The sequence below is a fragment of the Triticum urartu genome, chromosome 4A (genome assembly GCF_056163025.1).
Source record: "Triticum urartu cultivar PI428250 chromosome 4A, HENAU_Tu73, whole genome shotgun sequence".
NCBI lineage: Eukaryota > Viridiplantae > Streptophyta > Magnoliopsida > Poales > Poaceae > Triticum > Triticum urartu.
The window spans coordinates 612,639,236-612,711,324 of NC_141876.1; the positions used below are offsets into that span (position 1 = coordinate 612,639,236).

Genomic DNA, 72,089 nt, shown 5'->3' on the forward strand with positions numbered 1-72,089 from the left:
AGGAAATAAATAATAACTTTATTATTGCCTCTAGGGCATATTTCCTTCAGTCTCCCACTTGCACTAGAGTCAATAATCTAAATTATACAGTACTGATTCTAAAACCCATGGAGCCTTGGTGCTGATCATGATTTGCTCGTGGAAGAGGCTTAGTCAACGGGTCTGCTACATTCAGATCTGTATGTATCTTGCAAATCTCTATGTCTCCCACCTGGACTAGATCCCGGATGGAATTGAAGCGTCTCTTGATGTGTTTGGTTCTCTTGTGAAATCTGTATTCCTTTGCCAAGGCAATTGCACCAGTATTGTCACAAAAGATTTTCATTGGACCCGATGCACTAGGTATGAAACCTAGATCGGATGTGAACTCCTTCATCCAGACTCCTTCGTTTGCTGCTTCCGAAGCAGCTATGTACTCCGCTTCACATGTAGATCCCGCCACGATGCTTTGTTTAGAACTGCACCAACTGACAGCTCCACCGTTTAATGTAAACACGTATCCGGTTTGCGATTTAGAATCGTCCGGATTAGTGTCAAAGCTTGCATCAACGTAACCGTTTACGATGAGCTCTTTGTCACCTCCATATACGAGAAACATATCCTTAGTCCTTTTCAGGTACTTCAGGATGTTCTTGACCGCTGTCCAGTGATCCACTCCTGGATTACTTTGGTACCTCCCTGCTAGACTTATAGCAAGGCACACATCAGGTCTGGTACACAGCATTGCATACATGATAGAGCCTATGGCTGAAGCATAGGGAACATCTTTCATTTTCTCTCTATCTTCTGCAGTGGTCGGGCATTGAGTCTGACTCAACTTCACACCTTGTAACACAGGCAAGAACCCTTTCTTTGCTTGATCTATTTTGAACTTCTTCAAAATCTTGTCAAGGTATGTGCTTTGTGAAAGTCCAATTAAGCGTCTTGATCTATCTCTATAGATCTTTATGCCTAATATGTAAGCAGCTTCACCGAGGTCTTTCATTGAAAAACTCTTATTCAAGTATCCCTTTATGCTATCCAGAAATGCTATATCATTTCCAATCAGTAATATGTCATCCGCATATAATATCAGAAATGCTACAGAGCTCCCACTCACGTTCTTGTAAATACAAGCTTCTCCGAAAGTCTGTATAAAACCAAATGCTTTGATCACACTATCAAAGCATTTATTCCAACTCCGAGAGGCTTGCACCAGTCCATAAATGGATCACTGGAGCTTGCACACTTTGTTAGCTCCCTTTGGATCGACAAAACCTTCCGGTTGCATCATATACAACTCTTCTTCTAGAAATTCATTCAGGAATGCAGTTTTGACATCCATCTGCCAAATTTCATAATCATAAAATGCGGGAATTGCTAACATGATTCGGACAGACTTAAGCATCGCTATGGGTTAGAAGGTCTCATTGTAGTCAACCCCTTGAACTTGTCGAAAACCTTTTGCGACAAGTCGAGCTTTGTAGACAGTAATATTACCGTCAGCGTCAGTCTTCTTCTTGAAGATCCATTTATTCTGAATTGCTTGCCGATCAACGGGCAAGTCAACCAAAGTCCATACTTTGTTCTCATACATGGATCTCATCTCAGATTTCATGGCTTCAAGCCATTTTACGGAATCTGGGCTCACCATCGCTTCTTCATAGTTCGTAGGTTCATCATGATCTAGTAGCATGATTTCCAGAATAGGATTACCGTACCACTCTGGCGCGGATCTTACTCTGGTTGATCTACGAGGTTCAGTAGTATCTTGTTCTGAAGTTTCATGATCATTATCATTAGCTTCCTCACTAATTGGTGTAGGTGTCGCAGAAACAGGTTTCTGTGATGTACTACTTTCCAATAAGGGAGCAGGTATAGTTACCTCGTCAAGTTCTACTTTCCTCCCACTCACTTCTTTCGAGAGAAACTCCTTCTCTAGAAAGGATCCATTCTTAGCAACGAATGTCTTGCCTTCGGATCTGTGATAGAAGGTGTACCCAACAGTCTCCTTTGGATATCCTATGAAGACACATTTCTCCGATTTGGGTTCGAGCTTATCAGGTTGAAGCTTTTTCACATAAGCATCGCAGCCCCAAACTTTAAGAAACGACAACTTTGGTTTCTTGCCAAACCATAGTTCATAAGGCGTCGTCTCAACGGATTTTGATGGTGCCCTATTTAACGTGAATGCGGCTATCTCTAAAGCATAACTCCAAAACGATAGCGGTAAATCAGTAAGAGACATCATAGATCGCACCATATCTAGTAAAGTACGATTACGACGTTCGGACACACCATTACGCTGTGGTGTTCCGGGTGGCGTGAGTTGCGAAACTATTCCGCATTGTTTCAAATGTTCACCAAACTCGTAACTCAAATATTCTCCTCCACGATCAGATCGTAGAAACTTTATTTTCTTCTTACGATGATTTTCAACTTCACTCTGAAATTCTTTGAACTTTTCAAATGTTTCAGACTTATGTTTCATTAAGTAGATATATACCCATATCTGCTTAAGTCATCTGTGAAGGTGAGAAAATAACGATATCCGCCACGAGCCTCAATATTCATCGGACCAAATACATCTGTATGTATGATTTCCAACAAATCTGTTGCTCTCTCCATAGTACCGGAGAATGGTGTTTTAGTCATCTTGCCCATGAGGCACGGTTCGCAAGTACCAAGTGATTCATTATCAAGTGGTTCCAAAAGTCCATCAGTATGGAGTTTCTTCATGCGCTTTACACCGATATGACCTAAACGGCAGTGCCACAAATAAGTTGCACTATCATTATTAACTCTGCATCTTTTGGCTTCAACACTATGAATATGTGTGTCACTACTATCGAGATTCATCAAAAATAGACCACTCTTTAAGGGTGCATGACCCAACATGTACCTTTGGAGACACCTGTAGAGCACCTTTATAATCACCCAGTTACGTTGTGACGTTTGGTAGCACACAAAGTGTTCCTCCGGCACACGGGAATTACATAATCTCATAGTCATAGGAACATGTATAAGTCATGAAGAAAGCAATAGCAACATACTAAACGATCGGGTGCTAAGCTAATGGAATGGGTCATGTCAATCAGATCATTCAACTAATGATGTGATCCCGTTAATCAAATGACAACTCTTTGTCCATGGTTAGGAAACATAACCATCTTTGATTAACGAGCTAGTCAAGTAGAGGCATACTAGTGACACTCTGTTTGTCTATGTATTCACACATGTATTATGTTTCCGGTTAATACAATTCTAGCATGAATAATAAACTTTTATCATGATATAAGGAAATAAATAATAACTTTATTATTGCCTCTAGGGCATATTTCCTTCACATTTCTCTAGTTCAATAGCATTTCTTGATCTTTATCTGGTCTCTAAAAATTGATCACTTTGATACAAAATTTATCAGAGATTTAAACTTTGAACATAAGACTCATAGAATTATAGCACTGTTATCATCAACGTTGGTCAGAAAATAACAATACCATATTTTAACTTTAAAACAAATATCTTTCTTTTGTCATAGCGGAAACTATGTGCATCTTATTTCACCCACAGGGGAAAAACATTGCTAAGAACATTTCTTCCAATTAAATTTTCCCGTTGGTTCCAATTTAATTGGAGGATAAAACTTTTACTTTGCAACGGAAACTTTACAATATTCTATTGAAAAACAATTATGTACTCTTTTACTCTCTCTAAGCAATTTTAACCGGTTAGTTCAAAAATGCATTAGAGAATCAACAATTTAATCTTTTACTTTACTTCTACTCACTTTTAAAAGAGTACTTTTATTTTCTATAATAAAACATGATCATGTTATTAACAACGTTGGTCATAAAAATAACATAATCATATTCATTTTAATAGTAACTTTAACATGCTCTTGAAAAACTTAAAACTATCTAAACTTTTGTAAAAGAGAACTATTAATTATTTATTTATGCAGCGGAAAAACATGAATAAAAATTCATGAACTTTTTACTTTTTACGGAAACTTTTCCTGTTTACTTTTCGATTTTCTAAACAAAAATTTTCGTTGGAAAAAATTTGAGTAGAAAAACTATGTGAAATTTGCCCCCAAAAATAGGCAAAAAATAGAAAACGTCGGCTCAGTCGCTCTGCATTTCGGGCCAGCCCGAGGCTGCGGCCTCGGCCCAGCATGCGGCTGTGGCCTCGCCCAGCGCACGGCCACCCTTTTGGCCCAGCGGCCTGCCAGTGGCAGCGGCCCAGCGCGCACGCGAGCCGGACTCTTTATACTTTCGGCCCAGAGGCCCGGCACAGGATCTAGGGTTTCGATCTCGGCCCTCCACTGAAATCCGACGGCCACGCGATCGTTTCGCTGGGTCAAAACCAGCCTCGATCGAACCCTAGACCCATTCCGCCCCCGCACCTCTATCGCCCCGTCTCTATACGCCTCTCTCGCGCACTCCGGCGGCGGACCACCGCGCCAGTCGCCGGCGATGGCGACGAGCTCCACCGCACCGCGCTGCGCCATGCGAGCCTCCTCCTTTTCCATTCCCTTCTTTCCTTTCTCCTATTTCTCCAGTTCGCCGCGGCGCGCGTCTGCCTCTTCTTCTCTGCTCTGTGGCAGCGCAACCGCGGGTCCTGTGCTGGCCGCCGCCGGCGACAGCGTCGAGCGGCCATTGCACCACGTGCGGCCGCCGTCTCTTTCACCTTCCCCCCTTCCCTTTCTCTTCTTTTTTGTTCTTTAGACAGAGAGAGAGAGACGAGGTCGAGCCCTCCTCTGTTCCCCTTGTGTTCGACGGACGACGACAATCTGTGGCGCCGTTGCCTCCCCTTCGCCGGTGACGCGTTTCCCGTAGCGGAAGCGCACCGTCGTCGAACGGCGTGGCTGCGGTGCCCCCTTTGCCCTTTGCAGGGTTGTTCTTCGTCAGAACGGCTCGGCTTGCCAATGCCCGTTTGGATCGAGAGGAACCGGCGCGGCCTTGCGGCGGCGCACTTTGCCGGCGAGCATTAGGCCCTCTCCGGTGAACCACTTTTCTTTTCTGTTCTAGGGTTCGTGGGGAAGGCTCTGTTTGGTTTGATCCGAAGAATCCTACACCCATCTGGCTGATACCATTGATAGATCCATGGGATCGTGTAGGGTAGGATTTCCGGGAAACTTACCCTCTGTTGGTGCAGACGAGGAACTCCCGGTGCCGGCCATGGTGACGGTGGCCGGTGATGGCAGTGGTAGTGGAGCTTCCCGTGAACACCGCGCTAACCCTAGATCGGTAGGGAATATCGGTGGGGTTTGCGGCAGCGTTCAACCTCGTGAAACGTGCCTCGGCCCCCCACCTCTGTTTATATAGCGCGGGTCACAGGGGCCCACCAACCATGGTTTGGTTGGGCGCCCCCGATCAGGGCGCGAGTCAAGGACCCGTCGAGCCGTTGGGCTCGATCGGGAGGAGATCAACCTAACAATAACAACATGCTACGACACACAGGAACTAACTAACCCTACAGGTGATACCTCCTGAGTTTCAACTATTTCTGTACACCTAATATTCACGAAACATTTTGAGTGTGGGTTCTACAAAAAGCGAAAACATTTGATTTGGTGGTCTTCCTTGAGCTTTGTCCTCTCAACTCTTGACTACTACACATGCTGCTATGTCGACTTGTCGAGGACAAAATGTTACAGTATTCTGGAGGTGCTTAAGGGCAGTTCCGCTGCTGACATATGGGTGATAACTGCAACAGTCATCAATAACACACGTCAGCCAACACTGAGCGCTACTGCAAGATTATTTATATGTGGTCCTTTTGAGAGAAAATACGGTTGATCGGGTAATCCATGGTCCAAGTTCATGTATTATGGTCTGTAAACTACACAACATAGGTTTCATTGCGGATGAAAAAGACTTCACATGGTATATGCGTGGTATGAAGCATTAACATGATATGAGTACCTTGTGGGTTAGCCTCACTAACTACTGTAGTAACCAACAGGTTGTCACTAACAATCTGTCTCAGCAGTCAGGCCTTCTCATCTTCCTCCTCTATTTCAGCATTAGGCACACCAAAAGCGAGAGTATATTAACGACCTTGAATTCTTCAAAATATCGCCGGGCCAGGTCCATATCTGGACAGCTAGGACTTAGGAGACTTTGGACTTGGAGCACGCCCAAACTTGGTTGTTTGTTGTGCTATCAGCTGAAGATGCTAAGGTTTGGAAACTATCATCCTGATCACAACAGTATAAAAGCTGGTAAAAAGAAAACAAACTTGTGCTAAAAGATTATGATATAGCAACAGATGTTTTCAGCAACCAGACTGCTGTCGGACGACAGTAAACAGTCATGCTGTTTATTAAGCAAGAAACACTGATTCTTAAGTGTGAAAAGTATCCTACGTCATGAAGAATGTTTGTGATCTGCCTAGTTACTTAAGAATTGTCAACCCTACACCCCTCTGATGTCTCCCTGTACTGTATCCTACTTGCCGATAGCTTGTGTGAATCTATCAGCGCGGTGCACTTTACTACGTACTCCCTCCGTCTCATAATATAAGAGCGTTTTTGAGCCATCCACTAGTCGCCGGGGTAGGAAGATGGCCGACACGCGTGGTCTAATTAATGAAGAGTATCTCAAAAAAATCTAATTAGCCTAAAAAAATCTAATGAAGACAAAATTTAGCATGTCACGTCTAGTCATTAGCCATTAGGAGGAAAACAAAATGTTGTGATGACAGCTCAGGAAACTGAAGGAAAAAAAAACCTAGAGAATGCCATTTCACTTGATGAGGTTGGTGATGGCCGCGCAGATGATGGCCAGCTGCACGGAGTCCGCACTCTGCTTGGTGAGCGGCGAGCGGACGCGAGCTTCCACGAAGGCCTCATCACACTGGTGCACGAGCGCCACAGTCTCCGCCGCCTTCTCTTTGCCCGAGGCGTATCTGCGCTTGTTAAGCTCCTCATGCGCTAAGACGAACGTCATGAACGTGCGATCGTACAAGCCCTTGCACTGCCCTAGCAAACGCTTCATCTGGTCTCCGGTGCCCGGCTTTGCTAGCAAGGCATCGATGTCGGCCTTGGCATGGGCGGCGTTGTTGGCTCCCTGCAAGGCGGCGATCTTGGCGAGGCCCCATGTGTCGGCCATGGTGCTCTCGTGGTGATCTAGCAGCTGCGACACACAGAAATTGTAGTTGACGCGCTTGTCGATGTCCACCGCTGCCTTGCATGTCGTTTGAGGTGTGGCGGCGACGCCAACCACATTGGACATGAAGAGGGCACAGGTGACCGCGAGAGCAAGGAGCTTGTCCATCCAAACCCTTCTCGTCTACTCTTCTCTGGACGGAGAGGTTGCGTTTTTGGTGCTTGATGTTCTATTGACTAAAGTAGTACTAATACTACGTTAACAATTAACTCTCTTTTTTTGCGTTCAACTAACAATTAACTTATTAAAAGTGTGTGATGATGCATAACTGGCGACAACGGGAGGTGTTGTACCTCGCATTTTCAAATGGATCTTTGGTTCCAAGGTTTACTTTTGTAGGGAGCGCCTAGAACTCATCTAGCTGAGACATAAGTATGGTCTCATTCACATGACGTCATCCCCTGTTGTTGCAGCCCGGTTGAGTCCCCCCTTTGACTTGTTTCTTCCACTGGGCCAGTTTTTAGTTTGGGCTGGTTTTTGTTGTTGTTTTCCAGTTTGGCCCATCAGTTTTTGGTTGTTGCTTACCAGTTTTGGATGTCTGTTGTAACGCACGCACAGAGAAGCCCAAAAAATTGCATCGCACGACCCCTTCCTCCAGTTGCTTCTAGCTTGGTTTTCTTTCTCTGTTAGTACGATTTGTGCTTGGCTGGATTGTTTTTTTTTTTGCCAGCAGCGGCGTTGCCACAAGCAACGTCCGGCCTAAGTTTGTCCTTTGTATGATTTTTCTAATGTGCAGTTCTCTACCGGTTTTCTGTTTGGTTTTTATGCTTCTGCTTATAGAAAATGTTGAAGTTTTTTCATTTTTCCTGTTTAAGTTTTTCTATTTTTCATGCTCCTTGTAGAAAAAAAATGAAATATATATATATTTTTTACATTTGTTATGATATTTCACAAAAAGTGTTCACACATATGAAAAAATCATATCATGTAATAAAAATATAAGATGCATTTAAAAATGTATAATATCATCAAACAACATTCATTATTTATTGAAAATGTTTAAAATGTATTTGGAAAATGTCCAGTGTGTATATGCAAAAGATATTCAACTTGTATTTGAAAAATGCATTTCAATGTACAAAAAGTTCAATTACAAAAAGTTCACTATGTATTTAAGAAAAAATCTTCGTGTGCGATCGCGTTGTGGACCTTCTAACTGCGGTGCGGTGTGGAGCAGGAGGCTCGTCGGCGGCCATCTCATTCGCCAGAGGCTTTGAGCTTGTCGTCCCTGTCTCCTCCTCCTTCTCCTCCTCCTCCTCCGCGCTACCGATTCAAACAGTGCAAATGGGAGACAAAATAAATGCAAAAATAAATGTTTCTGTGTGGATATACATTGGAGAACCGTTGTTGTTGTGGAGATCTTCCAGAAAACCCCCCAATTCTTTTTAAAAAATGGCAGTTGACTACGGAACACTGTGTTTAGTCTAAAAACACATAGAGAAAGCAGTTTGGGGGTCTGTCCTTGTAAAAAAGTTGTGAAACAAAAAATTGAGATTAAAAAAAGGGTCACTAAAAAACACTAGTGCGCCTACAACAAAAACAACAAAAAACGAGACGAAAAAAAGGAAAAAAAAACATAGTTGCGTCTTCACTAAGGAGTAACAACTAGGGTCTCTCAAGTTATTAGTTGGCGCTTGGTTGCAAAATTTTAGCTTCAAAAAGATACGAGGGAAAGTGTTTGTGAAATATACACTATCGAATCAATTGTCAAATTGCTATTGTCACAAAAACAAAGGAAACAACATGGTTGATGATGCGCTTGCAATTGGGAGCGAATACAAACTAGACCCTGAGTTGTGAGTACACGATTGACTTCAACTCGGGCGATTAGAAATTACATCCATCGAGTTGCAAATCGGGGGTGGAATTACGAAACAACACACAAAAAACTGACCAGTTGCAAAGTCCATGTCGAGTTGCAAGTGGCATCGAGTAAAACACCCCCAGTTGCAAGTCGATGGTCGAGTTGCAAGTGGCATGTGGGCCCCATAGTTACGAGTCGATGGTGTACTTGCAACTGGGACAATTACAAAAATAACACACACAAAAGACTAGTTGCTAGTCGAGGGTCGAACTGCAAGTGGCATGCAGGGCCCACAGTTGCGAGTCGATGGTGGAGTTGCAGTTGAGGCAATTACAAACTACACACAAAAAAACCCAGTTGCAAGTCGAGGGTCTACTTGCAAGTGACATGCGGGCCCTCGCAGTTGCGATTCGACAATGGACTTGCAACTGGGGCAATTACGAAACAACACACAAAAAACAGCCCAGTTGCAAGTCTAGGGTCGAGTTGCAAGTGACATCAAGTAAAACACCCCATTTGCAAGTCGAGGGTCTACTTGCAAGTGACAAGCGGGCCCTTGCATTTGCGATTCGACCCTAGATTTGCCACTGGGGCAATTACGAAACAACACACAAAAAATATCCTAGTTGCAAGTCTAGGGTTGAGTTGCAAGTGTCATCGAGTAAACACCCCCAATTGCAAGTTGAGGGTCGAGTTGCAAGTGACATGCGGGCCCTTGCAGTTGCGAGTTAACCCTGGACTTGCAACTGGGGCAATTACAAAACATCACATAAAAAATAGACCAGTGCAAGTCTAGAGTTGAGTTGCAAAGTGGCATCGAATAAACACCCCGAGTTGCAAGTCAATGGTCGATTTGCAAGTGGTATGTGGGCCTCACAATTTCATGAAGATGGTAGACTTGCAACTGGAGCAATTACGAAAATAACACATACAAAAATAGACCAGTTGCAAGTCCAGGGTTGACTTGCAAGTGGCATCGAGTAAACACCCCAACAACAACAACAACAACAACAACAACAACACACAAGACCAATAGCAAGTCGATGGTCTACTTGCAAGTGACACGCGGGCCCTCCCAGTTATGAGTCGATGGTGGACTTGCAATTGGGGAAATTACGAAACAACACACAAAAAATAGCCTTGTTGCAAGTCCGGGGTTGAGTTACAAGTGACATCGAGTAAACACCCCGAGTTGCAAGTCGATGGCCCACTTGCAAGTGACATGCGGGCCCCACAGTTACAAGTCATTGGTGGACTTGCAACTAGGGCAACCCTTCCCCCGACCCCTAGTTGCGGTCGCATTATATGTCCTGCAGTTGCGCTGTGGTGTGCTGAGTTGTGATGGCCCTCGGGTTGGAGCTATTGCAACTACAACAAAAAGACCTAACAAAAAAATTGGAACCGATTTCATCGGCGCCGACAACCATCCCCCTGACTTCCGGTGGTGGTCACATTATATGTTTCGTAGTTGCGGTTGGGTGTGCTAAGTTGGAATTGTGTTCGGGTTGGAGCAGTCGCAACTACAACAAAAAATAAAAAAGGAATCGATTTCATCAGCGCCGACGACCCTCCCCCATCCCGCCAGTTGCGGTCACATTATATGACCTGCAGTTGCGCTTGGGTGTGCCGAGATACAATTGCGCATGGGTTGGAATGGTTGCAACTACAACAAAAACTATTTTTTTTAAATGCAACTGAATTCATCAGCGTCGACAACCCTTGCCCCGACCCATGGTTGCGGACACATCATATGTCATGGAGTTGCACTTGGGTGTGCTGAGTCGCAATTGCGTTCGGTTGGGGCGATTGCAACTACAACAATAAAAAAACCTCTGCCGACAGATTAATGTTATCCACACCGACATATAATGTGACCGCAACCGCAACTCGGGTTGAAGCAGTTGCCACTACAACAAAAAAGTATTTTAAAAAAGAAATGGAACCGATTGCATCAGCGTCGTCAACCCTCCCCCCGACCCCGATTGATGTCACATTATATGTCCTGCAGGATTGCGCTTGGGTGTGTGTAGTTCCAATTGCTCTAAGGTTGGAGGGATTGCAACTACAACAATAAGAAAACCTCCTTTGACTCCTGTTGTAGTGACATCATATGTACTGCAATTGTGCCTGGGTGTGCTGAGTTGCGATTGTGCACGGGTTGGAGCGGTTGCAACTACAACAACAAAAACCTCCCCCGACTCCCGGTTGTGGTGACATTATATGTCCTGCAGTTGCGGTTGGGTGTGCTGAGCTGCGACCGCACTCGGGTTGGAGCGGTTACAACTAGAACAAAAAAACGTAAAAAAAATGGAACCGATTTCATCGGCGTCAACAACCCTCCCCCGACCCCGATTGAGGTCACATTATATGTCTTGCGGGGTTGGGCTTGGGTGTGTTTAGTTGCAATCATGCGTGGGTTGGAGTGGTTGCAACTATAACAAAAAAACCTCCTCCGACCCCCGGTTGCATGGTAAAATTACCGTGTATACAACGACCTCAACAACCGCGAGAGGAGGAAACATAGTCCAGTTCTAGCAGGAAAAAAGGATTCAGACTTTTACTATCAAAATCCTCAGCTCGTGAAGGATAAAGGCGGAGGGAATCGTTGCGGCGGCGCAAGACAAAACAAAAAATTTGTGTTGAAAAAAAATACTCTACACATTCATCTTCATCAAGAAAAACACACAAAAAACCTGTTTCGAAAAACATGGCTTCTATCCTCGTCCATTTCCAACACAGATCCTACTCTACTCCACGCCCATTTCTCCTGCTTGAGTGAACCAACAAAAAGAATGCGTGCTATGCACAAAATCCACATCCATATATACAGCCGTCCACATATCTGACTCAAGCTGTCAAAAATCATATAGCGTTCCTACAAATCTGGCCAGAAAAAAAAACATCTCTAAAAAAACCCTAGAACACGAATCTCTACAAACAACAAAAGAAAATTTAGAGGACGAACATAACAGACAGATTTTTACTTCGAAAATGCCGCCAAGAAGAAACGAAGAGACTGAAAAAGAGGGGCAATGAGACACGGGTTTCGTATATGCTATGCGTACTTGGGCTTCTCTGTCGAAAACGTACCAGGCTGGAATGCAAGTGGGCTTCGTCAGCAAAAAAAAAGGAAAACAAGCGTGCGACAAAAAACAAACAAACAGACCACCAGCGGGACAACAGATGGGCCGCACCTCCCGTCGCTAAGCTCTCCACCTGGACGGAGACACGAATCGTAGCGCGGCTTGATCGGACAGTCAGAAAAGTGAATGAGACCATTTTGTTTCTCAGCTGAATGAGTTTTAGCAAAACCGATTTATATATATATATATATATATATATTTTAAATAAAAATTTAGTGTAAGGAGGATAAATTTATTTCTCATCCATTCATCAGTCACAGCCTGGGCGGCATTACTCACTCAAACGGGCCGTCTGTCGGGCCAGCTGAAACTTTGGTTTCGCCCACCGAAACACGATGGCAAACGCGCTGCAATATTTCTGAACTAGAAGAGCCATAGATCATGCATAAACGGAAGGAAACCGGAGAAGAAGCAATGCCCCCCTCCTCCCCAAAAAAGGAGATCTTATCAGCCAACTGAAACTCATGCTCCTTTTCGGTGGTGTCCGGATCTGAGGCGGCGGCCTCGCTGGTGCGGACGGTGCTCCCCCGGCGGCGGGAAGTGTTCGTCGGTGAGGTAGGCCGGTTTCCCTCGGCTGCGCGGGCAGCAAGGTCCCGGTGGGCGCAGGTCTTGGCGCATGGAGGCCCCGGGCTCCCCGCGTCAGATCGGAGGCGATCCTGGTCCGCTCGTGATGCATGACCTCCGGCCGGCCTGGATCTCCGGCGTACTCGCGCCTTCAGATGTTGTGGCTGGCTCGGAGGTGGCGGCAAGGTGCTTGGCCAGGGGAAACCCTTGGCCGCCGGTGGCGGCCACGGCGTCGATGGCGTCCCGGACGCCATTCCCTCCTTGGTGGCGGCGCCGAGGCTAAACATCCCCTGCCTCCCCCCTTCCCCTGCGCCTGGGTGAAAACCCTAGCCCCGGTGGCTAAGTGGCGGCGGCGCCACAGCGCCGTCACCTTCTTGAAGGCACCAACTTGGGCATGGGGATGCTGGGTGTGTATTGCGAGCTTGTCTGGTTCCTGGTGGCGGCCCTTCCGGCCGTGTCTCCGATGGGGACCTCGACCTTCCTCACCCTGTACATGCCGTGGTGGAGCGGTACTTCATCTCACTCATTCATGGCGGCGAGGATCGGCGGCATGGCGCTGTGGAGGCTCGCCGCCCGATACGCGGAGATGGACTCGCGCAGGCGGAGGTCGCTGTCTGGCGTCATGGTGACGTCGATGGCAGAGTGGCCACACAAGGTAGAAGCCTCAATATGATCTGAAGATGGACCTGCGGAAGATGGTGGCGACGACACACGAGTGCGTCTGACCGGATTGTGCCCCAGACCCGGTATGTGGCTCGGCTGGGGCTTCCGAATATGTTTCGGTTTCCGGCTTTTTGATGTTAGGCTTAGGTGAGTGGTTTGGGTACTGGCCCAGCTAGCACCCCTTCATCATTTTGGATAGGAGTAGTGGCATGTGTTGCCAAGATGGTGGATTCAGGCTTATTGTTGTAATACTTTATAAGGTCCTCGAGAATAACCAATAAAGTGACCGTATGCATCTCCCAGATGCAGAGGCCGTGGGTCATCCTCCTTTTCTAAAAAAAATGAGCAAGTATATACAAATTTTATGGCATGATCAGCTAAAAGAGAACAAATGTATCAAGTACAAGAGCATCTCCAACAGGCGCGCTAAACTAGCGCCGCGCCGTAAAATTTCCCGTTTTAGCGCACGCGCAACCGGAATAGTTGCTCCAGCGGCGCGCGAAAACAGCGCGCACGGCATACGTAGTCCAGCGCGCGGGCCGAAACTCAATCGCGCGCCGCATATTTGCTGCTCCCGCTCCCGCGTGCTGGACTTTCGCGCGCTCGCTCGCACCTTCCACCCCCCATCCATACGTGTCGCGCGCGCTGCATTTTTACGTGCTGCTGGAGCGGCGCGCGCGCGCTACATTTTAGCGCGGCTGCTGGAGTCAGCGCTGCGCACCGCGCCAAACCAGGCGATGGGCGCGCGCTATAACTGTCTTTTGCGCGCGGCGCGTTCGGCGCCGGTTGGAGATGCTCGTATGAAGCAGATTTGCATCGAACATGCAGCAGCCACGAGAGTTCTCAGTTCCAGACGCAAGAAACCAGAAAAAACAAGGCAATGAAAATGAACAAAGTGGATTCTTCTTTGGCTTCCTGGGACTTGGTATGCAGGCCCAAAGAGCAAGGTGGCTTAGGGACCATCAACCCTCCGGTTCTAAATGATTGCCTTCTGCTGAAGAATGTTCTCAAATTTTTGAATCAGGAGAATATCCATCTCTTGGGCTAAGGTGCTTAACCCAAATAGTGCATGCAATCCAAAGAAGATTAGGCATGTTAAAAAAAATGTCTCCATTTGAACTCAAACTGAACTTTCATGTTAGTGGGGTCAATTGGTTGGTGCCGACGCCTCCAAGTTACTCTCTAGGGAGCTAGTCTACTGACCAACGGTAACGGCGACCAACAGATTAGCCAGAGGTATAGCTTACACCTGCGATCTCTTTGCTGGCCACCATCACCAAAGCCTTCTCCCGTCAACGGCATTCTAAGCTTCATTCTCAACTTCTGACAGATGTAGCTAGTCCAGAGGGAGGAATTCCGAACAGATATACTTTCCGGATACCAAGAGCTGCATATCTGCAAGCACATACCAAGTGTGAAAAACAACACGGGAATTGAAGTAGAAATTCTTATAAAAGAAATCAGTTGACTCCATTTGAACTGAAATTGAACTTTCAGTCTGCTTCCACAGAATAGCAGCAGATCCAACCTTGCCTAGCCAGAATAGTTCACTTAACAGCAGGAAAAATATGATCTTCTTTGGCAATTGATCCAGCCACATGATCCTGCTTCAAAAGATAGCCAGCGTCCCTTCGAATCAGCAGTTCTGAATATATACCTGGATTGCCGACAACAAGAAAATGACTAATGGTGCCAACCTGCTAACCAGCTAAAAAGGAGTCTTCCACTGTTCACCAGGACCTCGACTCCTTTGCTCCATCTGCACTCTAGCTACAGCCACCAGAAGTCCAGAAGCTCCATTAGGAATAAAATTACACAATCAATCTGCAGCGACACAAAGTTAGGCCCACAAATCAGCAATTCCTGCAACCAGATCATGGCAGTTCTCCATGTGACAAAAAGTCGTACATTTAATGTACAAATGTGACAATCAGTAAATACGCATGTACCCATGCATTACATTACACCAAGATCGATCAGTACAATCAAAATCAAACACAAAATACAGAAAATTCAGTGAAGTTCAGACTTACAAAGATATCGCACGCCACAAACAAACCAATCACAGAGTTCATGTGTCAAACGCAAACGGCGGAATCACATGCCGCTTATTATGACAAGCAGAAAATTAAATACGCTCACAGAAAGAGAAAAGAACGCAAACAAACATGGATCCATGGTACGTCGCTGCTTCAGAATCCAGCATGCAAAGCGATGTGGCGTTGGTTACACGGCTCCAGCTTGATGCTCCTGCTCCCTCTCAAGGATGCCTGCATTAGAGAGCAGAGCCCAGATGTGTGTGATAAACTCGCCGCCCTGCACCAGCTGCTCGATATGCTCCTCAACATTCGCTGAGGGAGCGAGGTAAAGTATCATCTCGGCCCAAAAATCTGCCATCACCTTCCAGCGGACGCCCTCTTCCATGCCCTCCAGTTGCCTACCAAGTTTGACGCCACTCTCAAAGATCGTCTTCGGCTTCGTCTCCTCTGGTACTGCTGAACTCTTCATGGCCTCGTACATGCTCATTGACTTTGGCAGGAATGTAACTGCTTCTACTGCAGCTTCATCAAACTTCTGTATTGTGTCATAGTGGTGCCCAGGAAGAAGCTTTGGTGCAGAGACCACCAAGTAAGCGCAATATTTCGAAAGTTTTGTGGCGATACTGACAGGTACCTTGAGTTCCTCTGGCCCATCTGGAGAAAGTGGTACCATCTCACAGTACCATGTTGCAATGTGCCAGCTCAAAATAATGTGTGTCTGATTCTGGTTTCTCTGGGACCCACTTGGACTCAGGTTCATCACCCACTCACAAGCCCATAAGAGGTGTGCTGCATCATTGTTGGGCGGAAACAAACATTTCCATTTTCCCACTTTACCACCGGTGGATTTAAGAGAGCAGATAACCACCTTCTTTACTTCATCAGGCAACTCAACAGATTTCCCAGCTTTCCTTCTGTTGCAGATCCTGGGTGAGGCTCGGATGAGAGGAAGGTCACGAGAGAGAGAGGAGGAGAAGATTTCTTTGGAGAACTCTGTCTGATTCATTCCCAGATGCAAGATGTATATACAGGTGCTTTTACAGTTTTCACCCTCTACAGTCCCACAATTACAAGTAAGTCCTACCAACACTCCCCCTCAAGATGGGGCAAAGATATCAATAAGCCCCATCTTGCTACAATTCTTAACAAAAGATACAACATTCAACCCCTTTGTCAATACATCTGCTAACTAATTTACAGACTTAACATAAGTAACTTGCAGAATCCCCACATCTAGTTTTTCTTTGATGAAATGTCTATCTATTTCTACATGCTTAGTTCTATCATGGTGAACTGGATTGTGGACAATGTTAACTGCGGCTTGATTGTCACAATATAGTTGGAGGGGTACACCACCAAGCAGATGAAGTTCTGTTAGTAGCATTTTTAACCACATTAACTCGCATAACCCAGATGCCATTGCTCTAAACTCAGCCTCAGCCGTAGACCTTGCAACTACACTCTGCTTCTTGCTCCTCCAACTAACTAGATTGCCACCAACAAACATACAATAACCTGATGTAGACCTTCTGTCATCTAAACACCCAGCCCAATCAGCATCGGTATATCCCTCAATATTCAGATGTCCATGAGCAGAAAACGGTACTCCTTTCCCAGGACAACCCTTAAGATATCTAAGGATTCTGTTTACTGCATCCATATGAATAGACCGTGGGTCATGCATATATCTACTCACCACACTTACGGCATATGCAATATCTGGTCTAGTGTGTGATAAGTATATAAGTCGCCCAACCAATCGATGGTACTGTTGTTTATCCACAGAATCCCCAGAGTCAGCAATTATGCGATGATTAAGTTCAATTGGTGTGACTGCTGGTTTACAATTTAACATTCCAGTTTCATTGAGTAAATCTATCACATATTTCCTTTGTGAGAGATAAATACCTTGTACACCATATGCTACTTCGATCCCAAGGAAATAGTGAAGATAGCCCAGGTCTTTAACTTCAAATGACCTTGCCAGTGCCTTCTTCAACCAAGAGATCTCACCATCATCATTCCCTGTAATGACTATGTCATCAACATATACAATAAGCACAGTAACTCTATCATGATTATGCTTGTAAAATAAGGTATGATCAGCATTGCTTTGTTTAAATCCCATAGAACAAATCTCATTTCTAAATCGTCCAAACCATGCTCTAGGTGACTGTTTCAAACCATATAGAGATTTTTTCAGCCTACACACTTTTCCCTCTGTCTCTTGTGTACCAAACCCTGGGGGAATCTCCATATAAACCTCTTCATGCATATCCCCATGAAGAAAAGCATTTTTAACATCCATTTGAAATAATTTCCACTTATTATTTGCAGCTATAGATATGAGAGCTCTAATGGTGTTCATTTTCGCCACTGGTGCAAATGTCTCATCATAATCGACTCCATAAGTTTGACTATACCCCTTTGCCACTAATCTGGATTTATACCTTTCTACCTGTCCCTCTGAATTTTGTTTCAAGGTAAATACCCACTTACAACCAACAACCCTTTTATTAGGAGGAAGAGTCGTGAGTACCAAGTATTGTTCTTGTCAAGTGCTGTCATCTCCTCTATCATAGTTGCCCTCCATTTTGGGTTCGACTTTGCCTCCTGCCAGTCCCGTGGTAAGGGTCCTGCAGAATCCAGTGCTGCGATAAAGGATTTATAAGAAGGACCAACAGTGTCATAAGAGACATAGCTAGAGACATTATATGGATCCAATTTAGAGGGCAACTTCCCAGCCTTAGACCGTGGCTGCTTTCTATGAGCTATTGGAACATCAAGGTCATCATATTGAGAAGAGATGTTACCACTTCTGAGGAAGGTCTGGAGTCATCAGGTTGACTTTGAGTATCATCTTGTTGGTCAGCTTCCTGCTCTTGCTCATGTTGTTGTCCATAAGCCTCAGCTTCAGGTTCCAACACTTGCATTTGTTCCTGGGTATGTCATTTTCGTGTATACACCTGCATCTCCCTTTCCTCGTTTGGTTTTGGCCATCGGGGTGCTGCATTTGATGTATCATACTGCTCCCCCTTTCTTTGTTCTTCTTCAGTTTCTGCACGGATTACCCCAATTATCATCCCTTTTGATGTTGTGTCATCATCCCCCTCTTCCTTGTCTCCCCATGTCCCACAATCTGCATCTAACATGTTATCAGTAAACAAATCAGGAAACACATCAGTTAAGTCCGTTGGTTCCCCATAAAATGGTTCATGTTCTCTAAATACCACATCCATACTCACGAACATTCTTCTTTCCGAAGGACACCAACACTTGTAACCTTTTTGCTTACTAGAATACCCCACAAATATACACTTTAATGCCCTTGGATCTAGCTTACCAACTGAAGGCCTATAATCCTTCACAAAGCATGTACACCCAAATACTTTTGGTGGAACCACATATGTAGTGTCCCCGGTTAGACATTCGATTGGTGTCTTGTACCCAAGCACCCTGGATGGCATCCTGTTCATCAAGTAGGCCGCAGTCATGACTGCTTCACTCCACAAAAACTTTGGGACATTCATGGCAAACATCATACACCGAGCAATCTCTAGGAGATGCCTATTTTTCCTTTCTGCTAGTCCATTCTGTTCAGATGTACCCGGACAGGTAGTCTGATGGATAATTCCGTAACTTGATAGATATTCATCAAGTTCTTTGTTCACATACTCGGTACCATTATCCGAACGTAGTACCTTCACACATGCACAATATTGGGTCCTAATCATATTATGAAAATCTCTAAAGCATTCAAATACATCACTCTTATGACGCAAAACATAGACCCAAGTAGTTCTAGTGCAACAGTCGATGAATGTAACAAAATAGTGATAACCATTTATCGATGTCACCCCACTGGGACCCCATACATCTGAGTGTATAGTTTGTAGAGGTACATCACTTCTATTATCAGATGACAAATAAGAGCTCCTAGTTTGCTTTCCGAACTGACAAGCATCACACATTAGTTGTTCCTTGCTAATTTTACAATAAAGATTAGGGTAGAGCTGACCCAGAGTAGCAAAAGATAGATGTCCCAAGCGACGATGTTGAAGTAGAAATTCTTCTAGGGGTGAGGAGGACACCGCAGCAGCCACAGTAGGGAATATCTTATTATCCAGGTAATATAACCCATCACGCATGCTCCCCGTCCCAAGCTTTCTTCCAGTCCCAAGTTCCTGAAATATGCACCAGGTAGGAAAGAATATAGCAGCACAATTCAGCTCTTCAGTAATACAGCTGATCGACAAAAGGTTAATTGGAAATGCGGGGACATGCAAGACAGAAGAAAGTGACATATTTGGACTGCACTTGACCATTCCAGACCCCACAATCGCTTGAGTAGAACCATCAGCTAATTTTACACTTTCCCTTCTTAGATTAGAAATATAATTATAAAAATCCTTATTAGATCCAGCCATATGTCTAGATGCACCAGAGTCAATTAACCATTGTGCCCCTGTTGTAAAATTATCACTACACCCCATAATAGAAGAGTTGTTACCAGCGAAGTTGGCTGACGAAGATGATGCATGTGTCTCCGAGGGACGCAGATCACCAAGGCTCAAATTCTTTAGTTGACGCCATTTCTCTAACTCATCGGCGGTCATCTCGATGCTCACAGTCCTAGATGGTTCTTCAGCAACAGCAGAAGTGTGTGCCCTTCCTATTGACTGCATACCTCTTCCACGCCACCACCACGTCCATCAAGCCCGCGACCACGTTCTCTGCCATGCCAGTCCAGGCCTCTACCACGACCTCCTCCTATTAGTTGTGGGCAGGCTGCCTTGAAGTGTCCTGGCTGGCCACATTCAAAGCACTTCTTCTCATGAGTATTTGCTCCTGGTCTTGGATAATTACCACTCTTGACAGCAAGGAGAGCTGAACGCCTTTGTGAGACACCTTGGGCCATGGGTCCTATTGTCTCCAATTTCAATCAAGTTTCCTCGCTTATAATTGCAGCAATTGCTTGCTCTAGACTGGGCAACTTCCCACTACCATAAAGTGTTGCTCTCCTATTCTCGAACTTAGGATGAAGACCATTTAAGAAGTCCCTAACACGCCTTCTTTCAGTCCATTTACTATGTTTCTCAACACATTTCCCACATTCCATCTCAACTGGATCATAGTAATCAAGATCACTCCACAACCTTTTCAGTTCTGACACATATTCCACAACAGTCTTCTCACCCTGGCCTAGCTCCTGTAGTTCCTTTTGAATCCTACATGCCAACATCTCATTCCCTACACCTGAATATGTCCCCTTCAGGAGCCTCCAAATTTCTGAGGCCTCCTTGATCCTTTCAACTTGCTTTGCAATCTGAGATGATATTGAGCTTAAAAGCCAAGCTCTCACCAATGCATTTGTTGCTTTCCACTTCTGGGCCTCTTTCGAATTTTCCTCGATAGGCTTCTCCACTGTTCCCAGTATATACCCCTCAAGGTTCCTCGAGATCAGGATGGTCTCGGCATGCTCTGCCCAACTGGAATAATTTTCCGCACCCTCTAGCTTCACATGTGGCATTTGCAACGGGTGAATCTCTTCCTTGGCTTCAGTCTCTGGTCTTGAGTTTCCAGCCTGCTTGCTGATTGCATCAAAGAGTGCTCTGTATTTCTCATCCATAGACTGAAGCACAGCTGCAAGTTCCCCGGCTGTAACTGCCACAGGAGCATTTACATTTTCTCCCATCTTGCAAGTTCTTCAGGGTCACACTACAGTACTGTACAGCCCTCAATCACCACCTCAAAGCGAGTAATCTCCCCTGTGAATCCCTGCAGCCTACCTTCTAGCTGCACCTCAACCTTGCACCCAAGAACCAACTCAGCGCTCTCACCTTCACCTGAATAAATCCTACTCAACCCCTCAACAACGGCTGTACTACACCTCCTGGGTACCACTCACCTCTGTCTCCAGTCCCTTGGCTATTTGCCTTGCTCGCAGCTGGCTCCCCTGGTCCACTGCAGCCGCCGCCGGCCCCCTGCTCCACTGCAGCAGCAGCTGGTCCCCTTCTCCACCGCAGCCAAGCACACAATCAGGCAGCCCCGATTTGACTCTCTGCCGCACCAAATCGGGCCCCAGAACCTCTGCCTTTACCTCCCAACACTCAGTGCCGTCAATCTGAGCGATTCTGGAGCGAATCCCCGACCTGCTCTGATGCCATGTTGCAGATCCTGGGTGAGGCTCGGGTGAGAGGAAGGTCACGAGAGAGAGAGGAGGAGAAGATTTCTCTGGAGAACTCTGTCTAATTCATTCCCAGATGCAAGATGTATATACAGGTGCTTTTACAGTTTTCACCCTCTACAGTCCCACAATTACAAGTAAGTCCTACCAACACCTTCGGACCTTCAATGCCTGATTATTTATTGGATGGTAAAACGCATTGTCTCGAAGATATATCATTCTCCCCACTATCGGCATCAGGCGATCGTGGCGTAAGATTGCAAGGATTGATAGACTAGGATTGCAGCTGACTGAATCAAGTAATGAGTAATGCCCAATCTTGTGTTGCCAATAGTGTCTGTTTGAAGCATACGACACACCAATATTGGCAAGAAACTCCTTTAATACCATGATGGAAGATGTAAGACACACACCAATCTTGGCAAGAAATCTTTGTGAGGTTGTTCCCTTCAATCTTGCTTGTTCTCTGATATACTTACAAACAAAGGATACTCTTCCCCAAATTCCCATCCAGTAAAATAACATCTGCAGGAATTCAAGAAAAGCACTGGATCCAAGTATCACTAAGGTGATACCAACATCATCAGTAACAGTACTTGTGATCTGCCGATTGCCCTGAGTAATCTTCAACGGAGCCCTGGCAGTAAAGTATGCCATGATAGATATGCCGATGACTGAAATGAAGGACCAAAATGTTGCAGCCGTTGACCCATAATAAATGGCAGCATACTTGGTGAAGAAGAAGTCATACATAAATGCTAACTCAACCTCAATCACCTTGAACACCCTGTTGTAGTCTGTGGAACCCTCTAATTTGTTCTCTGATAGAAGCCATTCAAAGAAAAAATTATGTACCCTGTCTTTGGATTCGTCACAAGCAAATCCAAAGAAGCGCCTTCTCAACAGATGGAAAAGAGAGAAGGAAAGGCATGCATCCTTCAGCTCCGGGCCTAGTGACTTGCACCGCCATACCTTCCCAATGTCAATGATTTCAACTTCTGGATCTTCCACTATTAATTCTCCTGAATATAATGTTTGAGCATCGACAAACTTGGATTTGCTAATGGGCCAGTCAACCAGGTAATTGCAACGTTCCATGGTGGTTGGGTCAAATACATCCTTATTGTGCTTTTCATCATCATACATGTAATCAGCAACCATTTTGTTCAATTTCCATGAGCGGCTTGCTAGAATAATTGTTGTACCTCTCTGCAAATACCTGATCAAAGCAATTATGGAAATAAAAGCAATTGATGGGATGTAGTCCTTCTACACTGTGGCGAAAAGCAACAGCACGCATAAATTGTACATGACAGCTTGGTATTTGAGTCTTGTTACTTGTTTGTTGTCGTCGAGACTGTAAGCTGTGATAGAGTCGGTACAAGCATGAAGCATGAAGAGAGATATACCCCAAATAGGGTATATGCTGCTCTTCAACTCAGAAGATTGCATGGAACCGAGTGTATACGTTGCCAGTGAGAAGGACAAGGCGTACGCGCCTAAGACACCTTTCTGGAAAAACCAGTTTCTGCACCGGCGACGATGGGACCCAGAGACCGCGAGGAAGAGTAGGATGCCAGCAACCAACGATACAAGTACCTCGATCCGGATCATTGTTACCCTTGGGTTCTTCCACAACTCTTTTGCATTGTGTGACCAGCTCGTAACCGTGGAATTCCAAGATTGTTGCCCTGTCTTCCACACATCCTCATGAATGTTAACCTTCAATGATCAATACAAATATTGTAAGATATACACACATAAGGGGCAAGAGTTATACCATCATATACCAAAAAAATTATGGTTTAAGAGAAATTCAGCTTAGTCTCCACACATGATATGTGTGTCACAAAATGTAGGCTGATTTCACATCTTGTATCAACAAGCATGATGTGTGCCTACATGCCACAGCTAGATATGATTTCCTTGTAATTCCTGAACTTATTTGTAAATGTACTTGTAATTAACACAACGAACATGACAAAGTTAATGTACTCATTACTCATTAGAACAAAGCAATAACATGTACAAATGTACTTTTAACCAACACTGTGAGCATGACAATTAACACATTCATTGCTTTTTAAAAACACTTCCTCCGGCAACATCTGCACGGGGGTAAGAGCATCTCCACCCGGTTCGCCAAGAGCCCCCCAGAACACCTTTTTTATCGCCGGTGACAAAAAAATGCCCAGTCGCGCCCTCAGGAGCCCAAAATTCGCCGGTTTGGGCCGAAATTGTCGCCGGCGGACCCAAGCCGAACCCAGCACGCTGGGGGCCGACCGGGGACGCCGGGGGAAAGAAAAATGGCACAAAACATCTCGCGCCCGATTCCCACCCTGTGGGCCCGCCAAGTCAGCGACTAGGCTTCGTCGTCCTCATCGCCTCGCCTCTGGTCCCACGTGAATCACTGCCAAAGTTGTTGTCGTCAGCCTTCCATTGATCATGGGCGGCGCAGTGATGGCGAGCCACCGCGTGTCCCGCCCTTTCCCGCCACGCGTCCACACTACTGCCGTCCCCTCACCGCTATAAAAGCTGACCTTCGTCGCCGCTCGCCGCACTTGCCACAGCCATCTCTCTCTTGCCTGCCTCCAGCGCCGACCACCTTTCTCGCCCTCTCTCCTTCACTGTCCTCAAGCACTCGCCATGGCGGAGAGGTTCCCCGACGACGGTGCAGCGGCCAACGGCTTCGGCCACCATTGGCTGCACGAGTGGGAGGCGCGCCTGTTGCAGGAGGCCAACTACCCGACGTCGCCCAACATGCGCGTGCCCAGCGCATGGTGGCTGAGCGCAGGCAGCGTCCCTGTGCCTCCGCTGCCCTCCGGCACGGAGCGCGGCGCCGAGATCGCGGAGATCCGGGCGAACATGCCGGAGCAAGCGCGCCAGCAGCCGCGGTATGCGGTGGACAACCACGCGCTCTGGCCCGCCTACTTCGAGCGGCATCGTCCGACAACGGCGCCCCGGCGCCGGAGAGCCGCCACAACACGGAGGGTCGCTGTCAATGGTGGGGCGCGCCGGGGCAGACTCTCGCCCCCGTGCTCGTGCACATCGAGGGCAGCAATGAGCCGCCACTGGAGTACCCGGCGCCCTCCTTCTCTCACCACCGCGGAAGCTCATGGACACGCAGTCCTCATCGTCCTCGGGCTCCCACTTTTCCGGGTCGGCGCCGGCGGCACTCCTCCTCGTCAAGCCCGAGCCGCAGGAGACGCCGCTCCATCGACGCACCCGTGGCGGCAACCTCATCATCAACGAGGGCAGCCGTGTCCCTTCCCCTCCCCACTCCCGCCTGGTCAAGCCGAAGGAGCCGGCAACGCTCCTTCCCGTGAAGCAGGAGCACGAGGCCATGGCCGCCGACCTGGAGAGCGGCTTGCTATGGTCGCGCCAGGACTAGGAGATGGAGCGCCAGCGCCGCGCCTGGAAGAAATTGCTGCACAGCGTAGCGGCCGCGACGAGGGTGGCGGCGTCGTGCTCTCCGACAGTAACGACGAGGTCGCGCCGAGCCAGCCGGTCCGCACCGGCTATCCAGGGCAGGGCTGCAGCAAGGACGCCCCGAAGGACGGTCCGCCGAGCGACGACGAGTACACTGTCTTCTACAACCTCCTCGGCATGAACAAGTAGGAGTAGTTTTCTTTTATGTTTTAATCTATGTAACTTTGCCTAAAATATCAATGAAATCGTCTATATTTCGTCCAAATCAACCGAATTTCGTCGACTTTGGGTTTTTAATTACTCACACCGAAATTTTCGCCGGCGACGCCCCAAGAGGCGCTATTTTCATACAAAAAACGGCCTTGGGGCCGAACGGCTGGAGATGCTTAAGACAATCGACCTTAGTTTGGCCAAGCATTTGTTTCCCTTCTAATGCTTAATTAGGTTGGTCGTATTTCAGTGGTACTTAATTTGTTGATAGATATGCCGATTGCCGAAACAAATTTATCTTACAAAAAGAACTCATGACGGTGACTTTCTTGATGGAAACATTTAGAGTTATAGCAGGGAACATTTGGATATGCAGAAACAGATCTTTACAGATGCAGGAAAATCTTGAAGGATGTAGACTAATCAGATGGATGGTATTCCGTCTGAAAATAATTGTCATCAAAATGGATAAAAAGAGATGTATCTAAAACTAAAATACGTCTAGGTACATCTTTATTTATTTATTTTGATGACAAATATTTCCGAACGGAGGGAGTAGAACCGTAGCAGCGAGCGAGAGAGATCCCCAGAGAGTAAGATGACGGCTAACCTATGTCCGAACACAAAATTAATCGATGCCGCCGCCGAGTCCGCCATGGATCGAGAGGAGAAGGATGAGGGGGCGATGGGGATGGAGCCGGCGACGAGGGAGGGAGGGGTGTCCCCCCGAGTAAACCGTCGCCATCTCTGGCGCTGGCGGGGGCGGGGGAGATGCCGCGAGGAGGCCCCAAGCGGACGGAGAAATGGCGGAGAAGGGGAGGCCCGTGCTGGCTGGGATGGGGACGAGACGCCATGGAGAAGTGGAGGTGAGCGCAGGGGATGGGTAAAGATGATACGTTCTTTCCTTCTTCTTCTTTTTTTTGAGAATTTAAGATATATAAGATACGGTAATTCGAAATGCCCACTGTGACAAAAATGATGTTTGTAATGCTCACAGTGGGCATTTCTTGATGAAATTTCGTGTTTGTAATAAGATACGGTGCACAATATAGCCATTTCTTGATGAAATTTTGCACATACACAAATATGTAAGATGTCTAAAAATAAATTATTTTTTAATTTTAAAGTTTGCACCCGGAGCATATATAAAATTCCAGGAGCCAAAAATGTGTCCTATGTAAAGATAGTGACATTGGTTTTTTTATAGCTGGTATTATCGTCACTAACAAAAGCACGCTGGTATGGGTTACATGTGGCAAGCAACCCAAACTATTCAGAAAAAACACGCTGGTAGAAACTGCCTTGTCTTGATGCAAAACTAAATCCTCCGGGTTCAATCAAATACGCGGTAGGTTTTCTGTATGCTCAAGTTGATTTTTGAAACTTCGGCCTCCAAAGAAGAAGAAAAATGCAATTCATTTTGGTGAAAGAAAATGCAGGCCATAAAAAATCTCGGTCGACTTAGTTACACACACACACACACACGATATGGACCTAACAGAAAATAAAGAATTCTCAAGAAAAAACAGGAAATAAAGAAAAATTTCACGTGTGAGATCATTTGCTTGCGTACCGCGGCATCTTGATCCATCTTTTGGCCTCGGAGCTCAGTTGATGAGGCTTGAGAGGAGAGGAGCGGCGGAAGCTCCGGCTACATAGAAATGGCGATGGGCGATATCATCTTCGATTCAATTGATTTTCTACGACTCGATCGATGATCGGTAGTCCTATTCTATACGACTCACCGGCCTGGTGACTGTCGCAGCATGCATGGCTGCGTGCCTTTCCTTGTTACCTAGTACAGCATCTGTCGGTGACTTGAGACAGTGAAAAAGGAAAAGCAACGCAAGAGAATAAAGGTGGTGACAGAGCTCGCAAGCAAATGTAGATGCTGCTGCGTTGTCCCTCCGTTCCGTGCAAAATGTACATATAGAAATTTTAAAATAAATTATGAAATGAAGTAAAAAATGTATTGAAAAGATGCAAGTCACTATTTCTCCTTTTTAATTACCTAACCTCCAATGAGCTAGGTGCATGTAGAAATTAAGGGTGTGTTTGGATCCCTCGCCTGCTTACCTTGCTGGGCAAAGCTAGCCTTGCCGACGGAGGCTAGCCAAATTGGCTCGCTCACAAAAACGAGAAAAAGGCTGGAAACTGCAGGTAACGAGACGGGCTTGCCGAGAAACCAAACCCATCGCTTATTTGCTTCGCGAGGCTAGGTGAGCGCTTGCCCAGAAACCAAACATGCTCTAAGAAGATCATATGTAGAATGATATTGGTCTTGATTACCGTATGATAAAACATTAACATGTCCATACATCGAGTAGCAGAGTACCACAATAAAAATTCTGCTGGGGCATCAGCACAAGCACGCTCAAATAAAACGAAAAAAAGAAGAGAAAAAAGACCACCAAATGGCCACAACATCATGGGGCTACGACGAAGAGAGGCGACAAGCAGTGTCATGCAACGCATCCAACATCTACCCCAGAGAAGACCCATCCACTCCCCTCGATGACATACATATTGATCCCAAAATCACTAGCTGAGGATCGTTACAAAGATCACTTCCACTTTCTCAGGTTGTGACAAGTGACACGTGTCACTTGTCGCAACCTGGAAGTTTTCCTTTTTTTGTAAATCTGTTTCTTTAAAATGTTTTATCTCTTAAGCTGTGTATCTAAATCTTGAACCGTTTTCATCATTGGATTTCTCGCGTCGAGATCTTCAAAACTAGATCCCATGTTGATACGTTTTGACGAATTTTTTTTTCACGAAAAAACCGACCCGGGAGAACGGGTTTTTTCCCTTTCCGAAAGAAGCACGCCCGTGCCTCTCGCGAAAGAAAAAAAACAAAAAAAAACGTTTTTTTCGTTTCCAAGAGGCACGGCCATGACTCTCGCGAAAGCACAACCGTGACTCTCGCGGAAGCAAAACTGTACTTCTCGCGAAAAGAAAAAATAGAAAATGCTTTTTTTTCGATTCCGAAAGGCACTGCTGTGACTCTCGCGAAAGCACAACCGTACCTCTCACGGAAGCAAAACCGTGCCTCTCGCGGAAGGAAAAAAAACAGAAAACGCGTTTTTTTCGTTTCCGAAAGACACAGCCGTGACTCTCGCGAAAGCACAAACATGCCCCTCATGGAAGCAAAACCGTGCCTCTCGTCGAAGGAAAAAAAATAGAAACCGCATTTTTTTTCTGTTTTCGAAGGCACGGCTGTGACTCTCGCGAAAACACAACCGTGCCTTTCGCGGAAGCAAAATCGTGACTCTCATGAAAGAAAAAGAAAAAAAACGTGTTTTTTCACGCAAATTTTTTTTAAAACTTTTTTTTGACCCAAAAGCTAAGGAAGACTGGTAGAAAACCGGAATGTAAAAAAATAAAAAAATCATTTAAAAAGCTGAAAACGCGTGCGGAAAAATAGAAAAAAATTCGGAGGGAGCGCCCAGAGTGCAACACGTGGCGAATGACTGAGAGCGCGACACGTGGCGAATGGTTGAGAGCGCACCAAGTGACGCTGATGGTTACGAGGCTCCCGAAGGAGCGCTCATTAATTAGTTGCTCTCTATTGATCCTTGTGAAAAAAAGGGACATATTGATAAGGAGAAAGGACAAGGGCGTTGCCAGCACGACGCAAATTCGAGAGCTATGCGTCGTCCGTCCGGATTCCTATTACGCGTCCCCTACAGTGCAGCAGTATTGGGTCGGCCCAGTAATGTAGCTAGGCGTGAGTTTGTTTCCCTGTGGTTTCTGTATCAGTTTTTTCATTGTTTTGCATTGTTTTTTGCGTTTCCTTTTCCTTTTTGTTTTTATTCGGATTTATTATTTTATTCTTGCCTCCTTTTTATTTTATTTTTTCCTTTATTTTGAATAGATGTATAATTTTTTTCGAAAACATCTTAATTTTTCGTTTATATCTGTAATATTTTATTACACATTTATATTTTTCAAGTTAATGTCTAAAAATTTTTAAAATAATTTTTTGATATATCTTACACATTGTACATTTTTCTTATATATCTAAAACATTTTTTGCAAATGCTTAACATTATTCAAATACAGGATTAACATTTTCTTAAATACATGTTGTGAACTTTTTCTACATACGTGTTATTTCTTAAATACACATTATATTTTTTAATGATGTGAGATTGTTTTTTATAAATAGTTAAATATTTTAAAAATATTATATAAAGTTTTCTAAATGTCACAATCATATTTTTGGTAGGCACGATCAATTTTTCTAAATGTAGCACATATTTTTTAACCATATGAAACACTTTTTTGAATGCGTGAACATTGTTAAACACTTTTTTGAATGCGTGAACATTGTTAAACACTTTTTTGAATGCGTAAACATTAGTGTCAGAAACGCTCTTATATTATGGGGCGGAGGGAGTACATTTTTAATTGGTACATCTTTTTTGTTGATGGTACAACTATTTTAAAAAGTTGAAACTTACATTTTTTACACTGAATGAAAAAAAAATAGCATGTGATCAACACTTTAAAAAATTAACTAAATTAATTGTTAACCAAAATTTTATAAAAAGATATATGAGTGACATCATCATGAAATCAACATAGCAGATGGCTACTTTGCTGGTCCACTATCTGCTCCTGTAGGCGAGCCGAGCTACTGTCTCGCTCAAGCGAGAGATAGCTGTGCCCGAATGCAAGCGCCCCCCCCCCCCCCCCCTCTCCCCCACACACACAACTTTTTTTTAGGTATCACAGACTTGATTAATTTGAAACAATATTAAAAGGGATGCAAAGGGGGTCATGCGGGGATAGAAGCCACAAGTGGTGATCCTGACGAAGCGAAACAGATAATTTCACAAGATTGGGCGCCTCTTAATTCGAAGCCTGGCCTTCGAACATAAAATGACAGCTAGAAAAACTTGCTCTCCTTCTCTCTATCTCCTTCACGATTGTGATATAAGCCCCCCCCCCTCCCCACCCGCTCGTTTTTTTATATCGTCCGCAATCGTTTTGCAGTCTCAAGAAATCACCAAATAATCAAAGATAGATCAACCACAAGTGCCAAGGCCTCACATCACACTGTAGACTCAAGAACTATTGGATTATTGACTCCTGGTAGAACAATTGCTGAAGACTCGAGGTAATTACCTTGTTCATCTCTGCACACGGCCGCCGCAGCACCAAAACTCCCATCGTGAGATAACCCCCCGTCGACATGGACTTTTACGTGGCCGCTCGGGGGAGGTTTCCAAGGAATTGGCATGGTGATCGTGTGTGACAGTAATGGTAGACCTATTCAGCTCATCCAACTTGGCAATGAAACTTCTATTAAGAGGTGTGTCGACATCGGGCTTAGGAATGTTGCCTCATGTATTGCTTTCCTTCATGTTGTCCACACGGCCAGAAGAGTGACGACCAATTTCACAAACTCCACATGTGATAACGCTTCTATGATGTTAAAGAGCCAGTGTTTCGCACTGGGTTCATGAGACTGAACAATATGACCAATTAATTCCTCGTTGCATAGTGCCCAAACTCACCTCGAAGCGTACAATCAATCAGCGTATGCCTCCAGGAATCAGCACCTCCATAAAGTTGGCAAAAATCTGTGTCACACATCTTCCTATGGTGACACACATCCTCCGATGGCAATGAGTGGCTTGCCAACCTCGAAAGGAATGTTCTGATCTTGCCGGGAACTTTGATATTCCGTAGAGATGTCCAACACTTCTCCATGCCTCCATTGGAAGCAGCCCCCTTTAATCTAACAACCCCTCCTTGTTGTTTCTTAAGTTAACCAACATACGGTGTGCTGACCTGACAGAAAACTCTCCTTTCTTTTCAAATTGCTAGGCCCAGAAATCTGCCGTTAGAGTTGTGCAAAGGGGTATGTTCTTTGTTGCTTGAATGTCAAAGGGAAGGAAATATTCTTGCAACTTATCATCTATTCATGCCGCCGAAGTGCTGTCATCAAATCGCTGACCAAGTTTGGAGGAACACTGGCCAGGCAAGTAACTGGTTTCATCGAAGATTCTCTCGATATCCAATTTTTGGTCAAAACTCGCGTGGTTGTGCCATCACCAATGCGCCTAACGATGCCCTGAGAGAGCACGTCTCTACCCTCCAGGATAGACCTCCATACTTGAGATGGATGTGTTCCCAGTTCGGCAGTGAGAATGTCATTGTTTGGGTAGTAGACATACTTGAGTAATTGGTGCTGATTATTCAATCCAAGTTGAGAGTGAGAAGAAGGATGTGCTTGGTTTGCAATGGTATTGGGTGGGGCCGAGGCCTATCGAACTATTAAAACTTAACACTAGATTGTTAACATTGTTCAAGACTGCATGAATACTTATCTTGAATACTGAAACCGTGCAACATATAACAAATTTGTTTTCCCAATAGAGTATTTTGTCTATAAAAAATACTCCCTCCGTTCCATAATTCATAATTGTTGGTGTGGTTTTAGTTTTGAACTAAAACAATTACTGTCGTTGTTAAATTTTTTGAACTAAAACCACTACAAGAATTATGAAATGGCGGGAGTATTTTTTTAAGGTACTCCCTCCGTCCCAAAATAAGTGTCTTAACTTTATACTAACTTTAATACAAAGTTGTACTAAACTTGAGATACTTATTTTGGGGCGGAGGAAGCATGTGAACATTCCATTTGACATATATAAATATATTATTTGACATATATGGATATTTTTCAGAGCCAACGAAACATATTATACAAACATTAAATTTTTTTATTATGAAACATTTTTATCTTTGTATAAGTTTTTGAATTTACATGAAATTTCAAACATGAACATTTTCAAAGACGGCGAAACATATTTCAAGATTTCTTTTCATGCGGACCACAGTCTGGAACCTTTTCTGTTCTCTCTTGTGTGGTAGTAAAGTACTACTTCCTTGTTGAACCTAAAAGGATAAGGGGGCACGGCAATGTGTGGATGTGGAGAGAGACGAGCCAGCGAGTAAGCCTGAGAATAGTTTGGGTTCAAACCTAAGTTTTAGTTCGGTTTTTCCAGTGGGCTGTTTTGGATTGGTTTGAATGGTCTGAAGCCCTAATGTAATCTGGTTTGGTTTGGCCTTTAACACTTACTAGACTGGATTAGATCGGTCTGGACACAGACCAATTGGTTTGAAACTGTTTCAGTCTGTAGTCCCAAGAACAAATCAGCGATTTCGTTCAAAAAAAAAAGAACAAATCAGCGACCAGTCTAGCTACAAAGCGCACCAGAGGCGAGACCACCATCCCTGAAAAAACGTACGGGGCCAGCGCATCGACAGCTTCACAAGTTGACGGCGACTAGCAGCATCAAGACCGTATCTCTCCGTTAAGCACGAGCGTTAGCTTAACGGGTTCACGGCGACTAGCAGCTTCAAGACCGTATCTCTTCGTTAAGCGTGAGCAGTAGCTTCACGAGTTCACGGTAGCAACGCAGCGGTTTATCCAGGGTTTTAAACTAGATGTGCTCTAGTTATTGCACATCTAAGTGAGTGAATCATGCATAAAAAGAGGAAAAAAAATATCCACACGAATCTTAACATAAGATCAATGACATAGGATTTAGATGTGCAATACTTATGGCACATCTAGATGTGCTTTAGCAAAACTGTTTAAAACTACCGATTTAATCCGAAAACGTGAAGCAGTTTGGATTGGTTTGGATGGGGAATACACCTAGCTTGGTTCGGTCTGGATTCTAGACCTCAATATTTGGATCAGTTTGTCTAATTCACATCTAGATGTTTTTTAAAGATGTCACATCTAACCTTCCACAAGTATATAATGCATCAACAAGAAACAAAAAAAACTAGGACAAAAAAAATAGACCACAAACAGAATGAAAATCAGCACAGATCAAAATAACTATGTCACATCTAGATGTGTCCTAGACAGACCCTATTTGGATTGGGTTGGATTGGTTGCCGGAAGGAAAGTCGTATGATTTGGGCTGGTTTTAATCTGGATTTGAAACTATTACCAGGTTTACCAGCGAGTGATGCAAACGTGAACAGAGCACGTAATGTTACGACCGAGCGAGTGTCACAGAGCCATCACCGCCGGTGACGATCGGCGCGAGCACTCTCGTCGACGACGGGCACGTCCGGATGAAGCACGCCATCGACACCCTGGGCCCCACGCTGTTAGCCACCACGCGGTGCTCCACGCTCTTGAACCTACCGTTGGACATGAGCTGCAGGTGGTCACCCACGTTGACCACCAGCGCGCCCGTCACCGCCGGCACGTCCACCCGCGCTGCAGACGTTTTCTTCTTCTTGTCGTCGTCGTCCACAAGCACCTGGAGACCGCCGACGGCGTCCTGGAGGAGCACGGTTAGGAAGCTGAGGTCGGAGTGCCTGGTGGTGCCCAGCGTCAGGTGCGGCTCTGGGCACGCCGGGTAGTAGTGGTCGTCCATGCTCAGCCGATCCAGGCACCTTGTCTCCTCCTCCAGGTACCTCGGGTGCAGGCCCAGCGCCTCCAACAGCAGCTCATACAGAGTGCGGCCTAGCCGCTGCACCCGCCGAGCGTACTCCGGCACGACGGCCCTGCACGCCGCCGGGATCTCCTCGGGCGCCAGCGGCCAGTGGCGGAGACAGGGGGGAGCAAGGGCCTGGCCCCCCTATCGATCGAGTAATCGTTTTTTTTAACCGGGCTATCCCCTTTTCCATTACTTAGAACGGAAATATAAAGTTTGAAATAGAATCCAAAAACAGAGAAAAGGGGAGAGTGAGTTCAACGCACTGCTAGGAAACCCACCGCATTCGCCCGCCATCAAAACGAGTGCTATGGGGCGAAAACCTAAGCAGCACCATAATAACGCTAGTTCTATAACAATAACAGGATGGAAAGCCATCATAAAACAGGGCTAAACAGTTTTAGTTGTGAGGCTACTACTACAAAGCCACTCAGCAAACAGTTGCCAAAAGAGACCGACAACAGAACAAACGCTGCAACTTCACATTTCACCCCTGGACGCGTCGCAGGCCCTTATCATCAGCAGAGTCCCGTTGCAAATCATCTCAGCACTCGCTCGAAGTTGCTTGACGTCACCCCCAGCCTGCAGACCTACCCAATACAAGAGAAAAGAAACTGCCTATCTATCTTTGACGTGAAAATTCTGAAAACAAAGAGAAAGGCGGGTCTATGTGAAAGCCCACGAATAAGTTGTTTTTTGCAAGTCCATTACAAGGCCTGATTTCGTGGTTGGCCTCCGCTAAAGTCTCCTAGGCGCTGGGAATTCCCTTCGGTCATTAGCGCGAGGGTTTTTCTTTTTTGGAAAAGGGGTGATTCCCCGGCCTCTGCATCAGAAAGATGCTTAGCGCGAGGGTGGATTAGTGATGCACAACTGACGTCCTGTGCACTTGCCGCCTACCCGCCTCTACTATCCCTGCCCATGATCCGTTTCATACGACGACACGAGCTGATTCTCTCGCCAGATCTTAAGTCAATTATTTTAGTGCGCCAACGAATTGACCAAGATTAATATACGGTTTGCTAATCCCTCTCAGTTTTCATCTTGTATAATTATACATCATATTTCAATTATTTTGGTGCGTGATTTGTGATGCGTTGCCTCACTAGGGCATAGTCGACCGCAGTCTTTTGAGAGTTCGGACCGGTCAATGATTCATCCAGCATCACTGCTTGCGATGCAGCGATGCTTGTCACGCATCTGCCAATGACGACCAGCCGATGTACTACGACCGCAGCGGAGGGGATGGGAAGGGACTAGATTTCTTTCTCTAGGTATGTATTTTGACAACAATGATCGCATTTTCCTAATACAACAACAAAATTTCATAATACCAGTGATGATTTAATCCAAACCTGTATACAATGATTGTCCTTGTCAGTATATTTCAAATTTTCATATGACAGTGTTTTGTAGGCTTGTAGCAAGGCATGTCATGCCATATTTCGAAGTAGTTTGAATATCATCTTCATCTACTCGGTACAGATGTGGAATTATTGACCTATATTAGATATAGCTCGACATGCTCCGGCTGAAAATATAGCTCTTCATCTACTCGCACGTGGGCCCGCCGTTCTTTCGTCATCAACCCTGGTTTCCCCTAAAAAACAAAAGAAAACTGAAAAAAAAAAAAGCAAAACTTCGAAAACAGCCCAGGACGTGGTTTTGGTGCCCCTGACACTGAAGGCGACAGTCATATCACTCGCAAAGAAAATTTGTTTGGTTAGCATCACAAACTTATTCCTTTTAAAATTGAGAAACTGAGTTTGTGGAAGAACTATAATTATAATCATTTCTATAAACTAGTTTAGCGAATCGCTCGCTCACGGGTTTACCATTCTCATCCAAGCAAGATTTTGTGCATACTTATATTGCCAACATAATTACTCGAAATAAATCATACTTCATCCGTCCTAAATTACTTGTCGCATAAATGGATATAAGTGGATATACTTAGAACTAAAATACGTTTAGATACATCCATTTCTTCGACAAGTAATTTTGAATGGAGGGATTTTGTTAAAATTAGAAACTAAATTTTGCAACCAACCACATATATATTGCTTGTGGAAAACGAGGAGGATGAATGTTGTTTACGGTCCCCCTCGTCCTGGACCAGCTGATGTTTTAGAGCATCTCCAGCTGTTGGCCCCCCAGGCGGCTCGTAAAATCGCCGCATGGGGCGAACCGGCGCTAAAATCAGCCTTGGGGCGTTAGGGTTCCCAGCCGCCAGCCCCAGGGTCGCCCCCAGAAGGCGTCTTTAATATTTTTTGAAAAGGAATTCGGCTAAAATTTGGCAAAACGGGACAAAGTTTTGGCTAAAATTCGGCAAACATGACATTACTTAGGTGGCTTAAATAGTTTTTTACATAGGAAACTGAAATACTCCCTTCGGTCCTTTTTACTCTGCACATTGGATTTGCCGAAAGTCAAACTTTGCTAAGTTTGACCAAATTTATATTAAAAATTATTAGCATCTATAATACCTAATAAATATAATATGAAAATATATTCCAAGATGAATCTAATAATATTGGTGTTGTTATGTGAATGTCTATAATTTTTTATATAAACTTGGTCAAAGTTGGATGAGATTGACTTCGGACAAACCTAATATGCAGAGTAAAAATGACCGGAGGGAGTACTTAAAAAACATAGGTCGCAACTACAGACCGAAGAACGCGCTGAGCGCGGCGAAGTTGCCGCCATCGCTGTTGTCATCATCGTCCTTCTCCTCCTTCACGCGGCCGCCCCTGCTGGACCCTACCCGTGGTCGCCCTGGCGGACCGGTGGCGGCGCGTCATCGTCGTTGTCGTCGTCGAGGACAACGATGCCTCCCTCGTCACGGCCACGGCGCCGAGCGGCGAACTGCTCATAAGCGTGGCACTGGCGCTCCAGCTCCGTACGCGCCTAGTCTTCGTGCGCCCACTTCAATGCCGCCATGTCGGAGAGCCCCGGCTCCGTCTTCACGGCGGCGAGCCTTGGCTCTGTCTTCACGGAGGCGAGCCCGGGCTCCGTCTTCACGGCGGCCAGCTCCATCTTCGGCTTGAGGAAGTGAGGAGGACCCGAGGAGGAGGCGCGCCCGCCCTCGTTGATGATGATGCCGGCGCTGCGGGTGCGCCAGCCGAGCGGCGTCTCCGTGGGCTTGGCCTTGACGCTGAACAGCGCCGGCGACCCGAAGGAGTGTGAGGAGGAGGAAGAAGAGGACGTCGTCCTCCTCGGCATCCATTGGCCGCCGCTCTGGACCGGGGCGACAGGGTACGTCAACGGCGGGTCGTTGCCCCTCGAGGTGCCGGAGAATGGTGTGGAGCATGCGGCCGGGGGCGCCCCACCACAGGCGGCGCCCGTTGCTGTTCTTGGTGCCCCGCACCACCGGTGCCCCGTTGGTGGAGGCGAGCCGCTGCGCCTGCCGGTGCTGAAAGTACGCCGCCCATGCCTCGTGGTTGCCGGCAGGGTACTGCGGGAGGGCCAGCTGCTCCTCCGTTAGCGATGCCTGCACGCGGTCGACCTCGTCGGCGAAGTAGTCGGTGCGCACGTCGACGTCGGGCGGCGGGGGGATGGGGATGCCGCCGGCGCTGAGCCTCCACCGCCCCGACGCGCGCATGTCGGGAAGCGTTGGGATGTTCGCCTCGAACAGCAAGTGGGCTTCCCACTCGTGCAACGAGCGGCGCAGCCGAAGCCATTGGCCGCCGCGCCATCGCCGGGGAAACGCTCGCCCATCGTCGCGGCTGGGCACGGGGAGAGAGGGGAGAAACGTCGGCGGCGGCTGCATAGGAGAGAGAGGCAGAGCTCGGCGGCTGTGGGCGGTGTGTGGTCACAGGCGAGGGGGGGGTGCGTTGCTTTATAGCAGTCGGGGGTCGGCGTCGTGTGTACGGGTGGTGGGAGAGGGCGTCGCCGCGCCGCCCGTGAGGAATCAATAGAAGGCTGACCGATGGCAGCCTTCACATTGATTCCCCGCGGAAAACTGAGACGATGAGGACGACGAGGCTCGGGTCGCTGACTCGGCGGGTCCGCCGTTCTTTCATGCCAAAAACACTTACCCCGGCGCGCTGGCGGTCTGGGTTCGCCGGCATCAATTTCGGCCCAACCCGGCAAAAAACAAGCTCCTGGAGACGCGAGTGGTCCATTTTTGGTTGCCGGCGCTGAAAAACTGACTGGGGCCTGTTTGGGACGCGGCTGGAGATGCTCTTACATAGTGTTGGTGAGAAAGATGCCAACCGGACAAATGCTGGGTGGGCGGGACAAATGCCACGGGACAAGTGCATCGAGCAACTCTGGTGACCACAGGGAGACAGATCGAGAGGCGGACAGGAAGAGGAAGAGGAGGAGGAGAAGACAGATCTAGCACAATGAGAATGCTCACTGATTTTGAACACCCCAGGCCCCAGCACGTTTGCATGGATCTATGTACTGGTCGAAACAATAGGAACCTGTACTGTACGTACGGCACAAATTGAGCGAGCATGCATCCCACCAAGTCTCTCGTGAACATCTGAAATACCTAGGAATTACAACTCTATTGTACTGCAATTGGTGCATTGATTTTTACAGCGTTAATGCTTTTTGCTGGTTGGTTCCATTATCACAAAGCCACTTCCAAATTGGCCTGGTTTCAAGATGTAGAATCCATGTTGAATCACCACTTAGCGGGATTATTAAGACTTGGGTCTCTTTCTTGAACGAGGCATCAAATTCATGTATCTTTACAAATTAACCAATTTCTTGACAAGGAGGTGGATCCTAAAGAGATACCACTTTCTCATGAATTTATGAAAACATTCTCCAAAAAACATTTGCAAAATGTTAAACAAGTATTTAAAAAATGTTGAAAAAGTATTTGAAAAATGTTGAACACGTATTTCAAACAAATGTTGTACAAGTATTTAAAATGATGTTAACAAGTATTTGAAAAAATATTGATCATTTATACAAAAAATTTGAACAATTACTTGAAAAATGTTGAAATTTTGTTTGAAATTTTTTGAACAAGTATTTCAAAAAAATTGATAATTATTAAAAAAATGTTGATCATGTATATGAAAATCTTGTGCAAGTATTTGAAAAATGTTGAACAAGCAATTGAAAAATGTTGAACAATTATTCAAAGGAAAAAAGAGTTGGGATCGGATCTATCTTCTCACATATTATTTTCCGGCCCGATTAGTTCACCCTTCAACAAGAGATCAGTTCAGGTTCGGCCTGCTTGTATTCTCTCTAATGGGCTGCTGGTCTAAGCTATCCAGATGGGCTGATGAACATCCTCTTTAACTGGAAAATTTTATAAGACACATGTTGCGTCGGGAGCTCTTATTGGATGCATTCCGCGTCAAACAGCCGCGTGAAGCACGCATGGAACCACCTACTGGACCGACCCAATAGTGGGCGCGCCTGTTTGCTTGTACAGTAGCATTGCGGTGTTAATGTTAAAAACATTAGCAAGCCAGCAGTCCTGCCAGGATTCAACCTCCGGACCTCCATGTTGCGAACGAGAGGAGCTAACCAGTGGACCTAACAAGTGTTGATGCTAAATGTGAAGCGTGCTTGTATAAGAACTAATGTCAACGAAGAATCTGGACAGTATTTGAATTTTTTCAAACTTTCCTTTTGTGATTTGTTTTTAACAAACAAGCAATGTTTCAAAATATGACAAAAATTTTAACAACTCGGACATATTTTCAAATTTCAAAAAATAAAACAAAAGACGTTAACATTTTTCGACAGATTTGTTTCTGAAATTCCTGAACATTTGTTGGAAACCCGAACATTTATAGATTTCTCAGAACAAAAGTTTGATAATGGGAACAATTTTTCAAAAGCACAAACCGTTTTTGGGAATAAAAAAGGGAACAAAATTGAAAGAAGGAACATTATTTGAAATAGCGAACCATATTTGAAAAAATGTGAACACTGTCAAATTTGTGAACAAAAAGTAAACAAAGTATAATTTTGGAATCTAAAAAAGTAGAAATAAACAGAAAATGAGAACATTTTGAAAATTTGTGAACAAATTTTTGAAGATGCGGTCATTTTTTAAAAAGAGAAATATAATTTAAAACCAAACATTTTTTTAAAAATACGTAACTTTTCAATGCGAAAACATTTTACGAAATTTAAAAATTATTTTCTAAATCCGTGTAAAAATAGATTGTCTTTTTGAATTTGTGAAAAAAATCAAAATAGGAACTTTTTCTGAAAATATGAACATTTTTTGAGAAGGAAAAAATGAAAACTAGAGCATATTTCGAAATTGTGAATTTTTTTTAAAATGCCAACTTTTTTATAAAAACATTAACAAAATTGAAACCACGAACAGTTTTTTGAATTTATGAACAAATTTAGAAAACAATAACACTTTATGAAATGTGCGAACAAATTTGAAAAGGGGCACATTTTTTAAAATTCCCGAAAATAATTCATATTTCTGAAGAAAAGTTAAAATACGTACATTTTTCAAAATTTTGAAGTTCTAAACATTTTGGAATTTCCAAACATTTCTTCAAAAAAGCGAACAACTTTTCAAATTCTAATTTTTTTTGCAATTGCTGAACAAAATTTGAAAAAAGGAACATTTTCCCATTTCGTGAACAAAATTTAATAAATTCAAACATTTATCTAATGTATGAACCTTTGTTCAAAAAGAAAAATAAACTTGAGTAAGAAAAACAACAAAAAATAATAAATGAAGAGAAAATAAAAAGAAATGAGAGATAGGAGCAGAAAAACAACAAAGAAAAACGAAAAACGGAAAAGAAACGGAAAAAGAAAAAACCGGTTCAGGAACCTGCTGGAAGGTTCCTAAAGTCAATAAGAATCGGCTGGAACGTCCTAGAAGTTTCCAAAACCTGGGAATCCTGAAAACACTTAACAGGCCGGGTCATCTGGAACGACCGCTCGCACCACAAGGACACAAGGACACGTTCCGCACCAGAGTGGTACGGCAACCCTGTCTTGAAAATCATGTTGTTAGACAACGGTGAACCTTCGAACTATGAAGAAGCGATGGCGGGCCCGGATTCCGACAAATGGCTAGAAGCCATGAAATCCGAGATAGGATCCATGTATGAAAATGAACTATGGACTTTGACTGACTTGCCCGTTGAACGACGAGCCATAGAAAATAAATGGATCTTTAAGAAGAAGACAGACGCGGATGGTAATGTGACCATCTATAAAGCTCGACTTGTCGCTAAAGGTTATCGACAAGTTCAAGGGGTTGACTACGATGAGACTTTCTCACCGGTAGCGAAGCTAAAGTCCGTCCGAATCATGTTAGCAATTGCCGCATTCTACGATTATGAGATATGGCAAATGGACGTCAAAACGGCATTCCTTAATGGTTTCCTTAAGGAAGAATTGTATATGATGCAGCCGGAAGGTTTTGTCGATCCTAAGAATGCTGACAAGGTGTGCAAGCTCCAACGCTCGATTTATGGGCTGGTGCAAGCATCTCGGAGTTGGAACATTCGCTTTGATGAGATGATCAAAGCGTTTGGGTTTACGCAGACTTATGGAGAAGCCTGCGTTTACAAGAAAGTGAGTGGGAGCTCTGTAGCATTTCTCATATTATATGTAGATGACATACTATTGATGGGAAATGATATAGAACTCTTGGACAGCATCAAGGCCTACTTGAATAAGAGTTTTTCAATGAAGGACCTTGGAGAAGCTGCTTATATATTAGGCATCAAAATCTATAGAGATAGATCGAGACGCCTCATAGGTCTTTCACAAAGCACATACCTTGATAAGATATTGAAGAAGTTCAATATGAATCAATCTAAGAAGGGGTTCTTGCCTGTGTTACAAGGTATGAAATTGAGCTCAGCTCAATGTCCGACCACGGCAGAAGATATAGAAGAGATGAGCGTCATCCCCTATGCATCAGCCATAGGTTCTATTATGTATGCCATGCTGTGTACCAGACCTGATGTAAACCTTGCCGTAAGTTTGGTAGGAAGGTACCAAAGTAATCCCGGCAAGGAACACTGGACAGCGGTCAAGAATATCCTGAAGTACCTGAAAAGGACTAAGGAAATGTTTCTCGTTTATGGAGGTGACGAAGAGCTCGTCGTAAAGGGTTACGTCGACGCTAGCTTTGACACAGATCTGGATGACTCTAAGTCACAAACCGGATATGTGTATATTTTGAATGGTGGGGCAGTAAGCTGGTGCAGTTGCAAGCAAAGCGTCGTGGCGGGATCTACATGTGAAGCGGAGTACATGGCAGCCTCGGAGGCAACACATGAAGCAATATGGGTGAAGGAGTTCATCACCGACCTAGGAGTCATACCCAATGCGTCGGGGCCAATCAAACTTTTCTGTGACAACACTGGAGCTATTGCACTTGTCAAGGAGCCCAGGTTTCACAAGAAGACAAGGCACATCAAGCGTCGCTTCAACTCCATTCGTGAAAATGTTCAAGATGGAGACATAGATATTTGTAAAGTACATACGGACCTGAATGTAGCAGATCCGTTGACTAAACCTCTCCCTAGAGCAAAACATGATCAACACCAGAATTCCATGGGTGTTCGATTCATCACAATGTAACTAGATTATTGACTCTAGTGCAAGTGGGAGACTGTTGGAAATATGCCCTAGAGGCAATAATAAAAACATTATTATTATATTTCCTTATTCATGATAATTGTCTTTATTCATGCTATAATTGTGTTATCCGGAAATCGTAATACATGTGTGAATAACAGACACCAACATGTCCCTAGTAAGCCTCTAGTTGACTAGCTCGTTGATCAACAGATAGTCATGGTTTCCTGACTATGGACATTGGATGTCATTGATAACGAGATCACATCATTAGGAGAATGATGTGATGGACAAGACCCAATCCTAAACATAGCACAAGATCGTATAGTTCGTTTGCTAGAGTTTTTCCAAAGTCAAGTATCTTTTCCTTAGACCATGAGATCGTGTAACTCCCGGATACCGTAGGAGTGCTTTGGGTATACCGGGTGACTATAAAGGTAGACTACGGGTATCTCCGAAAGTGTCTGTTGGGTTGACATGGATCAAGACTGGGATTTGTCACTCCGTATGACGGAGAGGTATCACTGGGCCCACTCGGTAATGCATCATCATAATGAGCTCAAAGTGACCAAGTGTCTGGTCACGGGATCATGCATTACGGTACGAGTAAAGTGACTTGCCGGTAACGAGATTGAACGAGGTATTGGGATACCGACAATCGAATCTCGGGCAAGTAACATATCGATTGACAAAGGGAATTGCATACGGGGTTGATTGAATCCTCGACATCGTGGTTCATCCGATGAGATCATCGTGGAGCATGTGGGAGCCAACATGGGTATCCAGATCCCGCTGTTGGTTATTGACCGGAGAGTCGTCTCGGTCATGTCTGCTTGTCTCCCGAACCCGTAGGGTCTACACACTTAAGGTTCGGTGACGCTAGGGTTGTGAAGATATGTATATGCAGTAACCCGAATGTTGTTCGGAGTCCCGGATGAGATCCCGGACGTCACGAGGAGTTCCGGAATGGTCCGGAGGTAAAGAATTATATATAGGAAGTGCTGTTTCGGCCATCTGGACAAGTTTCGGGGTTATCGGTATTGTACCGGGACCACCGGAGGGGTCCCGGGGGCCCACCGGGTAGGGCCACCTGTCCCGGGGGGCCACATGGGCTGTAGGGGGTGCGCCTTGGCCTAGATGGGCCAAGGGCACCAGCCCCAAAAGCCCATGCGCCTAGGGTTCCACTTAAGGGAAGAGTCCCAATGGTGGAAGGCACCTCTAGGTGCCTTGGGGGGGAGGGAAACCTCCCCTTGGCTGCCTCACCTAGGAGATTGGATCTCCTAGGCTGGCGCACCACCCCCCTTGGCCCTCCTATATATAGTGGGGGAGAGGAGGGACTTGACACACCAGCCCCTGGCGCCTCCCTCTCTCCCCGTTACGTCTCTCTCTCGTAGTATAGGCGAAGCCCTGCTACTGTGACGCCCTGCATCCACCACCACGCCGTCGTGCTGCTGGATCTTCATCAACCTCTCCTTCCCCCTTGCTGGATCAAGAAGGAGGAGACGTCTCCCGTCCCGTACGTGTGTTGAACGCGGAGGTGCCGTCCGTTTGGCGCTTGGTGATCGGTGATTTGGATCACGTCGTGTTCGACTACATCATCACCGTTCTTTGAACGCTTCCGCACGCGATCTACAAAGGTATGTAGATGCATCCGATGACTCGTTGCTAGATGAACTCCTAGATGGATCTTGGTGAAACGAGTAGGAAAATTTTTGTTTTCTGCAACGTTCCCCGACAGTGGCATCATGAGCTAGGTCTATGCGTAGTTCTTCTTGCGCGAGTAGAACACAATTTGTTGTGGGCGTAGATTTGTCAACTTTCTTGCCGCTACTAGTCTTTTCTTGCTCCAGCGACATTGTGGGATGAAGCGGCCCGGACCAACCTTACACGTACGCTTACGTGAGACCGGTTCCACCGACTAACATGCACTAGTTGCATAAGGTGGCTGGCGGGTGTCTGTCTCTCCCACTTTAGTTGGAGCGGATTCGATGAACAGGGTCCTTATGAAGGGTAAATAGAAGTTGACAAATCACGTTGTGGCTTTAACGTAGGTAAGAAGTCGTTCTTGCTAGAACCCTAAATTCAGCCACGTAAAACTTGCAACATCAATTAGAGGACGTCTAACTTGTTTTTTGCAGCAAGTGGTTTGTGATATGATATGGCCAAAGTTGTGATGAATGATGTATGATCTATATGTGATGTATGAGATGTTCATGCTATTGTAATAGAAATCACGACTTGCATGTCGATGAGTATGACAACCGGCAGGAGCCATAGGAGTTGTCTTTATTCTTTTATATGACCTGCGTGTCATTGAGAAACGCCATGTAAATTACTTTACTTTATTGCTAAACGCGTTAGCCATAGTAGTAGAAGTAATAGTTGGCGAGCAACTTCATGGAGACACGATGATGGAGATCATGATGATGGAGATCATGGTGTCAAGCTGGTGACAAGATGATCATGGAGCCCCAAGATGGAGATCAAAGGAGCTATGTGATATTGGCCATATCATGTCACGTTTATTATTTGATTGCATATGATGTTTATCATGTTTTGCATCTTGTTTACTTAGAACGACGGTAGTAAATAAGATGATCCCTCATAATAATTTCAAGAAGTGTTCCCCCTAACTGTGCACCGTTGCGACAGTTCGCTGTTTCAAAACACCACGTGATGATCGGGTGTTTTATTCAGACGTTCACATACAACGGGTGTAAGACAGATTTACACATGCAAACACTTAGGTTGACTTGACGAGCCTAGCATGTACAGACATGGCCTCGGAACACAGAAGACCGAAAGGTCGAGCATGAGTCGTATAGAAGATACGATCAACATGAAGATGTTCACCGATGTTGACTAGTCCGCCTCACGTGATGATCGGACACGGCCTAGTTAACTCGGATCATGTAATACTTAGATGACTAGAGGGATGTCTAATCTAAGTGGGAGTTCATTAATAATTTGATTAGATGAACTTAATTATCATGAAATTAGTCTAAAATATTTTACGATATGTCTTGTAGATCAAATGGCCCACGTAGTCCTCAATTTCAACGCGTTCCTAGAGAAAACCAAGCTGAAAGACGATGGCAGCAACTATACGGACTGGGTCCGGAACCTGAGGATCATCCTCATAGCTGCCAAGAAAGATTACGTCCTACAAGCACCGCTAGGTGAAGCTCCCGTCCCACAGAACCAAGACGTTATGAACGCTTGGCAGACACGTGTTGACGACTACTCCCTCGTTCAGTGCGGCATGCTTTACAGCTTAGAGCCGGGGCTCCAAAAGCGTTTTGAGAGACATGGAGCATATGAGATGTTCGAAGAGATGAAAATGGTTTTTCAAGCTCATGCCCGGATCGAGAGATATGAAGTCTCCGATAAGTTCTTCAGCTGTAAGATGGAGGAAAATAGTTCTGTCAGTGAGCACATACTCACTATGTCTGGGTTACATAACCGCTTGTCTCAGCTGGGAGTTAATCTCCCGGATGATGCGGTTATTGACAGAATCCTCCAGTCGCTTCCACCAAGCTACAAGAGCTTTGTGATGAACTTCAACATGCAGGGGATGCAAAAGACCATTCCTGAGTTGTTCTCAATGCTGAAATCAGCGGAGGTAGAAGTCAAGAAGGAACATCAAGTGTTGATGGTCAATAAAGCCACTAAGTTCAAGAAAGGCAAGGGTAAAAAGAACTTCAAGAAGGACGGCAAGGAGGTTGCCGCGCCCGGCAAGCAAGCTGCCAGGAAGAAGCCAAAGAATGGACCCAAGCCCGAGACTGAGTGCTTTTATTGCAAGGGAAGCGGTCACTGGAAGCGGAACTGCCCTAAATACTTAGCAGACAAGAAGGCCGGCAAAACAAAAGGTATATGTGATATACATGTAATTGATGTGTACCTTACTAGTGTCCGTAGTAGCTCCTGGGTATTTGATACCGGTGCAGTTGCTCATATTTGTAACTCAAAGCAGGGGCTGCGGAATAAGCAGAAACTGGCAAAGGACGAGGTGACGATGCGCGTCGGGAATGGTTCCAAGGTCAATGTGATCGCCGTCGGCACGCTACCTCTATATCTACCTTCGGGATTAGTTTTAAACCTTAATAATTGTTATTTAGTGCCAGCTTTGAGCATGAACATTGTATCGGGATCTCGTTTAATTCGAGATGGCTACTCATTTAAATCCGAGAATAATGGTTGTTCTATTTATATGAGAGATATGTTTTATGGTCATGCTCCTATGGTGAATGGTTTATTCTTTATGAATCTCGAACGTAATACTACACATGTTCATAATGCGAGTACCAAAAGATGTAAGGTTGATAATGATAGTCCCACATACTTGTGGCACTGCCGCCTTGGTCACATAGGTGTCAAACGCATGAAGAAGCTCCATGCAGATGGACTTTTAGAGTCTCTTGATTATGAATCATTTGACACGTGCGAACCATGCCTCATGGGTAAGATGACCAAGACTCCGTTCTCAGGAACAATGGAGCGAGCAACCAACTTATTGGAAATCATACATACTGATGTGTGCGGTCCAATGAGTGTTGAGGCTCGTGGTGGCTATCATTATGTTCTCACGCTCACTGATGATTTAAGTAGATATGGGTATATCTACTTAATGAAACACAAGTCCGAAACCTTTGAAAAGTTCAAGGAATTTCAGAGTGAGGTTGAAAATCAACGTGACAGGAAAATCAAGTTTCTACGATCAGATCGTGGAGGAGAATACTTGAGTCACGAATTTGGCACACACTTAAGAAAATGTGGAATAGTTTCACAACTCACGCCGCCTGGAACACCTCAGCGTAACGGTGTGTCCGAACGTCGTAATCGCACTCTATTAGATATGGTGCGATCTATGATGTCTCTTACCGATTTACCGCTATCTTTTTGGGGCTATGCTTTAGAGACTTCCGCATTCACTTTAAATAGGGCTCCGTCGAAATCCGTTGAGACGACACCGTATGAATTATGGTTTGGGAAGAAACCTAAGCTGTCGTTTCTAAAAGTTTGGGGATGCGATGCTTATGTCAAGAAACTTCAACCTGAAAAGCTCGAACCCAAGTCGGAAAAATGCGTCTTCATAGGATACCCAAAAGAAACTATTGGGTACACCTTCTACCTCAGATCCGAAGGCAAGATCTTTGTTGCCAAGAATGGGTCCTTTCTAGAGAAAGAGTTTCTCTCGAAAGAAGTAAGTGGGAGGAAAGTAGAGCTTGATGAAGTATTACCTCTTGAACCGGAAAATGGCGCAACTCAAGAAAATGTTCCTGAGGTGCCTGCACCGACTAGAGAGGAAGTTAATGATAATGATCAAGATACTTCTGATCAAGCTCCTACTGAAATTCGAAGGTCCACAAGGACACGTTCCGCACCAGAGTGGTACGGCAACCCTGTCTTGGAAATCATGTTGTTAGACAACGGTGAACCTTCGAACTATGAAGAAGCGATGGCGGGCCCGGATTCCGACAAATGGCTAGAAGCCATGAAATCCGAGATAGGATCCATGTATGAAAATGAACTATGGACTTTGACTGACTTGCCCGTTGAACGGCGAGCCATAGAAAATAAATGGATCTTTAAGAAGAAGACAGACGCGGATGGTAATGTGACCATCTATAAAGCTCGACTTGTCGCTAAAGGTTATCGACAAGTTCAAGGGGTTGACTACGATGAGACTTTCTCACCGGTAGCGAAGCTAAAGTCCGTCCGAATCATGTTAGCAATTGCCGCATTCTACGATTATGAGATATGGCAAATGGATGTCAAAATGGCATTCCTTAATGGTTTCCTTAAGGAAGAATTGTATATGATGCAGCCGGAAGGTTTTGTCGATCCTAAGAATGCTGACAAGGTGTGCAAGCTCCAACGCTCGATTTATGGGCTGGTGCAAGCATCTCGGAGTTGGAACATTCGCTTTGATGAGATGATCAAAGCGTTTGGGTTTACGCAGACTTATGGAGAAGCCTGCGTTTACAAGAAAGTGAGTGGGAGCTCTGTAGCATTTCTCATATTATATGTAGATGACATACTATTGATGGGAAATGATATAGAACTCTTGGACAGCATCAAGGCCTACTTGAATAAGAGTTTTTCAATGAAGGACCTTGGAGAAGCTGCTTATATATTAGACATCAAAATCTATAGAGATAGATCGAGACGCCTCATAGGTCTTTCACAAAGCACATACCTTGATAAGATATTGAAGAAGTTCAATATGGATCAATCTAAGAAGGGGTTCTTGCCTGTGTTACAAGGTATGAAATTGAGCTCAACTCAATGTCCGACCACGGCAGAAGATATAGAAGAGATGAGCGTCATCCCCTATGCATCAGCCATAGGTTCTATTATGTATGCCATGCTATGTACCAGACCTGATGTAAACCTTGCCGTAAGTTTGGTAGGAAGATACCAAAGTAATCCCGGCAAGGAACACTGGACAGCGGTCAAGAATATCCTGAAGTACCTGAAAAGGACTAAGGAAATGTTTCTCGTTTATGGAGGTGACGAAGAGCTCGTCGTAAAGGGTTACGTCGACGCTAGCTTTGACACAGATCTGGATGACTCTAAGTCACAAACCGGATATGTGTATATTTTGAATGGTGGGGCAGTAAGCTGGTGCAGTTGCAAGCAAAGCGTCGTGGCGGGATCTACATGTGAAGCGGAGTACATGGCAGCCTCGGAGGCAACACATGAAGCAATATGGGTGAAGGAGTTCATCACCGACCTAGGAGTCATACCCAATGCGTCGGGGCCAATCAAAATTTTCTGTGACAACACTGGAGCTATTGCACTTGCCAAGGAGCCCAGGTTTCACAAGAAGACAAGGCACATCAAGCGTCGCTTCAACTCCATTCGTGAAAATGTTCAAGATGGAGACATAGATATTTGTAAAGTACATACAGACCTGAATGTAGCAGATCCGTTGACTAAACCTCTCCCTAGAGCAAAACATGATCAACACCAGAATTCCATGGGTGTTCGATTCATCACAATGTAACTAGATTATTGACTCTAGTGCAAGTGGGAGACTGTTGGAAATATGCCCTAGAGGCAATAATAAAAACATTATTATTATATTTCCTTATTCATGATAATTGTCTTTATTCATGCTATAATTGTGTTATCCGGAAATCGTAATACATGTGTGAATAACAGACACCAACATGTCCCTAGTAAGCCTCTAGTTGACTAGCTCGTTGATCAACAGATAGTCATGGTTTCCTGACTATGGACATTGGATGTCATTGATAACGAGATCACATCATTAGGAGAATGATGTGATGGACAAGACCCAATCCTAAACATAGCACAAGATCGTATAGTTCGTTTGCTAGAGTTTTTCCAAAGTCAAGTATCTTTTCCTTAGACCATGAGATCGTGTAACTCCCGGATACCGTAGGAGTGCTTTGGGTATACCAAACGTCACAACGTAACTGGGTGACTATAAAGGTAGACTACGGGTATCTCCGAAAGTGTCTGTTGGGTTGACATGGATCAAGACTGGGATTTGTCACTCCGTATGACGGAGAGGTATCACTGGGCCCACTCGGTAATGCATCATCATAATGAGCTCAAAGTGACCAAGTGTCTGGTCACGGGATCATGCATTACGGTACGAGTAAAGTGACTTGCCGGTAACGAGATTGAACGAGGTATTGGGATACCGACGATCGAATCTCGGGCAAGTAACATATCGATTGACAAAGGGAATTGCATACGGGGTTGATTGAATCCTCGACATCGTGGTTCATCCGATGAGATCATCGTGGAGCATGTGGGAGCCAACATGGGTATCCAGATCCCGCTGTTGGTTATTGACCGAAGAGTCGTCTCGGTCATGTCTGCTTGTCTCCCGAACCCGTAGGGTCTACACACTTAAGGTTCGGTGACGCTAGGGTTGTGAAGATATGTATATGCAGTAACCCGAATGTTGTTCGGAGTCCCGGATGAGATCCCGGACGTCACGAGGAGTTTCGGAATGGTCCGGAGGTAAAGAATTATATATAGGAAGTGTTGTTTCGGCCATCGGGACAAGTTTCGGGGTTATCGGTATTGTACCGGGACCACCGGAGGGGTCCCGGGGGCCCACCGGGTGGGGCCACCTGTCCCGGGGGGCCACATGGGCTGTAGGGGGTGCGCCTTGGCCTAGATGGGCCAAGGGCACCAGCCCCAAAAGCCCATGCGCCTAGGGTTCCACTTAAGCGAAGAGTCCCAATGGTGGAAGGCACCTCTAGGTGCCTTGGGGGGAGGGAAACCTCCCCTTGGCTGCCGCACCTAGGAGATTGGATCTCCTAGGCTGGCGCACCACCCCCCTTGGCCCTCCTATATATAGTGGGGGAGAGGAGGGACTTGACACACCAGCCCCTGGCGCCTCCCTCTCTCCCCGTTACGTCTCTCTCTCGTAGTATAGGCGAAGCCCTGCTACTGTGACGCCCTGCATCCACCACCACGCCGTCGTGCTGCTGGATCTTCATCGACCTCTCCTTCCCCCTTGCTGGATCAAGAAGGAGGAGACGTCTCCCGTCCCGTACGTGTGTTGAACACGGAGTTGCCGTCCGTTCGGCGCTTGGTCATCGGTGATTTGGATCACGTCGTGTTCGACTACATCATCACCGTTCTTTGAACGCTTCCGCACGCGATCTACAAAGGTATGTAGATGCATCCGATGACTCGTTGCTAGATGAACTCCTAGATGGATCTTGGTGAAACGAGTAGGAAATTTTTTGTTTTCTGCAACGTTCCCCGACACCAATGAGGAGGGGGGGGGCAAATGCCCCCATAGGCCTGTACATAGATTCACCCCTGATTGACCCATATCTCCAAGTTAAGCTTATCATTTTGCCATAAAAAAGGTAACCTTATCGTTCGTATTAGCAGCTCGACGACAACCGATAAGGGTAAATGGGCATGAGGTCATAGAGAGGGACCGTAAGTTCTCAAGTGTGGCACAGTTTTTCCATAACACATCATCCCCTAATGGGCAGTCCCTGACCTCTACCCTCTTCAGTTTCATGCAACCTTGTAGGATGCTACTCAGACCACGATTGCTGCCCCCGGCATAAGCGATAGAAATAGCTTCAAGTTGATTGGCACTTGAACCAATTGATTCAAGCCCATCGCCGGTAAGAAATCTAGGCACAGAAAGGCATGTAAGCAAGTTTTAGGATGGGAGAATGGTCCCGAAGCCATCATCAAGAGTACTAAAGACGCTATCATCATGTTTGGGATACATGCCGAGGCGGAAGCAGGCAACTTCGGATGCCTAATTGCAAACTAGGGAAGCGCCTGACTGATCATTCTCCTGCACCAATACAAAACATATTTGAATTCTAGACAACCCCCAGAAATAGCAAGAAGACCTCGTTTAGTGACACCATTGATCCCAGGTAAGACTCGCAACTCTATCAGTTTATTGCACCATGATCCCATGGCGGCTAGAACATCATCCCCACTTCGGCCCATGACCTGAATGTGACAGCTTAAACTTCCATAGGAAGCAAGTATTAAAGAAGTAAATGCGCGAACCCCGCAAAAAAAGAAGTAAATACAGGAAGAACCTAACTTAACAAGACATTTAACATTTTGGATTAAGATAATAGGTCAATTTTAAGAACTACATTGTTGTGGGGTAAGTAAATATTTTCTAGTTTTGAGTAATAAACTGACAATGGCAGGAAACAATTGTTAATTTTTATATGTGCTCTAGCATTATTAACTAGGAGATAACAAAAAGTAAAAATTTCATGTGTGTGAAATTTGACATGTACTAAAAGAAAGAGTTGAATATACCCATAGTTTCTCAAGATTTTGGCATGCTCCAATCAACCTTCTGAGGTGAGGGTCTTCCAGATTATCATCAACTAAGATCCAGGAACTTGTGCCATGCGCATAAGCATTGAAATGCTTCGGGGTAATATTGAACAAAATCCAAGCAAAAAAAAGAAACCCTGCTCAGGTGACTACACCATGCAAAGGCCTCTTTAAGCGTTTGATAGCCCAGCACCTCCCGTTGCTCAAAAATATAGTCCGCCACCTATTATGTATCAATAAATTGTTGCTCTTCTAGCCTCCGAGTGTTACATATATAGGAGCCGAGCAACTTTGTGGGCTCGGTATAAAAGGCCAAAAAAAACCCCATAGGCATGTACCTAAATTCGCCCTTGGGTAAAACCCTCGAACTTTGTGAGGCTCGACACCTTCAACTCGTTGAAGGACGACGCGATCTTCTATAGGCACATGTCTGTGCTTTTATTTTAAAAGGAGGCACATGTCTGTGATGGACATGCGCTTAAAGAGTGGGACTGGCTACATGCCAGTCGACTGATTTTATTTTTGGGGTCAGTCGCTTTTATTATGTAGCATCCATCCAGTAATAAACAAGGCTCAAGGCCAACGCTTGGCCTAGCGGGTACATGCATGCGTGCAAGCAATTGTTCGGCATGTCCTCCATGGATGATGGTGGGTCCTACCTACATGACCATTCACGATTCAAAATTTTCTGCTGGATAGATATTAGTACATTTACACATAAGTGCACAAACATGTTTTTATAATTTTCAGTAATTATATATGATATAGAAATTAACAAAATTTAAATAACAAAGTTTTCTAATCAAGAATGTGTTAGTGGGATTTGTATTCCTTTTTAAGAATAGCGAAAATAAAAAAACTAGTGCCCAACATTACATTCAAATACACTTCTGGTAATACACAAAGAATAACCAAATAATAGTGTAATTTTCACAATCTAGTATAATTTACACACATATTGTATATACTTGTTTGTATACTTACACACAAAAAATAAAAAAGGAAACTATTTAAGAAATAATGAATTAGTGGCATTAGTATCACCTTAAGAAGAAAATAATAAAAATGACAAAATTTGCACACAGTTTATACATAAATTTCATTTTTCTACAATTCACAAGAATAAGCACATGATAGTGGAATGATGTTGGTATTCCCTTACAGAAATAAAATCAAATAAAATCAAAAAAATCAAAATCAAAATAATGAAGTCTTTTGTGGAAGAATGAAACCACTAGGAAGAAAGAAAATGAAAAAAAGAAACTAAACCACAATCAAAATAATGAAGATTTCTAGGGAATAATGACCCCTTTAAGAAGTAAGAAAACAAAACAGAAAAAAATGCACACAAGTTTGCACTGAAATTGCACTTTTACGAATATGCAAAAAAGGAACATATAATATTGCAATTTTCGCACTCTACTATAATATATACAGTTGTTCTATAGTACTTCCGTGTATAGTTATTTACACAAAAAAAGCAACATTTTCTAAGAAAGAATAAAGTAGTGGCATTTACCCTTTAAGAAGAAAGAAGAAAAAAATCATGATAAAATTTCCACATAAATTGCCCTTTTTATATATGAAAGAACAAACATAAAATATAAAAATTACATAAAAATAAATTTAAAAGAAGGAATGAATTAGTGTCATTGATATTACCCTTAAATAGGAAAGAAAGTGGAATAAAACTTTAAAAAAATTTCCACACAATTAGTACAAAAAATTTGCATTTTTTATAATATGTAAAAAGAAACATATAGAAGTGAAATTTCCATACTCTAATATAATATATATACATGCAGTACTTGCGTGCATACATTTACACACAGTCAACATCCTAAAATACACATAAAGAAAAAAAAGGAAAACTCAACTAAAGAAGAAAAAATAATATGAACTTAACATCCAAAATTCAAACAAAAATTGCGGTTTTTCCATAATATGTAAGAATAAGTGTATAATAATGCAATTTTTGTCAAAAGGAAGTTTCCTAAGAAGGAATAGATTAATGGCATTGGGTATCACCCTTAAAGAATGAAGAAAATAAAATAAAAACTAAAACAAAATCAAAATAATTAAGCTTTTTAAGAAAGAATGAATTAATGACATTGGTATTACCCTTCTAGAAGAAAGAGAATAAAAGAAATAAAACAAATAATGAAAGATTGCACATAATTTACACAAAAATTGCACTTTTCATAATATTTGCAAGGATAAGCTTATAATAGTGAAAAAATCCCAAAAACAATTTCCCTAAGAAAGAATTAAAGACGAAATAAAATAAAATAAGAACTAAAAGTAAATACGAATAATGTAGGTTTGACACTTTATTATAGTTTACACTCATTTATGTAGTACTTGTGTCTATACATTTACACTCATCCAACATCCCCCAAAATACCCATATGAAAAAACAGACCGAAAAAAAATCAAAACACACATACAAATATAATGTCGAAGATTAATATGAACTATATTTGTGGTTGAGTGGTTCATATGTGTCTCACACATACGCGTGCACGCACAATACAGACACACACACGCACGCGTACAAGAACTAACACGTACAAGAAAGAAGAAAAAAAAGGTGCAGGCACGAGAGCCCCTACCTACCTAGTACATTACTCCCTGGGTAAAGAAATATAGGAGCGTTTGATCTAAACACTCTTAGATTTCTTTACAGGGGAGTAGTATCTATCTGGGTAGTTCATAATAATACAACGCTCATCCTGGTTTCGCTCGTCAAGAAACTAGGAGGCTTATTGGTTTGATGCCAAATGTTGGCTATAGATTGGTTGCATAGCAATTTTCGTTTCCAATCTCACGAAAGATTGTCAATTGTTGGTAACTTTTGATTTTGCCAAATGTTGGTCGCAAACCAGTCAGCCTCTAGAATTGTGCGCTCTGCCGCCTGCCGAAGACGATGCGGATGACCATGTTTTTTCTTTTAGCTGTAGGATGACCGTGCACTTACAAGGTGAGAGATTCCTAACTTTTTTGCTTATCACCTACCTCCCGATCCTAGCCCAGCCCCGCCCTGTTGTTTGGGTGAAAGTTTGAGATCCGTCCATAGTTTTTATATAAAAAAGGTACAATTTATTTCATTTTTGTTCATACAACTAATTTTATATACAGTGTGTTCACCAAAAAGAAGTAAAAATATTCATGTATTATAAAAAATATTGGCACATATCAAAAGAAAATTCGAGTAATTATAAAAAAGTTTGTGTATTTAAAAAGTTTCTATATTTTCTAAAAAATCATATAATTAAAAATTGCTTGTGCACTAAAAAACTTTCATGTAACTAAAAAGTGTTCCCATATTTTTAAAATATTTACGTAATTTTAGTAAATGTTCATGCACCTGTAAAAAGTGGTCACATATTATTATTTTTATATTCGTGTATTTATCAAGCTGGTGGGGAGCTCCTTGCAGCTGGCGCCTTGGGAGATGGTGGTGACTGACGACGATGAGAATGAGCTTCTCGACTCCGTCCTTCCTTAAGAGGCTGCTCCAAATGAGAAGGCGTCTAGGATGGGCCTCTCCTTGTTAAGCTTCCTTCATTTGATAACTTGTCAAACCTGACTTGTCGCAGCTTGTCTAGGTGGAGAGCGTGTCGTTTCGACTGATGAGTAGATCATGGCCCAAATTGATGCGACAGAACATGCCTTGGGTGACCGGCGTCTAGTTCTCCACTTGGTGAGTGCTTGTCTTCATACATATATGGCTTGCTATCTTGTTGTGACCCTTGGGCTCATTGAGCTCACTTGGCATTTTAGATAGAGGCCATGTCGAAGCCCATGCACCTCCTTCTGATTCTCAAGGACCAGACCCGTTTCATGAAGTCGTTAGTGAACTTGGATAAGGACAAGTCTTACCATATGCCCTTTTGAAGGTGGGGAAGAGGTGGTTCGTTGATTTAAGGTGGAGCATGACGTGTGGCCTGATGAGACCCTGACTCCTTACGCGCGCAACCTAGAGGCCACCGAGGTGTCTTGCCGCTCTCTGAGTCATGATGGCTTCTGGAGCACTTGGACACCGTGAAGAAAAGGGCGACTCGCTTTGAGGAGAAATACTATGCCATGGAGCAGCTTGGCATTTACTCAAAAGGAAATGATGGCTCGCCACAAGCTTTCCTTAAAGGATCATTTTCTTTTAATTTCTAAAATTATAGAACATTTATTCAAAATTTAAGAATTTTTTAGTTCACATTTTTCTGAAATTTGTGAATATTTTTAAAATTTAAAATATTTCCTAGATTCATGATTTTCTAAAATTCATGAACTTTTTAAAAAATCTATACGCATTGTAATTTTTTAAATCCATGAGCATTTTCGAATTTGTGAACTTCTTAAAGTCTATAAGAAAACTGTCGTCGGCTTTCTAGTGAACCAACAAGTGGAGGTGCCTTTAGATGATCGAGCGAGAAAAAAAATACGAGCAAGGCTGGCTAGCGTAGCAAGGAAAGCGACTGCTATTGGGTCGGCCCCTGGTGCGCATTTTCCCAGCATTTTGCCGCTTAAGGTGCGTAGTAGGAGGCCCCGCCCCTATACCTCACTTGTTGCGGAGACGGCTTACTGGGAAAACAAACAAAGTGTTCCTCATTGGCCGGACCATTTGGCATGGATGCTCATTCCCAAAATAATTTTTTGGATCAATTTTCTTTCGCTCAATTTTCTTGTCTTTGATTTTTCAATGTTTTTTTTTCTAAAAACTGGGCTACCAAAGTTCAAATAGATTTAAATTTGAAAGAATGTTAAAAAAAATTAAAAGCGTTCTCAAAATTTACAAAACCTACTTTTTTCAAAGTTTTGTGGATAATGTTTAGAAATTATATTCTGGCATACGTGAACCTTTCTTAAAATTTTGAACATATTTAAAAAGCAGTGTAATTTTTATTTTTTAGAAAACTAATAAGGAAAAAAAGAAAAGAAAAAAAAGCAAGCATGAGAGATATAAAAATGAAATAAAAATGACAAGAATACTTTTAGAGAAAACAATACAAAAGAAAGAAAAATGGAAAACCAAATGAGAAACTTTTAGAACCTTCCAAAACCCGGTAAACTAGATCAATAACCTTTCAAAAAACGACCCCCTGTGGCAGTTGGGTCGGCAAACCAACGTTCGCCTTGCGCGATATGCAGACAATTTAACGCAAATAGTAGCAAATAGAAAATTATCTCGTCGCAAGCACCATCTTTTTTATAGCACTAATTTATATATAGTTGTATTATACTAGAAGTAAAATTATTCATGTGTTATAGAAACAATATTCACACATACCAAAAATAAAATGTTCATGTATTTCTAAAAAAGTGTGCATGGGTCTACAAAAGTGCCCATATTTTCTATAAATGTTCGAATAGTTAAAAGTTGATCATGCATATAGAAAAATGTACGTGCAATTAAAAAGTGTTTACAAATTTAAAAATGTACGGAGGCAGGGCCCTGGGGGTTGTCATCGAAGGAAGGGGAACCGGGCCGTAGGAGAGCATGACCGGAGAAGTGGTGGCCGGGAAGTAGACTTTGGAGGTCGTCCTCGAAGCCCACGACAACGTGGTCGGCCATGGCGCAGCTGGGGCAGCCGGCCAGGGGGAGAACCCACCATAGGCGGGCGAGGACGAGGACTGAGCGCCGGCTGCCCTCTTCACATGACGACAGAGCCCTACTGGTCAACAAACCGCTTTGACCACATACACGTCAGCAAACCACTTAAACAAACCCACCCAAGGCTATTTTTACACGGTATTGGATAGGTTAGGGGGTTAAAGGAGCAGAAAAAATGATCAAGGGGTTATGTAAACCAACCTTTTTTTCAGGGTAGTAAAATGAACTTTTTTCTTTAAGAAATATCCATATAACTTACAGAACCATGTATTTTAAGAAGTTGTAGTTATCAAAAATAGAAAACGTAAGAAAAATAGAAATAAGAGGAAAAAAATGAACCAGAGAAAAAAACAGTAAAACCCGACAAAAACATGTACCCCATAAAAAAGCAAACAGAAAACGGCAAAAGCGAACAACCAAGTCACGAGTGCAATAAAAATAACCGCACGAGAAGTCGAATACAGCCCGAGACATGGTTTCGGTGCCCCTGCTACTAAGGCAATACACTCGTATTATTCAAAAGAAACTTTGTTTGGTTAGCATAACAAACAGAAGGATAAGAAAAACGTAGTTGTTGTAAAACTGAAAAAATAAGTTTGTGGAAAAACGATAGTTATAAGCATTTATATAAACCAGTTTAGCCTATCTCTTGCTCACGGGTTTACCATTCTGGCACAAGCAAGATTTTGTTGCATTCTTATATTTCTAAGAAAATTATCCGTAAACGTGGTTCTCGAAATAAATCCCACTCCATACTTCACTAAAACACATTTTGTTAAAATTAGAAGCTAAAATTTCCAAACAACCACATATAATAATCTCATGGTGGCGATGGAGGCGCTTCGCGCCAGAAAAGTGTCCGCCACATATACAATGAGGTTGCACGTCACATGCATGGATCTATGTGCTGGTCGAAACAGTAGGAACCTGTACGTACGGACACAAATTGAGCGAGCATGCATCCCACTCCCACCCAAGTCACGGGAGCCCATACCTACCTAGAACAGCAATACTTCCTCCGTAAACTAATATAAAAACATTTAGATCACTATACAAATGGAGCAGTTCATAATAGTACAGCGCTGGTCTTGGTTCAAGCCGCTCGTCGGGAAGCGCTAGCATTGTGCACTCTGCCGCCCGCCGGAGACGATGCAGATGACCGTGTTTTTTTTTTGAGCGGTAGGACAACCGTGCACTTGCAAGGTGACGGATTCTTAACTTTTTTGCATTTTTTAGATATCTTAACTTTTTTGCTTATCGCCAACATCCCGACCCCAACCCAGTCAGCCCAGTCCCGTTGTTCAGGTGGAGGTTTCAGATCCATCCATAGTTTTTTTTTATTTAAAGAAGATAAATTTTGTTTCATTTATGTTCATAAACTAATTTATATGTAGTGTGCTCACCAAAAAAGAAGTAAAAAACATTCATGTATTATAGAAAAATATTGGCACATATCAAAAATAAAATATTCAAGTAATTATAAAAATGTTTGTGTACTGAAAAAAGTTTCCATTTTTTCTAAAAAATCGTATAATTAAAATTTATCCATGCATTATTCATGTAACTAAAAGTGTTCCCATATTTTTAAAATATTTACTTAATTTTTAGCAAACGTTCATGCAATTGTAAAAAGTGATCACATATTATTATTTTTATATTCGTGTATTTATTGAGCTGGTGGGGAGCTCCTTGGAGCTAGCGCCTTGGGAGATGGTGGTGATTGACGATGATGAGAATGAGCTTCTCGACTTCATATGAGAAGGCGTCCAGTATGGGCCTCTCCTTCTTAAGCTTCCTTTATTTGATAACTTATCGAACCTGACTTGTCGCAGCTTGTCTAGGTGGAGAGCATTTCGTTTCGATCGACGAGTAGATCATGGCCCAGATTGATGCGACAGAACGTGCCTTCGGTAAACTGCTTCTAGCTCGCCACTTGGTGAGTGCTTGTCTTCATACATATATGGCTTGCTATCTTGTTGTGACCCTTGGGCTCATCGGGCTCGCTTGGCATTTCAGGTAGAAGTCATGTCAAAGCATGTGTACATTCTTCTGATTCTCGAGGACCGGACCTGTTTCCTAAAGTCATCCTTGAACTTGGATAAGGAAAATTCTTACCATGCCCTTTTGAAGGTGGGGAAGAGGTGGCTCGCTAACTGAAGGTCGAGCAGGACTTGTGGGGCGATGACACCCGACTCCTTAACACACGCAACCTAGAGGCCACCGAGGTGTCTTGCCACTCTCTGAGTCATGATGGCTTGATGGAGCGCTTGAACTGCTGGAAGACGAGGGTGACTCGCTTTGAGGAGAAATACTAGGCCATGGAGCAGCTTGGCATTTATTCAAAGGAAAATGATGGCTCGCCACAGGCTTTCCTCAACGGACCATTTCTTTAAATTAACGAACATTTTTCAAAATTCTATGATATTTATCCAAAAGTGAAAGCATTTTGAAGTCACATTTTTAAAAAATTTTGTGAACATTTTTAAAATATGAATTTTTTTCTTATATTCATGATTTTGTAAAATTCATGAGCTTTTTGAAAATCCATGAGCATTTTTATATTTTTTAATATAAGATCTATAAGAAAATATCGTCGGCTTTCTGGTGAAGCAACAGGTGGAGGTGCCTTTAGATGATCAAGCGAGAAAAAGAATATGAGAAAGGCTAGTTAGCAGCGTAGCAAGGAAAGTGACTGCTATTGAGTCGGCCCTTGGTACGCATTTTACCACCATTTTGCCGCTTAAGGTGCGAAATAGGAGGCCCCACCCCTATACCTCGCTTGTTGCGGAGAGGGCCTACCTGGCAAACAAAGTGTTCCTCATGGGCTGGGCTATTTGGCATGGCCGCTCACTCCTGAATTAATATTTTGGATCAATTTTCTTTTGCACAGTTTTTTCGGCTTCGATTTTCCAACGGTTTTTTTTCTTCTTCTAAAAACCGGGATACCAAATTTTATATAGATTTAAATCTGAAAGAATGTTAAAAAATTAAGTGTTCTGAAAATTTACAAAACCTAAACATTTTTCAAAGTTTTGTGCATATTCTTTAGAAATTGTATTTTGGCATACATGAACATTTTTTTAAAAAATTGAACATGTTTAAAAGGCAATGTATTTTTTTCCTGGAACTAATAAGTAAAAAAAGAGAATGAAAAAGGAAAATAGAAAAGCTAACATGAAAGAGATAAAAATGAAATAAAAATGAAAAGAATACTTTTAGAGAAAACAATAGAAAAGAAAGAAAAATGAAAACTCAAATGAGAAACTTTAAGAACCGTCCAAAAACCGGTAAACTAGATCCATAACCTTTCAAAAATTGACCACCCATGGCAGTTGGGTCGGCAAGCCAACCGCTCGACTTTGTGCGATATGCCAACAATTAAACACAAAGAGTATCAAATAGAAGAATAGGTAGGAAAATGAAAGTAGAAACAAAACCAGAAAGAAAAACACTGAGATCTGTCAAAAACCGTTTCCCCCAAAACCTAGAGAAAACCATATGGAATAAATACAGATCCGAAAAAGAAACACACAAAAATCACATGAGACGTCATTTTCGGGTCAGTCGACGTCTTAAACAGTGTTTGTGGGAAGGCGGAGAAGTGGACAAATGTTGGCTGACCGGGACAGATGCCACACAACACAACAACTCACTCTGCTCTACACCCGCAAAAAAAAAATGTAGATCTAGATATACCGCCAAAAATGTAGGAGCATAATAGATGGGTGAGTCATTTTGAACGGCCCAGCAGCAGCACATCGCATTCGCATGTGCTGATGGATCTACGTACGCACACGCACACAAAGAAAGAAAACTGTAGGAGCCAGCCAACGGACCCACCCATGTCGGCCACGTAATAATGAAGTTGAGGAAGCGAGCGCGCGCACGAGAAACATGCGTCCCACACATCGCCCCACCTCACCTACTACCTGTAGCCCTTACTCAGCTGAAGCTCGCCGGGAAGCTCCGCCGCCCGCCCCGCCCCGCCCCGCCGGAGGCGATGGCGATGGCCGTGCAAGGTGAGAAGAGGGATTCTTACAGCTTCCTTGCTTGCTTCTGCCCTCCCTCCCTCCCGACTTTCTTCCCCTGCAAATTGCAAGTGTATGTTAGACTGACTTACTGGAGTGTCTGCTGCTGCTGCTGTCTAACTTACTCTTGATCGATGTCGGCCTTCACAGTGTAAGTTCATCCATTGTTCGACTGCCTGCCGCCTTCATCAACTATTCCATTTGGTTTGTTCCCTCCAATTAACTGTTGCTCCTGCTGCTGTTACAGCTTCCTTGGTGGCCTCGCGTGTATCTTCTCCACCAGCCTTCTCTTCCAACTCCTGGTAATTAAGCCTAATAACATGTTCATTCACTCACTCACTTGCCCCTAAAATAAGCTCCCATTTCTTCTATGAACTGAATCAGGTCTCTGAAATTTAAGCTTGTAATAGAACCTACAGTGTCAGTCATTTGTTTTAGTTACACTCCCTCCCTGTTTCCCATGTTCATTCGCTCTCTGTTTCACCAACTCCTATTCGCTTCTACAAAGTAGCTCCCCTCTACTCCACTCAACCAAATATATTTCATTTTAGCCTCTTTCTTCTAGGGCCTTAATACCTGATCTTTCGTGCTGGCCCCCAATTTTTTTCTTAGGTAGGGCCCTGCAGAGAGGGAGTCTTCTTCTGCTCACAGTCTTCAACGAAGGGCCCCTCCACCGCCATTGTCAGCGAGAGGTACAGGACTGCCTACCACCTGCAGCCTCCCAAGAACTGGATCAACGGTATGTTGTTCATGTCTCTGCTTACCTCTCTGTTTCCTTTTTCTGTTAAGTTTTCTGGGTCATCTCTTCACTTTTGTCTGTGGCCAATCAGATGGCCCCTCTGATTTTGGTGTGTTTTTCTTCTTCTCTTGGCCCAAGAAAAACTGGTTACCGTTTCGCCCATCTTACTTTGGGTATGCCGAAATAGGTGCTCGGTGTAGGCGCTGCAGTCAGATTTTGCATGTAACAGTTAAATAGGGGGAAAAGGAGGGAGAAAATTGTCTATGGAATGGGTGTATGTCAATGGGGGGAAAAGGCACAGTTGATCCAACCACAAGAGAAAACAAGGCGACAGCGAAAAACCACTTTCAGAATCATATCGCTGAAACTAGGGTCTCACATTATGTGTCTGAATTATATTAGACAGATCTATCATACTCATTGGAAAGTAATGAAGTACTGGCATATTTTGAAACCTAGAATATCTTTGGTCCTGTTTTTACCAATAATCATATCCTATCAACTGTACATCTGTTGCAAGTCATTGACATTCTCTCTGTTTTTCTTCTTCATATATTCGATGAATTGGATATCCTTGGAAATCTACAACAACAAAAAAGATCCATGTGGTACGAATATCTCAGGCACATACACTTTTAAATAATACAAAAGAGAAGAAATTGCAGATTTCTATCTTATATTGCATTTATTAAAATTTCAGGACCAATGTACTACAATGGCATCTACCATGAATTCTACCAATATAACCCCGATGGCTCCTTCAATCCCAATACCTCCTACAACATAGTTTGGGGCCATTCGGTTTCAACGGACCTCGTCAACTGGATTACTCTTGAACCCGCAATAGAACCGGATACCCCAAATGACATAAAAGGTTGCTGGTCCGGCTCAGCCACAATTGTATCTGGTGATCAACCGGTCATCATATACACCGGTGTCATCGACATTGAGAAGCATCAGGTCCAAAACATTGCGCTTCCCAAAAACCGGTCTGATCCCTACCTCAGGGAATGGACCAAAGCAGGCAATAACCCAGTGATCCAATCGGGTGTACCGGGCTTGAACTCGGGGCAGTTCAGGGATCCGACAACCGGTTGGATCGGACCGGACGGACTATGGAGAATAGCAGTCGGTGCTCAGCTGAACGGCTACGGTGCTGCACTTTTGTACAAGAGCGAAGACTTCTTGAACTGGACTAGAGTTGACCATCCGCTGTATTCATCCAATGCCTCCATTATGTTAGAGTGCCTGGATTTCTTCGCAGCATTGCCGGGAAGTAACAATGGACTGGACATGTCTTCAGCAATCCCAAATGGCGCCAAGCATGTCCTCAAAATGGGCCTGAATTTCGGTGAAGACGTGTACGTGATAGGGGTTTATGATCTCAAACGTGATGTCTTTGTGCCAGATACTGATGACAGTCGGCTATGGCCGAGGATCGATTATGGCAATTTCTATGCTTCAAAAACGTTCTTTGACTCTAAACATGGAAGGAGGATCATATGGGCTTGGACTACTGAGACTGACAGTTCTTCAGATGATGTTGCAAAAGGCTGGGCAGGAATCCATGTAAGAAAATCTACCCTTAATTGGCTGTAATTGTATCATATTGAAATAACGATTTAAAAATTAGTGAAACATGTTTAACCTCATTTTTTTCTATTACATCTAGTCATTCCCCAGGACAATTTGGTTAGACAGCGATAGCAAACGGCTGCTGCAATGGCCAGTTGAAGAGATTGAGTCCCTTCGAGGAAATGAAATCAACCATCAAGGACTAGACTTGAAGATGGGAGATCTATTTGAGATTGAGGGAGCTGACACTTTGCAGGTAGTTTCCTATTTCACAAACATTCTTACCTGGTCTTCTAAAGAAAATTTTTATTACAAAAAGAGGCATGCCAGTAAAAGTTGCAGGGTCTCCCGATAATTACTAATTATACATATGGAGGTGTTTTGTGTGTTCTTGTGAGCAGCTGTAGCTAACCAGGCACATAATTTTCTTGAAACAGGCTGACATCGAGATAGATTTTGAGCTGACGTCAATCGATGATGCTGATCATTTCGATCCTTCCTGGCTTTTTGATGCCGAGAAGCATTGCCGGGAAGCGGATGCATCGGTTCATGGTAGCATAGGGCCATTTGGACTTGTTATTCTGGCCTCCGACGACACGGAGGAGCACACTGTTGTGCACTTCAGAGTTTACAAATCACAGAAAAATTACATGATCCTCATGTGCTCTGATCTAAGAAGGTTAGTGCTGGTGTTTATCTTTGTTACTACGAATGTGCATATCTATTGACAGGAGAAATTTCTTCATTTCTTTGCGCAGGTCTTCCCTGACACCAGGACTGGACACACCAACCTATGGAGGCTTCTTTGAATTTGACCTTGAAAAGGAAAGGAAGATCTCCCTCAGAACTCTGGTGAGTTGGGTGGCTTTCGTGTCATTTCTCCAGTTACATGTTCACTCCCTAACAGAACTGAAAATGTACACCACCATTCAGATTGATCGGTCTGCGGTGGAGAGCTTCGGTGGTGGTGGCAGGGTCTGCATCATGGCTAGAGTTTACCCAGTGTCGCTTGTCGACGACAACCGCCAACCCCACATGTATGCCTTTAACAATGGCAGTGCCACAGTCAGAGTGCCTCAGCTCAGGGCTTGGAGCATGAGGAGAGCACAAGTGAGCGTTTAACACGGAAGAGCGATTCTAATTTGACATGTGATTGGGGGACCGTCTTAAATCCAGTCATTTGTTGTTTTCAATATTTAGCATGGGTATTTGAACTAGAGTCATGAAGGAGACGCCCACGAGCTATGATGTAAGTTTGCCGAGATTCGGAATAAGAACAGAACCATCTTAGTCTTCATACTTTATGATTTCATATGTATGTTTACAGAATGTACGGTTAATCACTGGTTTTACATCTTCTGCCAACTAGTATGATGCGGTTGTAATTAATTAATTAACCACAATGCTACAACTAGATATGCTTTGCTTGTAACATTTGTTAACTGATCTTTTATAAATTTGTAGCCAACACAACACAAGGAGGATGACAAAGCAATACTAATTCATCGACTTCCGGATTAACACGGTTGGCAATTGCTTTGCCAAGACTTTCTTTCTGGATGTTTCGATGTGTTGTTACGACATAGGACATTACACCCGCATAGCAATCTACAGATACATTATACTCCAACTTGGGTGGCAGTGATAGCCCCCAACTCAAAGTTTATACTGCACTTTGTGCCAGCAGATTTATACTGCACTTTGTGCCAGCAGATTTGGAGTAGTAAGAATGAAGCTACAATCGAAGTTTATACTGCACTTTGTGCCAGCAGATTTGGGTAGGTACTAGCATTAGCATAGACAGTGGAACCTAGCATTAGCATTGGTTGAATCTTCAATACACCAACTTGGGTGGCAGTGATAGCCCCCAACTCAAAGATAACAAGGGCTAACCTATCGTAGGCCTGCGCCTAGATCGACGCCGCCGCCATGAGTCGAGAGGAGGATAAGGACGAGGGCACCGAGCCGACGCCGGTGCCGGAGAAGGAGGAGGGAGGGGCGTCGCCATATCCGGCGCTGGCGTTGGGGATGACGAGGGGAGGGATGGCCATGGTGGTGAGGGAGAATGCTGATGCGGGGATGCTGCCATTGCCATGGATGGAGGTGAATTTTGAACAGGGGAGGGGGTTTGCGGTGTACCAGGAACGATGTGTGCGTAGCAATTAGTAGTATTTTTTTTCCTAACATCCACAGTTTCTAAGTTGTATTACTGCGAAAATGCCTCCAAAAGCATTTTTCAAATTTCATCAAAATTCGTGTTTCTATATTTCAAAAAATATGAAAAAATAAACATATACATGAAGTCATAATGTATACGTTGAAATGAGGGCTACTCATCCTCCGAGTCAATGAATTTTTCTTTTTTGCACAGGTCACATTTCAAGATATTTCATCATGAATTTTTACACACATATACATTTCATCTTTGTATACTTGCATATATTTTTAGATTTGCTTGAAACAGAAAAGTTTGAATTTTGAAATTATCAAAAATAAAGGGCTCTATGGAGTTTGGCCTCCAAAACGTCTCACTCTTACTATTGTCATTATATTTTCTTACATCCGCATTATATTTTTTTTTACAATCAATTGAAGGCATGTCTTTTTTAGGTCAAACTTTTACATAATTAATCAAAACTATGAAAATTATGTTAAGAGCAACTCTAACATCCCTTAGACTACCCATAGTGGGAGTAACATAGATAATAACATCACATATATCTACATAAAATAGATGATGTGACAAGTAATAAATGAAGAAAGAGAGAAAAATAGTAACATAGCTAGTTACTAGTAGTATGAGTAAAATCACACATATCAAGGCAAGATGTATCTATAGCCTAATAAATTAAGTGTTGCATACTACCACACATATGTTACTCCCCACTACAGAGGTAGTAACATAGACTAGTAACATGTCTATATTACTACTCTACGTTACTACCCATTGTGGCTAGTCTTATAATCTCGTACCGTAAAATCGATTTACAAGATCCTGCAAACCGTTTTTATAGTATGACATGTGTTCCAGCAGAATAGATCCTATAAAACCCTTTCATTTCAGATGTGGCCCATTTGTCAACAGGATCCCTAAAAATAGCACAAAACATCCGCAAAGGAAATCCAAATTATGATTGGTCCTGACCGCTCCATGGCAACGTCCCACGCCGTCGACGACAGGACCTGCAGCTCCCTGGCCGGAGCGTCCTGATGCTGTTGTCTGCTGCCTAGCGGAGCCGGAGCCCATCTCTGCCTCCCCCAAGAATTACATCTATGCTTCCTCTCAGAGTATACGTATGCTTCCCCTAACTGTGCTTCATGAGTGCTACAGTACACACTACAATCATGTACCAGAAAGAAAACCAAAAGGTTCACCATGATATAAGTAAGTTTTTGACACTGAATCAATGACACTTATATTAAGAGAGAGAGAGAGTATTCTTTTACAGCTCGCCGTGAGCTATAGTATAGTTAGCTAACTCCCCTTCGTTTCCTTTTAGTTTGTGTATTAAATTTGTCATATGTCAAGTTTTTGATCAACTCTATATTGAAAAATATCAACATCTGTGATATTAAAAAACATATATATTTTACAATGAAACTAATTGTACCGATTTGATATTAAGAATGTTGATATTTTTTTATATAAATTTGATCAAACTCTATACAATTTGACTTAAGACAATGCTAATACATGAAGTAAAAAAGAAACGAAGGAGCAACAACTTTTTTTAAACATCATACAGACACACACGCTCGTACATACATACATACCTACATACATACCTACATACATACACTCATCCTTATGAACGCACGTACGCATACCCTATCTCTATGAGCATCCTCGAAAGACTGAGCCGGCACATCAACTTGAGATTCACGAAGTCGCCACAGACGCCTTTACAGTCGACGGAAACATCTCCTCTCGCTGCGCACATCGTCAGAAGATCTGAAATAAATTTCAAAAGATGCAAACATTAGTGTAAAGTGTTAAGTCTACTAATTGCCCTGAACTAAAACCACAACAAGTAAATCGGAATGGAGGGAGTACGAGTTACAGCCCAACTCCTGGTAAATGGAGGTAGCTACTATGCTGCCGACCACCACTGATATTTTTGCTATCATTGCCGACATGCAGCAGCTACAAGACCCGATATTTCCTAGGCCCATGATTAACAGTAACACTGCAAAACGACAAAGCCCTTGTGCGCAGGAAAAAAGGCCTACTGGTACTTATTTTTTAAGGGGAAAGACAGATCCCGTAGATCCTTTTTAAGGGGAAAGGCAGATAGATATTTTTGAGCGGACAGAAACAGCTCAACAACTCCCTCCTCCGTCTATCTATCTCTGTCACTCTCCTCCGGTGCAGGAGGAGAAGCGGAGAGGCGGAGGACTGCCGCCGCGCCGGAGATAGGATGGCGATGGCCATGGAAGGTGAGGGACTCCTCACTCCTAGCTAGCTACCTCTCCCCTCCCTCCCGGCCACATGGAAGGTGACTGACTTGTATGCATGTGTGTCTGTGTTGGTCCTTTGTGCTGCTGCTGCCTTGATGCTGATGCTGATGTGTGCTCTGCTCACAGTGTAAGTCCATCCATCATCCGATTAATTGTTTGAAAGGTTCAGTTAACCAGTCGACTGTTTTGTTTTCTGTCACTCACAGAATTGATGTTTTGCCTGATTGATTGCAGGCTCGCTCGACTTGCTTGTGTGTTCTGCGCCACCATTCTTTTGCAGAGCCTGGTAAGCTCCAGTAACTCTTGTTTCAGTTAATTACTCGCTGTCTGCGCTTCAGTAACTCTGAGACAGTCTGCTTTCACCTTCTATTCATTTTCACACTTGGTTCATTCATGCTGTTAGTCAGCTTATGTGTTTTGCACTTGTGCTCAGGTTTCCTTTTTTAGAAGCATCAATCATATTCAATCAGCAGGAGCCACGCATGCTACAAAATTCAAATTTTTTTTAAAGAAACTTGCTCTGCACCATGAAAATAAGAATCAGAGAATCCAAAATTTTAGTAACCACTTGGTCAAATGACAAAGAGCATGGCCATCTTAATTATGCTGCTCTTTAAGCTTCATATTAAAATATACACCCCTTGTTCATAAATGTAAGACGTTTTGGCAGTTCAATTCTTATGTTTAGAAACAGTGGTAGTACTATAGTAGGTTTCCAATAAGTGTATACAAATTAGTGTTTGTAGTGCATTAGAAATAGCAAAACAAATGGTCCCCAGGACGGATCGATATTCTCATGAGATTTAGCAGTGAATATGCTGCTACGATAGCACTGGGTATGATTTTTGGAAATATTCCGTAGTCTGGCAATGATTTCTGTTTCTGCATAAGTAAGTAGGGCCTGACTTCGGCTTTCGCACTGGCCCCCCAAAATTTCTTAGGCATGGCCCTGCAGCAATGGAGAGAGAGGCTTCTCCTACCCCCAGTCTCCAAAGGTCCCCTCCATTGTCAGCGAGAGGTACAGGACTGCCTACCACTTCCAGCCTCCCAGGAACTGGATGAACGGTATGTTGTTTATGTCTCTGTTTACCTCTCTGCTTCCTTCTTCGGCTTCCTCTCTGTTTCATTTTGTGGGTCATCTGTTCACTTTTGTTTGTGCTTTTCTTGCTATTGGTCCAAGAAAAAGCAAGAGATCTGATTGGTTACCGATTTGCCTAACCGGAGAAGGGAAAAAAAAGTGCCGATCTTAATTTGGTGTGCTAATGTTCAATAATATGCTTGTTTTTTAGGGGATAATATACTTGTTAAAATACACATAATATTTTTGTAGTAGTATCATCACAAACTGTTTTTGTGTCAAAAATAAGGAAGCGCATAGAGCTCAGTGGGTTGAGAAATAATCGACCGTTGTTATTGTGTTTTTCTTTCCTTCTCGACTTTTTTTGTTTGTATAAAGTTTGGGGCCAACTCCTATTTGACACCTATAGCGCCGGTTATAGGCAAAACGCTACACAACGCACCACCATTCCCTCTGCTAAATTTCTTGGGCCAGCCCATATATGCATGTTTCTGTGTAGCTCCCAATGGGTGGGTTCTGGGAAGCTCCTTCCCGTTGTTTTTTTTCTTTTTTCGTTTCTAGATTTTTTGCCCTTTTTTGTACGTTCTTTTTCTGTTTTCCTTTTCCTTTTTTAAAATTCATGAACTTTTTCAAATTTATGAACTTCTCAAATTCGTGATATTTTCAGATTCACAAGTTGTTTTTGCACTCAAAAACTTTTTTGTAGATTATGAACTTTTTAAAAATTCATTAATTTTTTCCAAATTCGTGACTTTTAAAAAAAATTGTGAACTTTTCTAAAATTCATGAAGTTTTCAAATGAGCTAATTTTTTTTTCAAATTCGTTATTAAAAAATTTATGAACTTTTCTCAAAGTCCTGATTTTTTTTATTTTCACAAACTTTTTCAAATTTACAAACATTTTTCAAATTCAAGATTTTTTTCTCCAATTTTTTATGAACTCTTTTCCAGGTCACAATTGTTTTTAAAAAGTCAAAGATTAACGTCCATGGTCAATGGTCAAAGTCAATGCAGCAGTCTAAAATCTGTGCTCAAATGCGCTCATGGACCGCTGCCAATATAGCTCAAGCGTGAGCTTCAGCAGCCTGTACTGGCGCTATAAGCACCAATTATTAACACTGAAGTCATTTCTTCGCCCAAATGAACACTGAAGTCATTTCTTCGCGAAACTTCACACGTGAGTAGAACACTTAGACGATGTTCGCCCTAAAAAATTAAGAATTGTTTGATTATTTTATTTTATTTTAAATTGAAAATGTTATGTAGGGTGCGCCTAGAACCATGTACCAAAAATATACGTCATGTGTATCTAAAATAAAATCGATGACATAGAGATAAACCATGTATCTTTGCTGTATGAAAAAATACATATCTTTCTAGTTGATTATACACACAAAAGAAAAAAGAAACAAACAATATCAGAAAGTATAAAATAAAAATGTTCTACTACGAAACTAGGGTGTCACATCATGTGTCCAAATAATATTAGACAGATCTCTTTTAAAAAAATATTAGACTGATCTGTTATACCCATACGGAAGTAATGAAGTAGTGGATTTGTTTTGAAATATAGAACATCTTTGGTTTTGTTTTACCAATAACCATATCCTATTAATTGTACCTCTATTTGACATTCTCTCACTTTTTTCATATATTTGATGGATTGGCGATCCTTGGAAATCTACGACAACAAAAAAGATCCATGTGGTATGAATACCTCAGGCGCAAACACTTACATAAATAAAAAGGAGAAGAAATTACATCATTCTACATCTTGTAATGCCTTTTATAAAAATTTCAGGACCAATGTACTACAATGGCGTCTACCATGAATTCTACCAGTATAACCCCGATGGCGCCTTTGACCCCAATGACTCCCTCATGAACATGGTTTGGGGCCATTCGGTTTCAACAGACCTCATCAACTGGGTCGGTCTTGAACCGGCAATCAAACCGGATATCCCAAGTGACATATGCGGTTGTTGGACCGGCTCAGCCACAATTCTATTTGGTGTTCAACCGGTCATCATATACACTGGTCTCATCGACAGGAAGGCGAATCAGGTCCAAAACATTGCGCTTCCCAAAAACCGTTCTGATCCGTACCTGAGGGAATGGGCCAAAGTAGGCAGTAACCCAGTGATCCAACATGTCATACCAGGCTTGAACTCGAGCCATTTCAGGGATCCGACAACCGGTTGGATTGGACCGGATGGACTATGGAGAATAGCAGTTGGTGCTGAGGTGAACGGCATCGGTACTGCACTTCTGTACAAGAGTGAAGACTTTATGAGTTGGACTAGAATTGAACGCCCGCTGTATTCAAACAATGCCCTCAATATGTGGGAGTGCCTGGATTTCTTCGCCGTAGTGCCGGGAAGTAACAATGGACTGGACATGTCTTCAGAAATTCCAAGTGGTGCCAAGCATGTCCTCAAAGTGAGCATCAATTCCTGTGACATGTACATAGTTGGGGTGTATGATCTCAAACGTGATGAGTTTGTGCCAGACACCGTCCAAGATGACAATCGGCTGTGGACGAGGATCGATTATGGTACTTTCTATGC

General features: G+C 43.7%; 3 protein-coding genes and 2 pseudogenes across 6 annotated transcripts in view; 2 read left to right on the top strand and 3 right to left on the bottom strand.

Moving 5' to 3' along the window:
- Positions 1-3,994: 3,994 nt before the first annotated feature.
- On the bottom strand, positions 3,995-7,594 carry LOC125555009 (pectinesterase inhibitor 8-like). Its single transcript, XM_087519964.1, has one exon. It carries the CDS (start codon positions 7,260-7,262, stop codon positions 6,732-6,734), a length of 531 nt encoding a protein of 176 aa, XP_087376090.1. The 5' UTR covers positions 7,263-7,594; the 3' UTR covers positions 3,995-6,731.
- Positions 7,595-15,456: 7,862 nt separating this feature from the next.
- LOC125554435 (uncharacterized) lies at positions 15,457-26,971 on the bottom strand (annotated as a pseudogene). The gene is made up of 7 exons (XR_015602312.1): positions 26,767-26,971; positions 21,717-23,276; positions 21,276-21,611; positions 21,100-21,175; positions 18,439-18,512; positions 18,181-18,306; positions 15,457-16,364 (listed from the first exon to the last, which is right to left on the bottom strand). The product of XR_015602312.1 is annotated as an uncharacterized LOC125554435 (transcript).
- A 6,246-nt stretch (positions 26,972-33,217) lies between these two features.
- Positions 33,218-35,843, bottom strand: LOC147977348 (1-aminocyclopropane-1-carboxylate oxidase homolog 1 pseudogene; annotated as a pseudogene).
- Positions 35,844-61,684: 25,841 nt separating this feature from the next.
- LOC125553234 (beta-fructofuranosidase, insoluble isoenzyme 4) lies at positions 61,685-65,345 on the top strand. Of its 3 annotated transcripts, XM_048717039.2 has the most exons (8): positions 61,685-61,823; positions 61,920-61,974; positions 62,285-62,411; positions 63,011-63,019; positions 63,112-63,980; positions 64,084-64,242; positions 64,424-64,665; positions 64,745-65,345. In XM_048717039.2, the coding sequence occupies exons 1-8, from the start codon at positions 61,807-61,809 to the stop codon at positions 65,106-65,108; spliced, it is 1,842 nt and encodes a 613-aa protein (XP_048572996.2). In that variant the 5' UTR covers positions 61,685-61,806; the 3' UTR covers positions 65,109-65,345. The 3 variants fall into 3 exon arrangements, with proteins under 3 accessions (XP_048572996.2, XP_087375425.1, XP_087375426.1); XM_087519299.1 differs by lacking the exons at positions 61,685-61,823; positions 61,920-61,974; positions 62,285-62,411 and having other exon boundaries at positions 62,424-63,019; positions 64,745-64,838; positions 64,920-65,345; XM_087519300.1 differs by lacking the exons at positions 61,685-61,823; positions 61,920-61,974; positions 62,285-62,411; positions 63,011-63,019 and having other exon boundaries at positions 64,745-64,838; positions 64,920-65,345.
- Positions 65,346-68,269: 2,924 nt separating this feature from the next.
- LOC125553233 (beta-fructofuranosidase, insoluble isoenzyme 4) overlaps positions 68,270-72,089 on the top strand; it is a 5,422-nt gene continuing 1,602 nt past the window's right edge. The window contains exons 1-5 of the mRNA XM_048717038.2: positions 68,270-68,571; positions 68,679-68,730; positions 69,386-69,509; positions 71,221-71,229; positions 71,324-72,089. The exon at positions 71,324-72,089 is cut by the window's right edge and continues 109 nt beyond it. Coding sequence (XP_048572995.2) covers positions 68,540-68,571; positions 68,679-68,730; positions 69,386-69,509; positions 71,221-71,229; positions 71,324-72,089 — 983 coding nt within the window. The 5' untranslated portion in view covers positions 68,270-68,539. The remainder of the gene's footprint in view (positions 68,572-68,678; positions 68,731-69,385; positions 69,510-71,220; positions 71,230-71,323) is intronic.

What these genes read in the sequence shown, in the direction of transcription:
- LOC125555009 (XM_087519964.1), bottom strand. Translation starts at nt 7,262, where the DNA reads ATGGACAAGCTCCTTGCTCTCGCGGTCACCTGTGCCCTCTTCATGTCC.
- LOC125553234 (XM_087519299.1), top strand. Translation starts at nt 62,680, where the DNA reads ATGGGTGTATGTCAATGGGGGGAAAAGGCACAGTTGATCCAACCACAA. An exon ending in CAACAAAAAAGATCCATGTG is followed by an intron (nt 63,020 to 63,111) that starts GTACGAATATCT and finishes TTAAAATTTCAG; the next exon opens with GACCAATGTACTACAATGGC. An exon ending in AGGGAGCTGACACTTTGCAG is followed by an intron (nt 64,243 to 64,423) that starts GTAGTTTCCTAT and finishes TTCTTGAAACAG; the next exon opens with GCTGACATCGAGATAGATTT.